Raw genomic sequence first — 70900 nt, 5'->3', positions numbered from 1 at the left:
AAAACATACTGCTGCTGCTGATGCGTATAGCTATATTTATATGTAGCACGTCTTGTACAAAAGCAAAATCATCCAGAAACAAACAAAAGAGAACTTGCACCTTCTCATTTGCATACCACACACAGAAGCACCATCCATGAAGAAGCCCTCGGGTGAAAATATCTCCGTGACCGAGTGATTTTTATTGCTGACCATCGCTCTGTTTGCCTTTAAGCTTGTTAAGGCTCAGGCTCCGGGAGAGCAGATTAAGATGGGTGGCCAGTTGAGTTAAGCTGCGGGTTCATATAAACATCACCGCAAAAGTCAGGAAGTGAGAGGGAGATAGAGGGTGCATAGGGGGAGGACAGCGGATTAGGGTGGAAAAAGATGGAAATTCCACCCATGTAAATCAAAAGTTATTTAATCTCCAAAGTCTGAAATGTGACACAGCAGGGTGCCGCAATAAACTAAACCCATCTTGATGAATTAACTAGGGCTAGTTTGGACTGAGATTATATTCAGCACAAAAGGCGACTCGGCTTATTTTTAGAGCTGTCAAATGGTCTCTGCTGTGGTGCCTCCTGGTATGAGGGGAGCGCTCGCTGCCCAGCAGTACATCATCCTGCTTGCATGCCGCTGGCTACTCTCTTCATGCTTTTTATGTTATGCAAGGAGGCTGGATGCAAGCAGCACATCCACAGTTGCCAGGTTCTGTCACTGCTACTAATGCTTACAAAGCTACTCTGACGCCGCTCTCCATCGCACCATCTCCCTCGCACTCTGAGTCAGATTTTTGAAAAAGAAAACACTAACAAGTCTCTGCTTGCTTGGGATGCTTTTGTGTGTCATACCTCACTTCTGTCCTCATTTCAAATTCAAATGATGAACACTGAGGCTCTTTTATAAAGCTCCGTCAGTGTGGGTGCACAGGCAATGAAGAGGCCAAATGTGTTTTTGTCCATCATGGCCTTTCGCAGTTTAATCAATGGCACAGCTGAAAACCCATCTGAGGGATCCAAGTTAGAAACTCTGCAACCAGACAGCCAGTTCAAGGAGAAATAAAAACTTCAATACTGAGGTCTCCAGACACCACTGTTCCCAACGAAACATGTCACAAAAACAGCACGTCGGTGTAGAAATGTGATTTTCTGTGACCCCTGGCCCTGGCGACTTGTCTCAATCTTGAAGTGAAATTGAGGCTATGAAGGGTGACATTCTGGTTTCATTTCCTGTTGGCTCACCAATCACAAATATCATCAGCACCGACAGGAGCCTGAGGAGGTCTGAGGGTAACATTAATATACCACTAAAATCAATGGCACACAGACACACATTCACACACTTGTGTCCACATGTCAACTTCTATTTTCTTAACTCAAAATCAAGACCATTCCGTTGCAAAAATGATCATGTGTCTTTGTTCACTCTGCAGCCACAAGGGACTTTCACTTGCAAGGAGCTGAATAACTGATAGGAGTCCAACAAACTAGGATGTACCTTTACCTTGTGTGGGTGTGTACGCATCTGTGTGTGCCTGTGAAGAAGAACACACACACAGAACAAGGGCTGTAGTTAGTCTGTCAGAAAATATGACAAATCTCATGAGGGCCAGTGGGCACATCAAAGATGCATGTTTAGGATTTGACTCTCTTGCTGTGTTTATGTGTGTCTGTGTGTGTGTGTTTGTGTGTGTGAATGTGTGGTGGTCTCTCTGTGACTAAGAGGAAGCTTAACATTCACTCTGCATGTTATCACTGCTGTCACTCAGCTGTGCCTGGCACATTCTCAAAAAGCAGCGCAGGACTACAGAGACAGAGCTGCGGGGAAAAACAAAATGACAAACAAAACAACAGCAGACAGTGAACCACAAAGACCAACACACTGAAACAACCCCCAGCTTTGGGAGACGTAGAGCAACAGCATAATGTGTAATTTCTGTGAGATACATCAGCTCATCTAGCCACAAAAGTGCTGTTTTCATGAGCCAAAATCTAAAGCTCCTGGAAAGTCCTCTGATGTAGACATTCAAACTCCCTTCCCGCCAGGTCACTACAGACCCTCCATCCTTTTTTTTTTACAAGTCCTACATCCTGCAACAAGCAACACAAATACAAACTCTAATTTGCAAAGAGGCTTACACCATGAGAGAAAGATGCAGTGAAAGAAATATGGGTTAATTGGAGCGTATTAGTCCCTCTGCTGCCACAGACAGTTTGCAGAGGGGACAGAAACTGGCTGATGTGGGAGAATCTATTCTAAAAACCTTCTGCTGTGATAAAGAGGGGAAAAAAGTTAGGCCTTTAGAAATGGGGCCAAATTATCATAATCCACAAATCACATCAAAGGAGCAGCTTGTTGCCACACTAGATTTAATCATAAAAGGGAAGGTCAACGTCAAACTGATTTAAACATCGGAGGCAACAAAGACAAACATTCATTTCACACCTCTGGAGTCATGTACAGTACTACCTCCCAGGGTTCCCAGGACCATGTAATTGGTAATAAGGTCATTTAATCCCTACAAACAGATCTATGAGTACAGAATCTGTAGGTGTGCGACAGGATATCATTATTTAAGTGTTCTCGTTTCCGTTTAGAGACCCATTGTAATTCCAGTCATACTAACCAATAATGGCTCTGCTTTAGTTCGGTTCCGTTTTGGTTGCATGCAGAAAATCCACCCACGTGGGGTACAATAGTGGCAATCCTTATGCAAATGTAACTTTATACTAATCCCTAAAAAAACAGATTTCTTCCCATCTTAAGTGATGTCTCATAAGTCAACTGCCTTCCTTGTGTCAAGTTGCTAGGCAACTCGAAACAATACAAGAGGAAGTCTTAGCTCGGATATCAATTCCAGCAAAAAATAATAATAACTTGCTGCAGAAAGCCAACGGAAACACGGCATATCGCAGGATATACCTGACTGATGCAAATTCTGAAACCCACTAAGCTAACTATTTGTGATGGCTAGAAGTTAGTAAGCCCATGTAGGCCTAAAAGTAGCAGCACTAAATGTTAACTCTGCCTGCCCTGGGAACTCTGAGCACCACAGGAGTGATGGTGTTTACACCTCTAAGCACAGGAGTCTCAGACTACTCAGAGGTTGAGGTTATCAGGTCCAGGGCAGCAGACAGAAGGTCTGTACCATCCAGGGACAAGAGAGTAGCGTGCAATTAATTAATAATTTTTTTTTTAAACTTGTCCTGCGTTCACCTTAGCACAGTCAGATACTTTTAACCCTCTCAGAAATTTAAGATGCATCCACATTCAGGTCCACATTTGACCTGCTTACACCAGACACTCCCCTGTGTGTCTGTCTGCTGGATACACATCCAGCTCCTAGAAAAGACCCCCTGAGCCTGTGGCAGTGTGAGCTTGCGAGCCTATGTATTGGATTTACAGATTTAAACTCCCCCATGCTCTTTATCAGTTTAATGTAACAGCCAAGATGTGATCACCTATTAGCTTCCCTCTCTCATAACTATTCAGGGATGTGATTGATTACTGTAATTATTTGTGAAACAATTTTTTTTTATGGCCGATATCAGATCATTTATTTATTTTATATTCTTCATCTATTTATTTTGGTTTCTATGTGATTTATCATTCATTATTGTGTATTTTTGCTCTAACCACCACAATGGTTATTCTTCGTTGTAAGGAGTTCAAAAAATATATTTTTATATATTTACTATTTGTAAAAAAGGAAAGACAAATTGAGTATCTTTCAACTGTACCTTAGGCTTGGAGCCTGGAGGCTTGCCCTCCACCTTAATGAAGGGTACTCGGTTCAGCTGCGGGTGTGACGTCAGACGGAGTTCATTCAGTGTGTGAGTGTGGAGGGTACGGTGTGATGAAAGGCCCCTCATAAACTGCTGTCAACTACCCCTCATACTCCTGGTAAGACAGCTGAGAAGACGATACTTAATTGTTTTAATCACTGAATTTCAAATTAATTTTTTAATTGCTTTCAAAAAAGAAAATGCTGTCCAGCACTGATAAACAAGCTACATTAAAAATCAAGATACTTTGTTACCTTGTTAATTGATTCATTAAAAACACAGGTGTTTTCAATTAATAAGACTGATTAAAGCTCCAGTCAGAGTTACTTGGGTGGAGCAATTTTACCAAATACTATGCAGTAACAGTAATGGTAACAGTATGTTCTTGCACCAGAATAAAACTCTTTCATAAGAGGCATTTTGATTGGCCACGGTAGACAAGAACAGGTGTAACAAATGTTATTAATGATGGCTCAGCTCCATTAGCTATGACAGTGAGTCAGCAGGAACGACACCGGATTATTATCCAGCTCACCTGAGTGGAGCAGAGCAGTTTTAAATAGAACTAATTAAACCATGTGCTTTTCCTGCTATGACAGATCAAAGTGTCTGCTTTGAAAAAAATCTACACAAATCAATCCATGAGGGGAAAATCAATCAGGCAGAGCTCATGCATTTTCTTGTACAGAAAAGCAGTTCATTTGAAACACTGCTTACTTCTGCTAGTGTTTTTAGACACACAAATCTGTAGTTGAGTGATCTTTGTAAGAAAGAAGCTAGCAGTGTCATTAATCAAGCTAAACATCATCCGTCCACATGATATGGGAACAGGTAGGTACCCTGTTGACATGGTCAGAGAGAAGCAGCTGCCCTCACATTATTGCTCGAGAAACACGAACGCCAAAGATATCGTTCACTTAAAGACATAACAGACACACTAGAGGCACTGCATGGTCACATAAGGCCAAAGATCACCCTATCTCACTGCTCCTAACTCTAAATCTAAATACTATCTATTTTAAAACAAACCATTTTCTGAACTGGAGGTACTCTTTGCAAGAAGAGGAATTTAGATGGTAGGAGTATTTTTGCAAGCAAGAATGCTGCAGTTGAAGGTAACACAAGGTAGGAAGGTGCCGAGTTATTCAAGAGCAATACCTCCTGTCAGTACAGTTTGCATGTGCTGACTGAGTCTTGGATTTGTTTTTGTTCAGGTATTGAGATTTCAAACAAGTTTAACTTTGAGACCCTTCTCTATCTAACCTATGGAACTTTATACTTTTAATAAGTGTCTCATAGTACAGTTTGAATCAAATTCAGACGATTATTGTAAATATTCTGACACAGTTAATACATCGAAATATGACTCAATAATTTTATAACATTTTACTATTTCCAAATTGTTTAACCATCATTTTCTTTGTTTTATGTTAAAAAAAAATTGATAACATGAAAACAAATGTAGGTGTTGAAAGTGATGAGGCTACTTGTAAAACAGAATAATAGACCTCAAAAACTTCACTTTATGCTTTCTGAAAGTGTCCTATTTATATTCAAATATTAAGTATTTCACAGTATTTCAGCAGAGGTTCTCAGATTCTGAAAGCAGCTTAAAGTGCTGCTTAGTATTCACGATTAAGACGAGCTAATTCAAGAACTAAACCTGTGTGCTGGGCCATTACACTTTGTGGTAGTCACTAGTTAGTACCATTTCATTTTTGGTATTTTACAACATTTATTTTATCTAAAACATTCTTTATACTCCGAATGTTAGAAATGTTGATTCTTTTGTTGCACAGCTCTTGTCCAATTATTTTGTCCAAAACAGCCACATGCTTGGAAGGGCACATTTTAAATCATGGAGGCCTTTCAAAACATTGATGTCAACAGCATGATTAAGACACACAGATAATAAGGCCAATAGAGCCTAAATTGCCTTATTTATTACTTTAAGAAAATCACTAGCTCTCCAGTTTTGATTCTTATGCTTTTAACTTTGTTGTGATAGTATGTTTCAAAAGATAATTAGAATGATTATTCATCTCCATAGCAGCTTGCTGAATGGTGGACTGAGCCGCAGCTAGCAGTTAGTGGTAACTTTTGCAACAAAAAATCTGTTCATCAGTGAACTACATTACTGATGAAATCTGCTATGAAGGTGACAGGAAACAAAGAGAACTCATCCCTTCAATCTATCTTTAGGAGATTTATAGTTAATCAGGAACCTTCCCATATTCTCAGAGTATGAAGTCTTACCTGTAGGGAGACGTTACAGAGCCAGCAGATATGAAAGTAATCGCTTCAAGCTCTCCTTCCTCCCAACATCCATAGCTCTGCTCTCAACAACCAGCTTACTTTAACAGCTTTGAGTGCCTTCTGCTCTTTCTTGGTGTGCAGTTTTATGGATTTGTTTATTCTTTATCTTGTTTTCCCTCACTGATTTTTATATTGTTTTCACCATCATATTTGATCTTTATTCTTCCTTGTGTCTGAGCTGCTATTGTATATGTGGTACTTGTTGATATTTTATCTTTTTTTTTATTCTTGGGCACATTGCTATTCTTTCACTATTTATTTGTTGCAATTCATATGTCATTAAAGAGAGTTGTGTAGTGTTCCAGGGCAGGTGCAGTATAAGCTAGTCCATGTAAGTTTCTCGTCATTAAGTATATAACTTCTTACTCTGTCAGTGTAGACTGTCTTGTTTTTCTGTGTGTCTCATTTCTGTTTCACTGTTTGATGGATGTACCGATTGTGACTGCAGCTTCGTGTGGCATGGTTGTCCAAGACAACTTTCCCTCAGGGGGCAATCAAGTTTCTCCTTATCCTTATTACACACAGAGAGTTTTAGCAAAGCAGCTTTTGTGTTTTCAAAAGGAAATCAGAAAATATTTCCACCAAACTCACTAAATTCCCTTAATAAAGTTGTGCTATCATAGTTTGAAATGTGTATTTTATTACAGTAATCACTGAGGCTCGGTCACACAGAAAATCTTCCCTCATGCAGCTTCTATTTTTTTGGGGATTATTGAACTAAAGAAAAGTTATCAAATTGAGTGCCACACTTTTCTCACACACGGCACAGCGGTCACTGAAGTGCGTGTGAGCATAGTTCCATGTAAATGCAAAAGATTTAAGCATGAAGCTGGCCAGAGCGCACAGACATGCAAAACTGTTGTGTACAGAATGTAAAGATCTAAGCTTACATACAAATCACTGCACAACTACTGTTACAGGGCACCTCATTAATGTAATGGTTGATTAAACTCGATTACAGATCCCTTACCAAGGAAACCTGTTAAGATTACAACATATTTCATTGACATCATATCATAACAGTTGTGCAAGCTACTATGCGAATAATGCCTTCAAAAACACGTGGCGAAGAGGTTTAAGTTCCAACTTTTTGTCAAGAACAAGACTATATGTTTGAAAACTGACACCTCAGAGTCTGTCACATCCAGAGCGGCTCGCTGGATACGGAAAGTGACAGATTTCTGCAGTTGGTGTGAACACAATTAATACAAGAGGATCAAAGGTCAGATAAATGAGATGAGAAACCATCCACACAGCAGCTCCCTATTATAAATACAATTGTATAAAGAGGCACATAAAGAGTGTCTCACCATCTCTCTGTTTGCCAGCATGCTTTGGCTTCTCCATGTGTTATACATCATCTCACTGGTCTCTGGTTTGTGTCTTAGAATAGCATTTGAAATGTGTTTGTGTTAATGTGAAGTCATTTGCTCTATGACATCAGCAATGCCGTGCACATTTTGCTGTGAGTCAAAGGTGTGAGTGACCTTTGGACAGACAAGGGCATTAACAATCCCGGGTATAGCAGCAGAGCCTTTAAATTCTGCAAGATTGATCAAGGAGCAAGGTGAGACGTAAAAAATACACTTGTCCAGATGAGAAGATGAGTAGATGCCCCCGGATGTTCAGGGGAGAAACTTTGAGGATTAAAGCTGGCCTTTGATAGTTCAGTGCATCAGATTTTTATGTCAAACTATAGGAGGATAAAACAGACTTTTAAAAAATTAACAACATTGAAATGTTAATTAATCATCAAGAATCATTTTACTCCATTCTTTCCTGTTGTGTTTTGACAACTGACTTGATTTTCAGAGACAGCGCCCTGAGGAGGGACTTGCTCATCCACCAACTGTCGGTCCTCCAGTCACTCACATCACTTTGGTCAACATCGACTACACAAAATCTGATTTCCATTCAGCTCTCTTTTACCTTGAAACTATTGTTGGAGCCCTGATTTTCCTCCGCATTCAAGTGAATGACTAACTGAGGACTCCACCTGTCTGCTCCGATTTTCATGCCCCTTTTCCTGTTCTACTTCTCTGAAGATGATGGATGCACTTGAAATCTTCAGGGACAGCTGGGCATTAGGCTGGAGGTAAAGCAAATCACATTGCATGACTGTGTTGGGAGAGGGGAAGAGACTGGGCAGCGAAGAAGGGCAGAGCGGATAAGTAACATGCAGGGGAGCGGAGAGTGAGGGCTTTTGTTAGCTGACATTACAGAGTCACATTGTAATGTAGAGGATATAGCCTTCAGGTCTGACGGGAGGGAGAGACCCGAGGAGCAGCCGGCACCTGCTGCCAGTCATTTAAGGTGACAATAAGCCATGGTCACCCAGTCCTATGGGTGACCATGGCTCCTCTCTGCAGAGTGTTGAGCCTCTGGGCATGAGAGTGTGTTGGCCAGAGAGCTTTCAGAGCGATCTACACTCTGATTAATACCAGAGGTTCTCAAAAAAACATAGTTAAAAACAAGCTGTGACATCGTCTGCAAGAGCCCAGCATGCCAACTGATCACCTAAACAAATGACTGCATACAGAAATCCATGAACACATAACAAGACCAACACTACATTCACCACATGAGGCAGGCAGCCTATGTGCTATAGCACACCCGGGACTGAGCATGAAATTCATGGCCCCCTTCAAGATGCTGTTTTCACCTTGCAATTGAAAGGCAAAGGCAGAGCTCCTGGTTAAAAATCGGGTTCCAGCTGGTTTCAAACACCACAGAGAGAGGTCGATGCTCTCCATCGCTGCCTCTGCCGAGCAGCCTACCCTTCAAACGTTCAGACAGCTATAAGAACCCCCAGAGACCAGCAGTTCCTCTTCTTTATACAGCTCTTGCTGCTGTTGCTGCCCTGCCCACAAACACAATCAAGCACTGAAGCTGTGAAGCTTCTCTAAAGTGGCGGTTTTCTTTGTACACAAGCATCAGAGCTGGAAATCATCTCGGAGGAAAAGAAAAAGAGGAAGTCAAAGTTTAGTGTCAAAACAACTTCAAGTGTTTTTCAGGAATTCATTTTATGTAGCTGGGATCATAGAACCACTGCATTATTCTTATTTCTGCTGGGTTATGTCAACTTTGACTGATAAACACAGACACCATACAGAATAGTAGCCCACAAGTAAAGATTTTAATCAAGGTCATAATGCTAAAAGCATGCTTAGGCTGTAATAGGTGTCAACCTTTTTTCCTTCATTTTCCTGCCCACATTTTTAAGGAAAACTTGTACTAAACAACACAGTTGCAGTAAATAGGTACATCAGAACAATAATAAAAATAGGCTTATTTCTTTTCTTTTTAGATTCTTATCAAAATGGTGTCTGAGTTGGAGCTACCTATGAAAATTGTGTCGAGCAAGGCCATAGCATTCTGACATGGTTTTAAAGTCTTTGAATCCCTGATTATCAAACAACAGACAGTGTTGACTTCTTGTCTCGCCCATTGACTGAACCCTCTGTCGATAGTGGCCACCGTAAAATCTGGGTCATGTATACGCTATCTTAAGAAAAAATATTTATTTTTGAACTTTGAATTGTTTCACTAAACTAGACCAGGTATCTTAAGGAAACCTAACCCACTGACTCTGGATATCATTATTTGGCAGCCAGTTGGCATCCTTGTAGGCCCACCAGACAGTGGCAGCTCCATGGCTTTCCATTTGCCAGATATTCTTGTTTGCACCAGCATTAGTGGTCTCATGACTTTTTTTCATGACACATTACAAAATGTAAAGGTTGTTGCAAGGATCATAACAAATTCAGGCAGAGTGTATCTTTGCACCTCTGTAAGGTGTCTTAATTTCTGTCAGTCCATATCAGAGCAGAGATATACTGTTTATTAACCAAGGACCAACCACCAAGGACTATTTTCGCTGCTGGACTCTGGAAAGAGGTTCCGCAGCCTCCGAAGCAGAACTTCCAGGTTCTGTAACAGCTTCTTCCCACAGGCCATAAGACTCTTGAACACGAAAAAATAATCCCTCCATTCCCCCTCAAACCCCCACACAGGACTACCTCACTGGACTGTAAAATACAACATAACATACATCACAAATGTGCAATATATTTATCTGTATAGTAATTTTACCCATAGCTTTTCTTTTTATATCTATTTATATCTGCACCTTATTTTCTATGTAAATACTTGCTGCTGTTTTTTATCCTGCACTACAACGAGCCAAATGCAATGAAATTTCGTTCTTATCTGCACTGTAAAGTACAAGTTTGAATGACAATAAAGAAAGTCTAAGTCTAAGTCTAATATTCAACATCATTAAATTGAGCTTTTATGATTTACAGTATGCAATCAACAATACAAAAAGAGAGATTTGGATAACAGTTGTCACAAACACACTCAACAATACTTAATAGTTTATTTCCTTAAAACTAAGAAAAATTGTACAACATTCCAGAAAAGCCTTGTTGAAGGATTACTTTACCCGAGTGGATAAATAATATTTTACAACTTTAAAATTCACAATTTGGTACCTTCAGGGCATTTAATCAAAATGCTCTTAAATCTCAATATTTATCTAAAAAAAACGTGTTAACAGTCAAATCTATGTTTTAAACTGTGGTCATCCTTTTATGTTAATTGATGTTGTGTTTTTGTCTTCTAATGTGTGTTCTTTTTAGTATGTTGCATTATTCAACATGCACTCAGGTGCCCTTGGAACCAATTTAGTAATTAAAGAAAGAGTCAACTGAAGTATGCTAAATAAATATCATTCTTAGTTTCTCCCAGAAACATATTTCATGATATACACATAGTGTACACAGTTGTACTCATTTATAGTTTATATGTCTGTGTGTAACTTTCACATGTTCACGCCTCAGGACAACCACAGAAATGTCTTTAAGCAGGTATTATGTTTAAGTATTGACCTTGCATTACTTAAAATATAATATATATAAGGAAAAATACTTTTTTTATAAAGCAGCAGAAAGTCTCAACACTGTATCCTTAATTTCCCATAATACCATTCAACAGCTTCTCATACCAAGACAATTCTAGACAGTCTGGTAAATTGGAAATTGAAACACAGGTTTTCTGTTTAAATTGGACATCAAGGTTATTTCCTGATGAATGACAAAGCTACTCAGAGCCACAGAAAATATATAACAGTTTTCTTCTTGCCGAGTGATTCTCATGAATTATAAATTGACCTTTAAGAGGTTCATCATTGGAGTTCCCCTTCAAACTTGCTATACTTTAATACTTCCAGGTTATTTAAAGATAATGAATGCATGACGTCTGCATGCAAATGACACAGAAAGGACCAACTAAACTAAAGACCAACATAAGCTTATCTTTAACCACATTCCAGTGGTATGTCCTCAACCACAGAGTGGGCGAGTGAGTGCTGACCGATGGAGGAGAAGCAGCAGTTCAGTCATTTACAAGAGTTTCACATGGCTCTTCTCTGCCGCCTACTCCCTCAAACACAGCTCATGCTCAACAGGAGAGAAAGGCTGTAAGTGTGCAGGTGGACAGAAGGGGCACCGCTGTGTGGGCAGCACAATTTACAATCAACACCATCTCCAGATGCTGGTCATTAGAAAGCAACACTTCAGCAGCTTTCCCCCTCACCTGCAGCAGAGAACCAGTGGGATGGAGAGCTCAGCGATAACACCCATTTTCTGCCTGGATGAACTCACGTCAAACAGCCGAGTCACATGTTTAAATTCAGAAATAGCACTAAATCATCCACTGTCAGGGTGATATAGGTCAAAATCAACAGCCTAAGAATGAATTAGAATGCCCCATATGTAAAGTTTAATCTATTGAGTCATTCATGACAAAATGCAACCTTAAAATGTAACGGTAAAAGGTGCCAGTATAGCTAAGTGGGTGAAGCAGGCTAGAGTCCTCGTTGCACTGGTAGCAGGTTTGACTCCCGGTTCTGATGCTGTTCGGAACACGTCATCCTTTTTGTCTCAAGCTGTCCAATCCAATGAGGCATAAAAGCCCCAAATAATCTTAAGAAAATCAATTCAAAACACACTGAAAATAAATCCTATATGTTCAAAAAGGGCAGATTAACAAGAAATACAGTGTGGTCTGAAGGAAGTATGAGGGCAGGGTTGGCCTTGCATCCATGAACTGAATTTCCCCTCATGGAATTAATAAAGTATAAATTATAATGATGATGGCTGTAGTTCTCAAACTGGACAGCCCAGGTTTAACCCTCTGCCCCTTTTCTGCAGGTCCTCCCGAACACTCTCCCCAGCGTTACTCTAGCCACTGTTCAATCCTGTAAGCATAAACACCAAGAATAGATCTTTAATGAATGTTACAAGAAACACTTAGGTAGATCTAAAATGGATGTGCATTCCTAAAAACCTTTACAAAGAATCAGCTTCAATATTTATGGAACAAGTGTACTGTACTTTTGGCTCAAAGCAAGGTACAATCTGCCGCAATGCATTAGGCAGGACAATGTCGATGTTTAAGTCAGGAGACATAACTCATGAACCACAAGCTTGAACGTTACCATTTTGTGCCACAAAATATCAAATCAAGCTCAAGTTCTGAGATTCTTGTAACTATATAATATGCAACTTAATGCCAAGGTTCTTTTCTGCATTTTGATGGTTTAAGAGATTATGGATTTTTCTACTTCAGACACAGCTCTCCTGACCCTCCAATAGTCACGTATGACACATCACTTTAAGAGCCTTTGACACTGCATTTAATTTGTGCAAAAAGTCATGTCGCAAACTATAACCTTGTTTATATTCAGTGTGATTAGAACACACTCCCAATAGCAGTCAGTAACTGACCTAGAGTAGCGCTAATCCCAGATAATTTGTAGTACCGTACTTGAAGCCAATGTGATTTTGACATTACATTATCTGTATGAAAGATTTTAAACACCCCTTTTTAAAACCACCAACAGCCTTTGTTTCAGCTATCAGTGGCACCATAGAGATACCGTTGCTGCCATCTAGTGAGAGGCCACAGCAATGTCAAAGGCAAGGGTTTTATTTAATAATACACAACATACAAAAACACTGAAAACATTAAACACATCGTTGATAGAACATATTAAACTTCAGCTAATGGGACTTCAGATTGAGATGATTGCTCAACAACCTATAGGGGGAAAAAAAAAAAAAAAAAAAAAAAAAAGTTAGTGCATCATTTACAGATCGTAAAACCAAACGCTTAAAATAAAATTCACAGTGCCATGGCTCTTACCGGGTTCACTTCAGTGATGTCCTCGCTTTGCCACTCAACTTCAGTGTCACTTCCTGTGCCGTTGTGCGAGCAGAACTCCTCACTCTCAGTCTCTATAGTACTGGGCTGAGAAAAAAACTTGGCATTTGACAACTTACCTTTTTCCATTTCATGTTAAGGCGGCTTAGTTAAAATAACTGAAATGTGCATTGTAGTGCATCCTTTTCATCACTGGAATATTGACAACACTTCTCATTTGACATTCAGATCAAGGCCAGGCCATAAGGAAAGACCGCTTTACTCTCAATTTAAAAATAAAAGCAAAACACTAAACCAAAGTTAGTATGGGGCACTTTCTGCACCCTCAAGCACCAACCTCATAGTCAGGATCCTCTTCTGAGGCCTCATCGTCAGCAAGCTCCTGAGTGAGTGCCTCCACCCAGGTCGGCTGATCCTCGTCTTCATCCTCATCCAACTCATCCTGCTTTCTCTTGCTGCCCTTTCCGCAGGGTTTAGTAGGAGAGACTCTGATTTCTGTTGGTAAAAAATAAAAATTTGTCACCATCTTTTCTACAATGTCATCTTCCACTGAAATACAAAGATGAATCACACCGTTGTGGCATTCGAACATCTGATTTGAGCCTTTATGGATACCTTCCATTGGGTAAAAATATATATGTATATAAACAAAATTGAGAGAAACAAATCCCATCAGCCGAAGAAAAAGGTGTTTTTTCAGTCATTGAACTTGAACTGCTGCACTGAACATGGTTCAACAAACACCCTTAGTCCTGATATTTTAGCAGCAAGTTTGATTAATTTTACATTCAAATAATATTTGTTAAAATAGGATGTCCGGTCTTACTGTAGGTATTCCCATTAGGTCTAAAATTTGGGGGTTTAAACCTCAAATGATTGTTTTGACCATGACATTGCAATTTGAGTATAATGTTAAAACCTTGACCAGGCTAAGGTTTAAAAACAGGTCTGCACCGAGGTCAGGACATAGTCTTGAGTAGCTGGCCGTGGAGAACAAACAATGGACAAAAGTAGTTCATTCCAGATGGTAAATGTAAGTTTGTCGAGGAAGACATTATTGAACTAGTACCTGGGGACAGGGAGCGCCCGATGCTGCTGGACACCGGGTAGCCCAGGGCGCCCTGCACCCAGCGGGGCAGGATTGACAGCAGCAGGCGGGTGACCCTGTGCAGGCGCTTACGGCCTGCCAGGCTTTGGCGGGCAGGACTGGAGGTCGCGGGGGCTTTCTCCTGTGGCTGACGGAAGCCTAGCACCCAAAACAAGCCGCGACAGGCGCGTACCTGTGAATAGGATCCACGTTAGGTCACATGTTAAGCCAACAGGTCGGTACTAGACATTAGCTGCTGCTCGTACCACGATGCCGAAAGGCCAGAAGAGACCGCGCACCACGTATTGAACCACACCGTCTCTCCTTTCGACCGTGATCTACAAAAAAATAAGTCGTGGAACAACAAGTGAAAGCTTCGAAAAGCGAAACACACGTCTTTGTGTTCATCAAAGTAACAGGCGATTACTCCGGCCACCATTACCTCTGTGTTTTGGGCCTGCTCCTGCTCCATGGTGTCTCTGCTGATTTCAATCGTCATCCTGCTGCGGGTCAAAGCCTGGGGGGGGGACCTGTTGGCTGCAAGCTGCACCGAGGAGAAGAAGCTGGAGGACTACACAGTCTGATGTTTTTGGGGGTTGAGATGTACCCGGAGTTTCCCACTGTTTAGCCAATCAACTTGGACAAATGCACCTGGTGCAATCAGATCCGACCAATGGAGGATTCCCGCCAATTAACGAGCAACAGGACAGTGATGGTGATGGTGAACAACTTGGGCTTCTTCATCAAAATGGAGAGCTATTTAAATCAGTAGAACAGGATGGTACATTTATTTATCATTCTACAGACTTAGTCAAAAGTCAGCTGCAGTGGTTTTGTAGAAAAATAAAATATGGATGAAATGACTTAAAGCTTTAAATTATGTTTTTTCTATTAGCAGTGCAAGAGGAAGTTACTGCAAGTGAAACTATTAAAGTTAATAAATAGTGTTGAAAATGAAAATATCCATGTTAAAGACGCAGGAAAACACCAGTTAGGTCAAGACTTATCAACCATAACATGAAGTCCTTCTAGCGTCACACAAGATAGCATTACTCTCACAGATGCAGTTTGAGAGGCACTAAAAGGTAGGCCTATATCATTTATAAACGAGGCTGTAAACATGAAGGATACACAGAAGATAACATTTTAATGTTTAAAACAAACTTGAAAATGTCCAATTATGCCATTGCCAGCCAATAGAAAGTATTTTGCAGACTCGACTAAATAGCCAATTGTTGTCATACGGTGTAACAATTTGACAGGGCTTAATTATGTGTAACTTTTCATAAATGCGGCACAAGCTCAGTCAGTAGGGACTTGGGTTGGGAACCGCAGGCCAGGGTTCGCCAGTTCAAGTCCCGGTGCAGACCATAGACTTTAAATATTAAATTGCAGACCGAAATATTGAAGTTAGTCTTGTTGCTGGAGACGTGTCAGGTCACTGTGGTGTGCTCTCTGTGTAGCAGCCCCGCTCTGACATCATTAATGCATGTCCAAAGGTCCTGTTTGTGCATGAGTGTATTTCAATCAGGAGAGACAAGTAAATGATTCAAAGACAAATGTTTTTTTTTTAATGTGATATTGAATGATTGTCAGAGAATCTTTGGCAAGTGAAGTTGTCTGCCCTGAGCGACAGCCATGGAGTCCAGACACTGGTGGTGGAGGTGTTAGGTGATGATGATGATGTTGTCTGGGTGATTGAACTGTGAAGATGGTTTATGATGTCATCTGAGGCTGATGGGATAAAAGCTGATCGAACTGAAGAATGGGGGTTGACGAGAAAGGCTGAAGATATGGTCTGAGGATGAAGGGATGAAGAGGCTGACCAAACTGCGTAGACTGGATGGCTGACACTGTGATCTGAGGCTGGTGGGATGAAAAATGTGATGAAACTGCGAAGGTTTGGTGGTGATGGGGAGGCGGAGGGTCGCTCGTAACGGTGACATGAATGAACTAGTGGAAGAGAGACATTTTTAAACAAGACAGCAGCAAAATAATAGGCTTCTTCAAAAAAGCTTCTTCAGTTCTAAACTATTTAGTGGACGGAGCTAGAAATGTAAGCCTCTGTGGATCATTAGCTTGCTAATAATCAGCATTAATTGCTTATTGAATAGTTAATAATAGCAACCCCACTCCACACTGAACAGCAGCTTGAAACCATTACATCACAAACCGCAGCATGTTTACCCAAGACCCTTTGAGAGGCAGGAAGAGGCTCCAGCATGGTTCGCTCCTTTGCATATGAAGAGGTTCATGAAAGAGGCCCATTATTTTGCTTCCATACTTGACAGGCTCCCGTAATTGGACAACATTTCCTGATTCTTTCGTCACATATACCCATCTGTTGATGCGCGTCGTGGAGGACAAAATGCGGAAGTAGAGAGGTATAAAAGCCCGTCGTCTCTGCGCTTAACAAACTACAACCAAGCCCCTAGCAAAGAAAGGGAAAGCGTGATGGATAAGACGGCAGTCACACGGACTTTCAGCATTGGAGGTATTTGCAGTAGAACCAAAGCTCAAGACGACTTCTCCACAGCACGCAGGCACAGCAGTGCGGGGATCCGTGCACTCTTGTGGGCTACAGGCAGTGCAAAGTCCCTCGGTTGCTCTATTGGATCAGACTCTCAGATAAGCCAGCAGAACATTTTCCCAAATATCCTGACGCCTGACAGCATACCACAGTTCACCATACCTAGACTGTCTGTGCAGAACAGCTTAAGATCATCAGACCAAGAGGCAGAGGATGATGATGTAGGAACAGAAGAAGGCTCAGGGAATTCTGGGACTGAGCCAGAGACATCTTCTTCTTCCTTAGCATCGACTTCTACGCCCTCCTCATCCAGATCATACCCGGGTGCCAGTTTGGTCCTGTCAGACCGTAAGGCTGAGCGCAGCGTCTCTGACCCCTTAACCCAGAGGAGAGCTCGTCTTCAGAGGGAGGTTTCCAATTCCTGTTGCCACTCGGATGCCCAGCACTGCCTGGACCCCGTCAGCAGAGCTGCCCTCTCCCTGCCACACCTTACCAAGGTCACCACCCCGTACGGCTTCATCACCCTGAGCCAGAGCCCACACATGGTGAGCGAGGAGGCACTTCTCTGTCAGGGGATGCGGCGCTTAAATAAGGACGATGAGACCGCACGCTGTCTTAGCAAAGCTCCCGGGACGGGGACAGTAGACAACAAAGTTAGCTCCTCACACCTGTTGGGAGACAAGAAGAGACTCTTAAAAGATCCAACTGACTCTCAGAAGAAAGACGTATTGGTAAAAGGAGAAAAGGAAGCTCTCACTGACAAATCCGTCAATGCCACAGTTTCATCCTCTTCGAAGCAAAGAGATCAAGATGGCAAACTTAAGCGACGCTTTTCTAATCTTATAAGGAAACACTTAAAACCTCGCCATTTAGATTGAACTTATTTGCAACCATTTCAGTGTAACTTAATTTGCCATGTCCATTTGCTCATATATAAATGAAGCACTTATTCACACCATCATCTTGATAAATAATACAGCTTTTCTCTTGTGTCAGTACACAGAATGTCTTGATGTTTTAGCTCTGAAAACTTGTGAATATGAACCAATTGTTGTCGCTTGAAAAAAAATAAACCAACATAAACATAACTTTGCAGTGTGTGGCGTATAATATTTAAGTCTCATGTAGCCATGGAGTATTTTATTTCACATTTCCTGTTTCTTATGTCAAGGATCCCACAGGGTCTCGTCGAGGGTACAGGGATACTTCACTTCAGCAATGTGTTTAAGGTTAATGAATTCATCCACCGCTTTCAGGGTCTTAAATGTCACAAGCCGCCTGCTCCTATTCAACCCTGTGTGTTTAATATGTCTCTGTAAAGCTTTCACAGATCATCCTGCAGGAGTTCCATGTGTGCTGAGAAACTAAGCACCTCTCCTCTGTCCTTAGCATATGAAGAGCTTCAGTGGAGAGGCCCTTTATGATGCTCCACTAATGCAGCCTTGTATCTTGCATCCTCAACTCTCCCACGCACTGAAATGTAGTGGTTTATTGTTAGGATGACGCAGATCGCCTGCCTCTAATTGGAGGAAAAGGAGTATACAAAAGTGGGTCCCAGATCACAAGAATAGATTATATTTGTATATGATTTATAAACACCTTCCATGTTTGTTTATGCACATGACGTAGGTGATTATTTAAAAATATAATTAGAAATATTCAGAATAGAGTGCCAGTTTATATCCCTTCAACTAAAAAAGAGTTGCTCAATTCCTCTATAGGTTTAACTGTGTTTACCTCTTGTGACCATAATGCTATTATATCATTTAGGGTCAGTTAAATATGAGACACACTTTCAACATACAATTCAACAGCATCACAAACCACATCCTCAAAAATGATCATGTGTCAGTCAACGCCCCTAAAACCAGGAACGATTTTCCTTTTCTTCCCCGTAGAGTTTATGTCTGTAGTTCACACGACATCCCTCAGTCGTCTTACTTTAAAACACTTCATATTAATGCATGTTAACTGCAGTAGACTTATTTATTTCAGGAGAAGCATTTATACACAGGTTCTGTTTGAACACCACACTTCACACCGCATGCAGATTATTTTTGTTGATGTTCCTCATGAGCTCCTTATAAGGGTTTCCTGTAGGCTATGCACTGGGGGTCACTTCCTATTCAGTCACAATATGTTTACAGACACGTGATGATCATAATCTGGTGAATGTTATGGTGTAAATATAGCAGAACTACAGGACCATGACTCTGAAAAATCATTAGTCTGCAGCCCTTTGGTTGCATGAGTCATTCTGGGGATTCAGTACTCTAGGATCACACACTCCTCAAGAATACACTTTGTGTAACACGACCACAGATATAATGATTACTATATAAGTTTATCATATCACACACATCTGTGTGGGCATTATCTCTGTATCACTTACAGCACACAAGGCTTATTACTGACAACAGGATATATCCATACTTGGTCATTAAACTGTGGCTTTGTCACAATGTTCTTTGCTTTGGGCTCTGGTTTTAAGGCTTTATTTCTTTGTTCATATCCAATGTTTATGCTTTTTATTTTTTATATTCAAAGTTCCTTGTAGGATGTACAATACATGCACCCTGTTTTTAGCAAAATAAATTTGCCATACCTGCAGCAGGCTCAAGGAAATGTTGATCTTTTTGTTTTCTTAGTCAACCACCCTGATCCAGACGGAACTATCCAGAGACTATTGAATGGATTGCTGTGAAAGTTTTTATGGTCCCCAGAGGATGAACCCAATTCGTAATTTAATTGATTTTTCCCCTAACACGAGCCACATTTATACATTTTTGAGAATTGTAGTTTTTTGTTTTGTGTTCATTTTTGGGGGGCCTTTCTGCCTTTATTGGAAAGGATAACTGAAGAGAGACAGGAAATGCGGGGAGGAGAGAGTTGGGGATGATGTGCAGCAAAGGGACAAGGTCAGATTCAAACTCACGGCCACTGTGACAAGGACTAATAGCCTCTGTAAATGAGGTGCGCAACATAGCTGGCTATCAATAGGCCATTGGCGCCAAGATAATTGTGGTTTTAATTTTAAAAATCTATTCACCTGCTGAATGGATTCCATAACATTTTGTACCCACATTGATGTGTGAAGACCACAGATGGACTTCTAGCATCAAGTCAAATTATGAAGTTATTCAAAACATTGGTTGATGACCTATGTACCTAAATCCCATTAGCCCCCTGCTGTACTTTGTGTTGAGTGCTAATTCAAGTAAGCTAACATACAAAAAATACCAAATATAACTTGTTAAAAATGTAAGCATTGCCATTGTGAGCATGTTAGCATACAGGTTTAACATTTAGCTGAAGGACTGCTTCCTCAAAGGACTGCCTCACAGACACAGTTGCATGGCTGTCGACTATTAGTCTTTCTAGTTGAAACATTTCTTGTGTTTCCATTGGCTTATACTGAGTTGTGGCATCGTATTCTCTTATTGGCCAATGGGTTTTATAAACAGAACATTTCTAAACGTGGTAAAAGATGTGGATTTTCATTATCAAACCTAAAACCTAGTCTGATTTGTCATGTAAAAAAAACAAACAGTGTCTCTGTCAATGCATGGATGATTCAAATGTTATGTTTTAGTTATGTAACATGTTATGTAGGACAAGTAACTCACTTAAATCACACCCTTCACAAAGTTCCTCAAAAAGAGTTTACATATTTCAGTGTACTCTTTCCAGGGTTCCCTCAAGGTCACTTGTTATAGGAAATACTAAAACTAACAATCACTAAAAATAAGGTATCTAACTAGATACTGTGTGCAAGACATGCACATGGTGAACCATCTGTCTTTATCTGCTTAAATATTTTACCTTTCTTTTAAAGTCAGTGAAGCTCTTACATACAAGCACCAAATCCCAAAGAAGTCATTGCATGAGTTAAGGCCCAAACTGCTTCATGCTGAGGCTCCATGTAGCAAATGTAGATCAACGTTGACTGTGAGAAAGGAAGAATCAAGAGTGACAAGTGTAACTGCTCTTCCCCATTCTGTCGAGTTGAGGTTAGCTCAGCAAACAGTTTGCCCTCAGAAAGATACTTCTTTTCCGGTACCCACCTCAAGCTTTTACTCAAAAGAACGATGAGTGCAAAAGATTACGACGTCACTTTGAATTAAACATGACGAGAGACAGAGGAAGAGAGGGAGAGAGAGGCTGAGAAAAAGTTGACAGGGGGAGTTGCTGATGTTAAGGACGCGTTTTTCAGGGAGGTACTGACTTAGCCACCTGCTAGATCACGAACACGTTTTTCAGTGAAAGCGGTGAGCTGTGAGACAGAAGAGGGAGCACGTTAGGTGATACTTTGTAGATTCCTGATGGCCTCTGGTCCTGGGGAACAGCCACCAGCGCTGCCTGTTAAACAGCACAGGTAAGAAGAACAAATAAAACATTTAGTCTTTTAGAGACTGTATTCATTTATAATTATTCTACAGATTCTAATACCTGTTTTTATATCAGGTCTTATAGTCATATGATCCCTGTTAAAATAGCCTAAAACATGAGGACAGAAGTAGCACTTTCACATGATAAACTACACCACAGAAAAGATAAGACACACTTCAGATATATTATTTGCATACTGAACATTACATTGGATAGCATTTGCAGTCTGTGTTCTCACTGTGCATGTAGTCATTGTGTAAGGGTAAATGTTTTTGTTAATCTGTGCGTCTTCTGAAAAAGGAGCCATTCATCTAGATACTCCAGCCTGGAGTCCGACTCTGTTCTGCTCAGTCCTGGTGGACCAAACTACACTTACATTGATGTCTTCCCCGAAGCCCCTGACTGTCATGCTGCACAGTGCCCCATACACCAGCAATATGGTAGGATGAAAGAATAATGAAATAAGTTCAAACGAAGGCAAGACGTTACAAGCATGAAATGATATTTAAAAACAATTCTACAGCTGGTGCACACAGCTCATTGTGATGGGAGAATACAGTAGTGACACTACGATGTGAAGTTCATCTTTCTCAGTTCTTGTTTCCCATGAAAAGAGGACTGAAAGAGAGAACTTTTTGACATGTGTTTACTATTAAGGCAAGGCACAATGACTTTCATCACATTCAGACAAACTTCTTCATTCCCCTCTGGATGCTGATCCCCTTTTTTTTCCCCTCCGTAGACTCTATGTCTAAACTGCCGTATGTTTATCTGTCTTGTTCCCCTCTCATTTCTGACTTTGATTCTTCTTCTTGTGTTTCTTAGATCCCTTCCAACACCAGGTGAGATTTTTCTCTGACGGCACCCCTCCACCTGTCCCAAAGAAGAGGTTAGCTCGCACCCTCTCCCTCCCTGAAACCCGTGCACCTCCTCTTTCTTCTCTTCCTCCTCTCCAAAGACAACCGCAGAACTTTGACAACCCCCTGTACATGCTGGCCCCCATACCTGACACCTATTTCCATGGGGAGACTGAAGAGTTTCAGCCAGTCAGAGGGAGTCCTGTCCCCTTTCTGACCCTCTCCCAGCTGTCCTTCGACACCCCTGATGAACACCTGCCCTGCCTCTTTGGCAGCTTTGACGATCAGAGGGCAGTTTTTCAGGAGATTCAGCTTCGCCATTTACTTTTTTTGAGAAGTACTGTGCAGCGCGTGGAGGCGGAGATCCTGCTGCAAAATGAGGCCACAGAGGTGGATGTCAGCTCTTTCCAGCCTGAGGATTTCCTGCTGTGTGAGGGCAGCAAGCCAAAGCAAATCGGAGACACAGTTTACTTCAGCCTGCACAGCCCCAAACTCCCAGGGAGGGTGCTTGGTTTGAGGGTAATGTTACAGCTCTTTAAATGACTTCACATATTTAAATAACATTCTATAAGCATAACCATTATTTGTTGTAGTCTAGCATTAGTTGCAGTAAGGTTCTATTTGCAAAAATCTGTGAAATGGCACATGGCAACCAGTAAAACAAACATGATCGTTATCAACTTTGGCAGCCATGACACTGCCTTGTGGTACCAAAAACACTTCCTGTAAACTGTCATCAGGTGTCACAGCCACAACAGGAAGGCCAGACCTTCTTTTTTTCATTTTTAACACACGATTGAGTCTGTTTTACTTGCATCTGTCTTCGCAGGTTCACCAACAGACCAATGAATCATCCTCAGCTCACACCAAACATCAGCCATCACATGTCAATGTGCGAGATGTTATTGCTCATTTCCAACCAAGAAACGCACAGAGAACTGATTCCAGTAAATTACAAACTCAAGACCCCTCTTGTTCTCTAAAGTCAGACTCTAATGCTGCTAGAACATGCAGAGACAGCACTGAGTTTGCCACAGATTGTATGAACATTAATCTGTGCTCAGTTCAGTCTTTCCTCCAGAAAGGACACCAAGTGAGCGTTGAGGGAGACCTGCCAAACGCCACACTAGAAGACTTTGTTCAGGAGAGTCTCTCACTTCAAAGTGAGGACTGTTTGGATTATGATAGGCAGGTATGTGTTTTGTTAGTGCAGGTGTTGATAGGCTTGCAACATCTGTACATTAGTGGGACTGCAGCTGAACTCAGACCTCAGGAGGTCCTTTTAGTGTGGCCCAACAGAGAGACGGAAGAAAGTGCTTCAGGAGTCAAGAGAGGTTGCAGAACAAAGGAGGTGGAGTGGGAAAAGACGCCGGGTAAAGGAACAATCCAGATGTTATGGAGGACATGCGGAAACCCTCGTGTAGTTTTAACCCCACTATCTTCTTCTCGTCCAGTATCTCATCTGCTCACTTACATCAAATCCCAACTCATAGCCCTTATTCAATACTGCCTCAACTCACAAGAGTCGGCCACATCCTCATACCAAACAGGGCTACTTCATGTGTCCTCTCTGCTCCAGAGTGAGCACAGCGCTCCACAGCTGGCAGACATGGTGGTCATGCTCCAGGTGATCCTCTGGGGACCATGTGTCCCACTCTTTGACCGCAGAGGATCTGTGACGACCACTGTACACAACTGGCTGACGGTCAAGCGAGCCTTGCTGTTGATGAAGTTGGCCGAGAGAGGGCTGATCCAGGACCGGTCTGGTCTGGACTGGGAGGACTGTATGTGCCTGCGGTACCTGTCATTTACAGATCCTGAGATAATTGTGAGCATGGCCGGTCAGCTTTGGTTCACTGTGAACTTGGAATGACATTTGTTGTCAATGTATAAAAATGTGGAGTCCATCTAGATAGAAATTGCTGTTTTGATAATTCTTAGGTAGTTGAAGGTTTATACCCCAAAGTGCTCAAAATGTACAATTGTCAACAACATATCAATAAATTGACCTCTGAATGATGTGTGCACTCATTTTGTATCCTTCTTTAACATTTCTTGCAACTGACCAATATACATGATTAAATCTTACATAGACTGTTTTCTTTAAGAGTCACATAAATCTTAGTAATTTATTTGGGTTTTTTTCTCGATGCTTTGAAGAGGCAAGTCAAAAAAATAGGTACATGTTCCCATGTACCAATCAGGGTTTGAATACGAGCATCAAAAACTTCATTCTGGGTGAAGTCAATAGCAGACTATTAAACTCCAAATAATTAACAAGATCCATATTGTTGCCTGTTTTCTCAATTGGTGTAACAATTGAACTGAGGGTTGTAGATGAAGACCTTAAAACCAGGTTTTCAAGGGCTTGAAGACACCTACCGTTTCAAAAATGGTTGTCATATAGTTGCTTCGCTTGTCCCACCTGAATTCAATACAAGCACCATGATGGACCAATAATGTTATTGGTAATCAAAGGACAAATACTCCGCTGTTTAAAACGGCTGGATTGAGATGAAATGTATTCTCACTAAAGAGACAGGACTGCAGAGGTGAAACAGAAACCATTTCCTCAAAATGTCCAGTGCTCGTTTAAAGACTGCTAATTAGCAACATGCTAAATTCAAAGAGAAAAAGTAAGAAGCCAGTGGGATGCAGCCATAGAGGTTATATGACAGGTAACTACCAAACTCAGCTTCAATGTTTTACAAAAGAAGACTTTAATTTCCTCGTAGTAATACAACCTCACACGTTCCTTTGCGGCCTCCTGATACATTAACTAAAACAGGCTGCAGGTTTGTATGACTTCACATAAGCACAGACGCCACAAAGTAAGGTGAGCTCTTTTATTTAGTACAGTTACAACATGCAGATTTCTATCAAGTCAATCAAAGCAACAATTGAAAATCATGCACACATTACAAATTTAATAAAAACAGGAAAATCAAATGATAATTACTACGCAAACCATACCTACTTACATAAGTAAGATGAATTTAGATTTATCATAAATATCACACTGTGGAGATGATCACCTGTGGGGGGGTGGGGGTGTTGGGTGGAGGGATCAGAGGACATCACTACACATCATGGGGAGTAATACAGTGGTGAGGACACAGTGCCCGGATATAATAAGGGCGTTTGCTCTACATTCCTGGTATGTTAACATCTTAACCCTAGTGCAATTATCACTGAAACACAGCACATGATAGGTAAAGGTAAAACACAAAGAAATCTGACAGGAAACCTCAACTGTACTTAACTCGGATAATATATACCTTTTCAAGAAATGATAAAGATGTGTGGGTATGGATTGGAATAAGAAGCAACATTTTGTTTTACTGCTCAGCCTCTTTTAATCATCATCAGAGGAGTCTCGCTCGATGCTGTAAGCCATGAAGAAAGCGTCAGGGCGGGAGGGGACGAGGGGATGACCCGGTCTCACAATCTCAAAGCCCAGGAAACTGAACGTACGGAGCAGGGGAGCTGAGGAGAAACAGGATGACAACACGTTTATATGTCAAAGACTCGATACAGAAAGTACAATGAACTGTACTGATTGACTAAATTCATGACAGAAGTCAAAGGATGGTCAGGCATGCTTTGTAATGGTTGACTCTGGACTTTGGATTTAGGCATGCTAGATGAAAACAGACAACTAGTGAAACAGTGCATTAGTCTGTTATACTGTTAGTGGGTCAGGTGTAGCTTACAGTTACAATTGTGCTGTTTGAACATCAACTTTAAAAAAGGTGTGGGAACATTTTCTAGAATACTTTAAGAGCTCTACTTTAAAAATCTCCCTCTCTCTAAGAGTTTACACTTTGTCTCTGTTCATAACTGTCAATCATGTGATCTCAATCTTCTTTTCTTTGCACTTTCTTTTACTTGCCTACTTATTTTTCTTCTCATTTTCATTCCTAAAAACATAACCTGACTTCCAGCCCCCTGCCTGTTTTTATCAGTATGAGACTTAAAGCAGTATGAGACACCGTCAGGGAGATGGGGATTGAAGGAGGAAGAGGAAGTAGGACATTGATGTAGCCTGTTTCTTTTTTTACATTCTACAGTTAACCCGACATTTTGTTCAATGTGTAAAGTTCCTCATTTTACTTCACAGTGCTACATTGGATCAAACTAAAGGAGTGCCTGTTTCGTCCGGTCCATATAAGATTCCAATTTCAGGTTTAGATTCTGACTTTCTCCATGAACCTCCACATGAATTATTTAATTCTACAACAACGCGTATGCCCATGAGTGATACTTTCAAAACATATCTCATCTCATTTCCCAAATGCTTAACTATTGAAAAAAACAAACTAAAAATAAAAATGAAATCAAGCTACTTTTGTTTTAAGAATGAGCCGTTTAAAGGCTTTATATGCGATTTTTTCATTCCGCAGATGTCGTCCTTGAGCACCAGCATGAAACCAAAACAACTTGCGCTGCATTGTTGTATTAGCATGCTAATGCTAGCGATCTTTATTATGCTCGTATCTTCACACTGCATGTAAATTTACCCGAAATGACCGTGATCTAGAAATGCAGTGAGTACAGTATGTTATTCTTCTTTTCTCTAGTCCCTCAATTAAACAGCTTTTATACGCGAGGGGATGAGCCGGTCGGCTGTCCGGGCGATGTAAACAAACTGAAAATATGACTCTGAAAACTCTGAAAACATCACAGACAGTGGGACTCAGGTGTTACACACATTGTAGACAGTCATGACTCACAGAGTTATTTTCAGAGGATATACTTGATTTCTATTATATTTAAGTGTGAAAAGTCACATATAAAGCCTTTAAGAAGCTAATAGACTAAAGTTCTCACCTCTATCTTCACGGTTCTTGTGGAAACAGATGAACACGTGATCAACCTGCAGCTGCTCTTCAGCAAATTCCAGCAGAAGGGCGAAACTGTGAAAAACAAAGAGTGTTCATGTTTGATAGGAAGGACGTTAGTAAACTACAGAAGAGTTGTCAACACCCAGATCACACTAAAGTTTGAGGTCTATCACTTGACTCTCACATAGTTAATTTCATAACAGCTCATCTACTCTGAGGGTTCGTCTTTGCATCCACATTCAACGACATCTTTTCACGTTTACTTTTATTTGCAGCAAAGCAATAAACTAGGTGTCGTTTCATTTGGTCCATGAAATAATAATTAAATGTAAAATGTTTGAACAAAAGACTTGCAAAATGTTTTTATGTCTACAGACCTGTCTTTGCTGCCCTCGGGCAAAGCTCCAGGGGGGATCTCCACATAAAGATTCCCTCCTTTCAGCGCCGCCCTCCAGACACAGTGCTTGCCTTCAGAGCGACGGGGCTCGAAAAGCAAGAAGCGCACTCTGCTGTTTGCAGGGGGGGGCTCCTCAAGAACCAACAAATGAGCATCCTACAGGACAGAGAGAGAAGTGGGACGAGAACAATAAATTCACTAAGACTGATAAGGTTACAAATGCAGGATACAGGAAAGGACATTAGTAAGAATTTAACACACCATCTGTAACTTTTCTGATTTACTGATAATGCAGAAGAACAGAATGATGAAAAAGACAAAATTAATTAGAGCTTTCAAAGTTACATTTTTAATTTAATACATTTCATCAAGATCACATAACTATGAACACCCGCTGCTCAGTCAAATGCCCGAACAATGTGATGCAGTAGAAAATAAAAAGCTTTAAGATCAAGTGCCTACAAGTCTAAAATCTGTTAATTAAAGAAAAAAACACTGTAACTGAAATATCTTAACAAAAGCTTGAAAGAGATCAAACTGTGATATTATTCAGAACAGCTGCCTTTGTGTTTGTCTTTCAGTCAATCAGTCAATAAGCTTTTCTTTCTGCGCTGTAAGGCCAAGGTTGGTCCAAACTGCAAACCTCCTGCCTCTGATCCAAACACAATCCTAGACACAAAACTAGAGAAGAGGAAAAGTGCTTCAAAAAAAATCAACTGTTGGTATTGACTTACAGAATAGAATAGCTTAGCTGAAAGATTGCGATCCCGCTGGTCATTCCCTCGCCCACCTGGGATCTTCAGGGGTGGGAGAGGGGCATCAGGAGCACCACAGAGGCCCCGGACACGGGTTACTGCAACAGCAGGAGCACCTCCTGGGACTGGAGATACTGGAATGTGAAACAAACGCACATATGGAAGGAGGCATTATTAGTGGTCAAAGTCACTGGAGATTCTGCTACAATACAAAAACCAAACTGCAAATATAAACAGCTGGCTTAACAAACATTAACCAGCTGAGTTATTCATTAGTGAAAGAGTGAAACAGTTGCTTAAGGTCACGTTGCTTTAGTTCATTAACTGTCTGCATTTATACTGAGTGTGTTTGACATCTATACTCAACATGTACCGACAGAGAGCAGGATATGAAGTGTCACTGGAAACACATCACACATGACTCATACAAAATGTCCAATCTTAAGTGTGTCACTTGTCAATCACATACTGACAACAACCCCTCAGCCAGTTTTTCTCTATATCTGACACTGACAGACCACGTTCCTCATCACTGTTCCTTGTTTGTTGTAAGAAAAGTTTAACTTCCTTTAACAGACCTGTGCGCCTTGGTTTCTGTTAGACAACTCCAGACTTGTCACATGATTCATAGAGGAGGGTCTGCCAGAGGAACAGGCTCAGTTTGTTTAACCATTAGCCTACATAAGCCCTACTGCGTTGCTCCAGTTTACAACAGGCAGGAACAAACACTGGTTAAGCAAGTCAGATCAGCCATTTTAATTTAGAGGCCGGGCCAATGTGCTCTATAGAATTAGCCCAGCTTGCGTACGCAGAACTCTGTGTGTGTGACTGCATATATTTACAGTGTTAGGGAGTAAGCCTGTTCTCAAATCTTGTATCTGGAACACAAGCAATTAGCAGAGGCAGCAGCACTTCCACAGCACACACACACACTCGCAGATGCTCTCTTACGCAAATGTCACTGCTGTGCTATATGTGGAGCAGATGTGTGAAAACCATTGTCACTGCCATAATAACCTGGGCTGACCAAGTGAATACGTAACACAGAACAGATCTGCCTGGTTGTGCAAGGCATTGGAGATATCCAACTAACACAGCTCACCTAAATCCCATGATCTGATTACGTAAAACAGCCGATTAACATCTTCATATTTAGTGTTCCATGCCAAAAAAAAAAAAACACATTATTTATTAACGCCGGCACCATTTTTTTTTTAAATCCACATCTCCACAGCAGAAAGCAACACAGAGCACCCTGGTCACATGGTTCTTCAGCGTGTGCTTGCGTAAGCACCTTTGCTATGTACGAGCGACCTTCTAAACAAACACTCGTCTCTAAACAAATACCATGTTGTTAATATTAAGAAGGGCAGAGAAGATATTTCAGATGGACATCCTACTGTTATCTCAGCCTAATCTCAACGTGGAACATCAGGTTATTATGTTTGAATGGACCACTGCTTATGTCGACCGAAAACAAGGCTGAAAGGTGCATATAACATAGTTCACACAGTCTTCCATCAATCTATCATTTAAGTGTTGCATGAAAAACATCTCTGCTTTGATCATGAATTTATAAACCCTTAGTTTGGACAGAAAGAGCAGGGGGAAGTAGGGATCTATTAAACAGTAAACATCTCCTGTGTACAAAATGTCATTTTTGGACTCCACGCTCCTCACGCAACCCCCCCCCCCCCCCCCCTTCAGTGTGCAGTGGAAATTTCCTACGAGTCCTTCACAACAGAGTGGCAAACAGCCTCGATGAAATTCTTGCCAGGACACGACGGATTTCGCTCACAGGGTGTTGTATGTGTTATATGACCCATATAAAAAGAATTCAAACCCTTTTTATGTTCGCATTTTACACACAATCATCACATTCAGTCAAAAGAGGAAAAAAAAAAAAAAGTCGTCTTCTACAGTGTTTATTTTTAGATTAAAGCCCAGGGATTACCTAGTTAAAATGACATCGACTTTCTATCCAGTTTTAAACCAAATAAGAATATTAAATAGTTTTAAGTTACATAATTAATGTCATGTTAAAGAAGCTGTAAATAATCATTTTTCTTACGTTGTCTGGCGCAAATACAACTTTACATAACATTATGTAACTGTTCTGGACGCCCACGTACTGATATAATCAGAATATAATCAAATACTCTTAATTTGGTTTACGGTGCAATTGCACAATCAAAAATAACATCGGCGGCAGAAGGAAAGCTTGCAATCCCTATAATCCCTCGTTTACACTGAAGCACATTAATTAACTACAAAATAATAATATGACTACAGCTTGTCAAAACAATATTAAAAATAGGAAAACTATGTTTAAAAAATGCTATAGACAGCAGAGCCGACCCTTTAAACGATTGATGGCCCATTCAGCTATTATTATGGCGTTTCACATATTAGCTTAGCAATGTAGCTACAGCCGAGACATCAACAACAGCGCTTGTTTATCTGTTACAGGTTACACAATCGCGGTACATTTTTTTAAAATTTGGGATGATTTATAAAAGGTGTTTCTCTAATGACAAGATATAAAGCCACATTAGATTGTTGTCCTCTGAAATAAATACTGCTGTTATGTAAACAAGAACCGTGGGGGGACACAATATGCTGCTTCTCTCAGCTAGGCCGCAGGTTTTAAAAACACGGTAAGCTAAGCTTGCTAATGCAGTTAGCTTAGGACAATTCACGGAGACTATTAACAACATACCTTTCACTTTCAGGTTTATTACTGGATTGCTCAATAACAGGCATCTCGGTTAAGTTTCTCTCTTTTTCTCTAACAAAACAATGACTATTCAAAATCGTCTGTAGGTTAGATTTAACCATCCGGCCAGCGTCCACACCAGCTGCTCGCTCTGTCCCCCCCTCTTCGCCTAATGCCGAGCGAGCTGAGTGCTGGCAGGATGCAGTACTTGTGAGGGGCGTGGCCTATGCCTCATGACGTGTACTGGGAAAGTATGACGCAGTTGTTTAGGTAAATTTTAAATTGAGTGTTTTGGCACACTTTAGTTAGTTAGTATCAGTCAATTTAAAAAAAAAGATGTGCCTGGGCAACCTCATGACACATTATAAAAATTACATTACGGGTTACATTATATTGTTGAGGAGAACAATGGTAACAGGGACAAATGAGTTTTTAAGTCTGTTAGTCCTGCATCTGGGCACAGTATAGAAAGAATAGTAAAGAATGAATGCTCAATGCCGACAACCCCAATCTAAGATCTGACATAGCATGATAAAAAAAAATGTGTGTTTTATTCTAAAATCGTATTTTTTTTTAATTGATAACGTTAACTAAATAAATTATTAAACTGCTAAGTAAAAGTATGCCACAGCATTGGCCTCAGACAAGTTATGGAATAAAAGTAAAATTGGAAACACTCATGCCAATACCTTAAATTTGTGTCTCAGCATATATGTGTATGTGTGTATACATATGTATATATGTGTTGTGTTGTGTGTTTGTATGTATGCTGGCTGCTGGAATACCAAAATTTCCCTGCTGGGATGAATAAAGTATATCTTATCTTATCTTTATCTTATCTTATATGACTATATTAACTTATTTATGTCACTTAACAAAACTTTCCTAAACTGATTTTATAAACACACTGTCGGTAGTTGTTAAACAGATCATCTTTTGTGTTACTCTTCAACAGTGTAAGGTGGTTGTCTTATCAAAGTTTCATGATGTAACTCTAAATACATACACTAGAGAAAACAGTGTCAGTACACACTACTGACACTGCACTACACCCCCCCCCCCCCCCCCCCCCCCCCCACCCCCCTCCAACATCTTCCATCTGTGCCTGTCAATCAAATACAGAGTGCATGGTGTTTGTAACACTGTCTCTGCTAGCTGCAGAACAGAACTCATTATCCATACAGCCACATAAACCTTCACTTCATTGGCGGGAAACAACAGCTAAGGGGTCAAATCAGGTACGTCTCTTTTCTCTGTGCACTGGTTCTTGTAACATTGGGCTAAAATGTTTCAACCATATTTGTCTCTTTAAACCAGCTACAGATGCCTATTTTGAGCTGCAGCAATTTCCAGTCTGTGACTTACAGTAGCGTGAAAGACTGTTCACATGGCAGTGACTTAAAAAAGTGGTTTTCGGTTGTTTTTATGCATGAAAAAAAGTTATTCATTTAAATTCACAGCTTCATCAAAGATCCGACTAAAACATCAACCTACAGGGGCTAAAAAGTAAGAAATATGTCATTGCTAAACAATCAAGTTAGTGAGTTCAAAGGTGACTTGTCCATGCATGTGACTCATATTTGTTCATCTGCAGTGTCTTATGAACGGATTCTCTCTATCGAGAATCTGAGTGACGTCCCAAATCCATGGAAGGGATTCACTATGAACCGCTGTATAGTGCTGGCACTGGTGGTGCTGCTTGTGAGCTCAGGGGTCAGTGAGCTGCATGGTGAGTACTATCGTCTTACTTACACCAGGGATGAATTATTTTAGTGAAAATGACAATTAGGCTGTTTACGTTATATCGACAAAAAGTATTATTAGTTCTGTTCCAGAATTGTTGAGCTAATACAAAGTATGTCTAGTGCATAGATACTTCTTCTTATAACAGTACTTTAGTGTGAAATATTTTCAAAGCCACACACAATAAAAAGCTTTTTTTAGTAAACCATTTCTGAGTTTAAGTCAACAGGTGTTCACTGTTATAGTATTTTGTCTGTTTTCTAGATGCTATGGATTCTTTTGTTGAGGAGACAGGTATAAGGTCTTTCATTGGAAGTCTGCAGGATGGATCAATAACTCAGGTATTATCTGTCTATTATAATGAGCATAAGAACCCGACCCATTCGCTTTTATGTTAAGTCATACTGTTTTTCAAACTTATTAACTGATACAAAAAAAGTAGTGCTTTAGTTTGTGTCAGCATATCATGATGCCAAAACTTTTCCTCATCTTGATCTTGAAGTCTTGATAAAATGTTGAAATGTAGAGACCCTGAAGTTTCATTTATTTGGCTGAGAATCTTCTAATTACTTTAGATAGATAGATAGATAGACAGATAGATAGATAGATAGATAGATAGATAGATAGATAGATAGATAGATAGATAGATATGGATCCCGAGGGAAATTCAAAGCATCCAGTAGCAGGTTACAAAGACGTACATGACATGAAACATTTGTTACAAATTAACCACAAAACCGACGCCCCCCTCCCATACAAATATATTAACCTGAAAAAAAAAAGATTTAAGAATACTCTAGATGAATCAAAATTTGAATGGACAAATTTTTATTTTTTATTAAGCTAACTTATTACTGAAAGATCACCGACACTTTCCTCCTTTTTCTGTTTGTTTCTTAGTTATTTTTATCAGTTTACTCTTTTCCTTTTTGGCTTCAAATTGTCCTCCTACCTCTATGAACTTATTGCAATCTAGATTTGTTTATCAGACTATTAGGCATATTAGATCAATGACTAAGCAATGTTCACCCAGAAAAAGATAAAGTATATGTTCCTACATTTCTCTTGAACACATGCACAGAGCGAATGTAAGCTCGGTTGTCAATTGAAACAAAAGTCAGGGTCACTGAAAGATATTAGGAATAACAACTGTTGATGATGTTTTCACAAAGCCAAACACCTTAAGCAGTGCTTATGATTTTAGATGAGGGTAGGGACAATGTCATGTGTTGTGTTCAAACATAACAACACTTTGCAGCATCAAACTACAACAGTTTGTCATATTTCACAAGGTGAAGGTCACATTTATCATGATCACTCAATCATTTGTTGATCGAAGTTTCAAAGATCTTAAAGCCGTAAATGGAGCTGACAAAGGATTAGACCTTAGGAGACATTATCACTTATGTCTGTCTCTCTACTGCTCAGATGTCAGGCTTTTACAAATGGAAACTTTACAATATTGTATAGAATTGTTTCCTGATGTCAGGGTGCATTTCGATATAAGTCCTTGTAACATGCACACAATGTAAAGTCTTATCTTTAGCTGAATAAAAGTGTACTGAAGTGTTATAAGGAAGTGATGTATTATTTGATGATATTTTCTCTCGCTTCTTTAATGATGTATTAGTATCATCATGTTTGAAGAAATATATCTGTTGAACTAGACCGTGTGTGCTGTGTCTTGCTGTCTGCCTCCAGATTTCCATTTGGGACAGTTTCATGTGGTGGTGGGGATCTGAAGAAGTAGGAGTGATAAGAAGAAGAAAAAAGCCCATGAGCAACAAAGTCATTCTGAAACCCAAAATGAGAGACTGATGTGTATACAGCTGCATGAAGAAAAATGATGGTGGAAAACAGCAACAGGTTTCTGTGAGGAACACAAAGAAGTATTTAATATACCTTACTTTTATTAATATAAAGATACAGAATGTTACATAAATTTTCATACCATGATATATTTACTTTCAAATAACTTCTTGGATAAATACTTTTTTTTAACAGTGAGGATAATGTGTACATTCAACCTAAGACAAAGACCTCTCATGGAACAATTTTGTGTCAATAAATGATAAGCTCTTGTCGTGACAATGTGCTTTGTTCGTCTACTGTGTAATAAAAAACAATGTTTCAGTGTGAAAGTACATAACTTAAAGCAACCTCTGTGAATAAATGTGTGCACTGACTACAAAGCAAACCCTGTGACTAAATAAATTACATCTGAGCAATAATTCAATGAAAGTGTTTTTCCTCCTCCAAACATGCATTGATCAGGAATTTTACAAGATGTCAATAAAAACTGCTTCAGCGACACCCACACTCCTTTGCCACCACATCTGGTTTAATGGAGAGGTAAGTCCCATGTTGGTTCAGGTCCACCACCTCTAGGTGTTCGTAGGCCAGAGGCACACAGCAGGGCGCCCTCTCGTCCACATTCTCACTCTCAATGTGGATGTTGAGAAGGATGGCGTGGTTGTTGCCGTTGACCAGGGGGAAAGCACACGAGCCATGGCAGTTGTTTATGTTAGCGGTGTTAGGACCAACAAGTGTCCTTTCAAGGGACACAGTGAGGCTCCTCAGCCCACATACGTTGCCACCCATTGAGTTGTTGTGGCCAGCCCTGGTGGAGCGCAGTTTTTTCTCCACCTCGTATGCTCGGGCCACCGTCTGCAGGGCCTTCAGCAAAAGGAATGCACAGTACTGGCTCTCTCCTGTATAAGCAGAAGGGGAAACAGATGCTTCAGTAAAAGAAAGAAGTGGGACTAACTTTCTCAAACTCAATTGCAACAAAACCGAAGTTCTCCTTGTTGGCTCCAAATCCACTCTGGCCAAGTCTGACATTTTTTCTGTCTGACGACTCCACAGTCCCTCCCTCCCCCTAAGTAAAGAGCGTTGGTGTCATCCCCGAAAGCAGTCTATCTTTTGAAGCTCACATTGATAATATTACTTAGTCAGCATAGCGCACCGTCTCTGGAACTCTCTCCCACAAACCATCCATGACGTTAATTCTCTCCAAAAATAGTGAAAATAGTTACCTTATATGAATCTAATAGTTAGACTCATGTATGGACAAAGAGTTAAAATAGCTTGGAGTAATGTTTAAACTGTTAAAATAGTTAGAAGTTTACACAATTACCGGTAATAACTGGAAAGATGTGACTTTGGAGATTTACAAGATGGAAAAAGTCTCTTTAAGTTTAAGGTCGGACATGTTCAGGTCATCATCATAATCAGAAAAAAAGTCTATAGAGCCAATGTCAACAGATATAAGGCAGAGACTTTAATCCTGTTTTAAGAATGCTGTAGGTAGGACTATCTCATTTTTGGTCATCTATAACTGTAACAACAACAATTTACTCAACTTACTGTGAACAAAAATAAATTCATACAAAAATAGTTAAATGTAATAGATAATATTAAATAAATATTTGATGGGGTTTGAATACATTACCACAAATTCACAGATAAGTTAACTAAGTATTGGGACATCTAAATCCACTCAAATTGGTCGTGGTGTGTAGGTCTTAACAGACCTGAAGAGTGACAGACCAATTGTGTGATATAAAGTTGTAACATCTATGTTTTAAAGTATAAATGCTTGAACAAGATCACTTTTTGAAACATTACATGGGTGTCATTTAAGGGATTGTGGGGAAGAACCTGATAAAAAAAACAGTTCAGGAAAATTTGCTTTATGAGACTATTTTCTTTCTGGCCACACATCACCTGCTTCTGGCTCCTTCTTCAGAAGTACACTGTGTTTTTTGAGCCTCCCAAGCCTCTCTGTGGCTTTGTGACCCACATCTTCCTCCCTTATTACCGCCATTATCTTCTCCACAGTTTGCTCCAACCTCTGCCTGAGCTCCTCAAGCAGTGCAGGAGACAGAGACAACTCTCCGTGATGCATCGGAAACCTGGAGCTCCAGCTTGAGAAAGAGAAGATGGTAAGGGCAGAGGAGTTGATCAGTCCTGCCAGCAGGGTCTCACTGGAGGAAAGTCCTAGTGTCAGAGGAGGTAGAGACTGTAGGGAGCCAAGCTGGAGCTGAGGGGAACCAGGATGGACCAGAGGCAGGACATCATCCAGAAACCGCTTCAGCTCGCAGAGGAAGGAGGAGGTATGTGAGGGGGTCATGGAGGAACCTGAAATGTGTGCATTTCTGACACAGAGAGTAAAAAAAAATACTCCAAATTACTACTCTGACAGTAGTGTGGGAAAATATCAACAAAAGGGGACTGAAACCTAGTAAACCTTGTATCAGTTCCTCTTTCCCCGGAGAAAAGCAGAAGTGGAATCATGCAATTGTTACTTCCTGATTGTCCACCAATGAGGATGTCTTTCAGCCTTTGCTCTGCAAATAGAGGAAATGTGAGGAGTGTGCTTGAGAAATAAGACATTTTTCTGTATCTTACTCATAATAATTCTTACTCATAACAGGGGAACAGGTCTCAGCGTTAATCCTCCATGTGTTGTGGACTTTGCCCTTTGATTCTTTTCCTGCCAGCATTATGTATTGTGTTTCTGCTGAAAGGCACACGGTCTACACAAGACAACAGGAAAGCAACACAAATATACATGATCAAATCATTTAGGAACATCAGGGCGGCTTTTAATCATGCATCACACTAAGCCTTTCCTTACCTGTGTGTTAGGATGCAGTGACTCACTCGTGAAAGTAGTATCCAGTTTTTCTCCTGCGAGGGGACTTTCAAAAGCTAAGAGCAACACAGGGCTTGGCTTGAGCAAATGAGAATGTGGGAGCTGGAAGGCCAACTTGAGTGATCCACTCTCTTCTCCTTCTAACAACAGCCCTGATGGAGAAAACAAAACATGCCGTAACATAACATTTAAACATACAATAAAACAGAAATGATGGCAATTAGAGGACAATTTTACCTCCAGATAGATCCAAAACCTTCAATCCATTTCTCTGGTTTCTGCTGACTTCCTTAACAAGATCTAACAACACAGAGCCTGATGTGTTGTCAGATTCTGTACAGATTCCAAACATAGTTAAGGTGTGATTTGGGAGTTCCCCATTGTGACCCACACCTTCACTCAGTGCTGCGAATATATTGTCCACAAAGCACGGTGGGAGTTGAGGGGCATCTCTGGAAACTGTGGAGGCTGATGAGGTCCTTATTGATGCATTTGTTATTTGCAAACCATCTCCTGTCTCTGTGCTGCTTGATTTGGGATGATTTCCTTTCATTGAATCAGAAAATTAATAAATTACATTCCCAAGAGAGAAAGGTATTAGGCTAAAGAGCTGGAAGAGCATGCAACCAATACAACTTGTGTTCAAAATATGCTTTTTGGAAAGCTATGAAAACAGTACTGCAACATAAAATATCAACAAAACTGCCCAAATAATGATGCACAAATTTTCAGGGGTCGAGTTTGTTTTAATTGTGCAGTCTGACCTGTCATTGTGGGGTTGTTTGGCAGGATCAAAGCCATGTAGAGCCTGGTCCAGCAAAGCATCAACGCTCCACAGTAGAACAAATCCACAACCAACATATTTCTCGGTCGGTTTGTGTTACTGTGTGGTCAAACGCATGAGGATGAGAGTTTTATCTTCCTGCCTTCCTTTCTCTGGGATCACGCTGCCAAAAAAGGAATATCATGTGTCCTTGATGATTTAGCCAGTGGACTCTATTTGAAGTGTTTCCTGTACAGAAAGATGCATTCTTAGGACAAATAACAAGAGATGATAGGCGAAAGTTGGTTGTGTTTGTGCAGACACACATTAAACAGCCCTGTGTATATGTATGTTATGGCAGCGAGGTATTGGAGGTTTTAGAATTACAGAGTGACTCCTTATAACTTTCTCATGAACCTTTCACTGTCAAAAACAAACTATGCGCCAGGCTGTAAAGTGAGCGGTGTTGTTGTAATCCTTTTCGGTAATATATCAAAGACACGGATGAGTTAAAGTGCTGTCATTTAAAAAAAAAAAAAAAACAAGAGAGCAGTGAAGGGATCCCAAGCTAAAATACTTGAAGTAAAAACACTATTTTATGCAGCTTTAAAAAAAAAGAAAAAGTGCTGGCTAAACATCAAACTTTGTGGATTATATACAGGAGGCTACCCAGTTTAACAGCAGCTAGAAATCTGTATTCATAAAAGAACATTGCAGTGAGAGAATGATGCTCGACGTCAGGACACTAAAACTTTATTTCCAAAGTAGCTTTTATAGAAAAGTTCAACATAATGTTGTGATGGTTAGCTTAGCTTAGCATAAAAAGACAGCTAGCCTGGCATTTCCAGCCAAATAAACACACAACAAAATGATCAGCACCTCTCAACATAATTAGCTTACTGATAGTTCTTATTTATATAATAATCCACATAAAAATCCAAGGCTGCATCCAAAGCTTTTACTACACGTTTAAGGTTGCTCTTCGGGTTAAGGGACAAATAATTTCTTTGCTGGATACAGTTACTTTCAAATTATCACTGAGGATGCCAGACATCTAGTACAGACTTCAGGAAGTTCCTGTTCCCACCCAACAAATAGTCTGACTATTTTCCACAACATCCAGGCTATAGGTATCAGTGTTTTGTAGCAAATGTAACGTGTTAAAAAGTAAGATTCACATGTTTTAGAAGACTGTTTCTGCTGTCTTTGTTGCTCTGCACTAGGTTAACAGTTTCCCTGTTTTTAGCCTTTTAACTAAGTTTTGTGCTTTGTGCTACGCTAAGCTAACAGGCTGCTAACTAGCTTTATGTCTAATGGGCAGCTATAACAGTGGTAGCCTACTGCACATTTCTCACCTTAGTCCTTGACAAAACAGTGAATATATATATTTTCAGAAGTGTTAAACATTATTTTAACAGAAAGCTTTTAAAGTGACTTTTACAGTCATGTTGTGCATTCAGTTTTCTAGTCTTATGCCTCTCATTTATGCCATCATGTGTTTATTTGTGGCAGTTCACTGTTAACTTTCATTGTCAAACTGAGTCTTCATTCATTGTGACACTTAGACCAGACACAAACAATAGACACTTTTTTTTTTTTAATGAAAATGCGATTGCACAGTGCTGAATAAAATATCAGAGTGGTTATCCTAATGAATGTGTAAAATGTATCTGTTCTCATTCATGCAAAAAAAAAGTGAAAATAGTGAGAGGAAAAATATAGACACAAGATCTAACTCCCTCTCCCATCACAACTCTCACAGCTGCCTTCTTGTTTTTCAGACAGTCAAGGTCTCCGGGCTGCCAAGTAGCCGAGAGTCCCAAGAGATAAAGCCAAGAATGACGAGTACTGCTCATTTTTGTCCAACCTCTGCTACATGTTATCAACAAAGTGTTTTCAAGGACATTTCTTGGCAGGTAACACATCGTCCCATTCCTCGCAGACAACAACCTGGTGTTATATATCTGTGTATACTGTGGGAATCAAGTCTTGGATTAAAAAGAAATTTAGAAACAGCCTCACTAACTCTAGTGAAAAAAAAAGAAGCATTTTGGAAGAGTCAATCACTATCCATTAATGTCAAAGAAAACGCTGGGCCATGTTTGGACATCATCCTTGTAAGTATTAAAGTATTTATTAACATTTCATCCTTGGACTTTTCTAAGTATTAAAGTAATCATTAACATTTCAATATGTGGCTGCAGGTGAAAGCTTCAGGAATCTGAACAACAAAGAAATCATATTGATTTTGATTGTTCAAACTAATCAACATGGTTGACGTATTTTCCTACTTTGCTCATTTCCTACTTTGGAAAATTTTAAGCTCATTATAAAAGGACATTGTATGTCTTAATGTGTTTGGTTTTTTGTTTGTTCAGCTTCAGATATTGACGATTACATTTTAAGAAGAAACACCAATTGTGATAAAAAAAAAAAAATGTAAACTTTTTTTTTTTATACCAGACATAAATATGCCACCACACACAACAAGCTCAGTTCAAATATTATAAGAAACATTTTATTATTAATCATAAAATGCAGGAAAAAAAAACATTAACTCCATTTGTTTCATTATAACATCTTAGGATAAAAGCACCAACACCAAACAGTTACAATTTTGTCATGAATACCCCGGGCCTTTCGGAAAGTAGGTCTGCCGTTATTGCACCTCAAACCTGCCCTGGCTTCATCGATCAGAGATCACTATACACAAACTGTAGGTCACGTGTGTCCAGTGCTAGTTTACTCTGACAATTACAGGAGCAATCCTAACAAAGGACAGTGAGCCTCCCTCTTAGAAACACAGAAAAAGACGAGAGGCATTCATGAGATGAGGAAGATGCTGAAAGTCGTAGCCGTTTTTAAAGCTTCTCACAATTTAAACCAACTCATAAAGATTTTATAGAGCTGGATCTCACCGGACAGGCTGCATGTATGTGACAGTGAGAATTGATTTGAGGAAATCTGACAAGACCACCAAGTAGTTTTTGCCTTGAAATTCACTTACTGCGGGGATTTACTGGTCCTGAGTTGGGTTAAAAAAAAAAGGGACTTCATAATGCCACAAGATGGGGAAAACATTTGTGACATGCAGTAGTTTAAATAAAGTTCTTTACATCATTTCAAGGGGAGTTCCTGAGTTAAGACCTTTGGCAGGATTAAGGGTAAACAGCCTCGAGTGCAAAGTGCTCACAGATTAACAATAATGTACCAGAATGGAGCACGCTGGAGATCTGCATAGAAGCTTTAACTCAAATCATGCTCATATTCACCAAAGGACTTTAATAACAGCACCTCACCCCTTTGACTGATTGTACAAGAAGCTCTAAAACTGGTTGAAGTCTGTAATTATTTGCAATCTCAACCATTTCCAAAAACTATTCTCACATGCACATACACACAGCACCGCCAATCGAGATTAGAGAAACTTCCGTAGGTTTGACTGGTCCGTAAGAAAGCCATCAGGCAAGCTTGTGTTGAGGATTATTTACCCATAAAACCCTGCAGCAAACCAGGAGAAGAGTAGTATTGATCAATAGCTGCAATTTCCTTGTTTTAAGTGAAGGAGAGCACCGTGCTGTTTCTCTGACTAGTAGTATTATAAACTGACAGAAATCTGAAGACACAATTCAAAGCTCAACATGTAACTGCGATCGTATCAAACACCAAGAGTAAGAAAATCAAAACAGCATTAACAATAATTAAATAATTACAAAAGAGCTCTCAGTGCTGGTAACAAATAGACTCTAAGTATGTTCTAATATGAAGTTCTGCTTTTCACCTAAACACTTGCAGGTGAAACACACGTCTGCAGAGTGCACAGGACAGGACAATAAAGCTTTCATTATTAGTCTAATCTTCCCTTAGATATGCACCAGCTAGTGGGAAACAAAGCGCACACACAGACTAAGTGTATTCCCACTCTCAGAGAAAAAGGAAGCTTGGCTGCTCACATACACCCTAACACAAGTGTTTTTACATCTTTGCAAATACACAAATGCTCACATTGCAAGGTAGTAGAGCCTTGCCAGTAAGACATCTAAAGACAGTATGTGTAAGAGGATCACATGTAGTTTTGTGTGCACCATTCGAGTTTGTAAAATTGGAATTGCAATTGTTTGGAAACAGAAGCACCATTTTTCCTAAAGAGTCTGGGTTGGTATAAAATAAATGGAAACTGATGTAAAAACATTGGAGAAGAGTGATAACGACTCTTGTCAAGCCTCCTGTGTGTGTGTGTGTGTGTGTGTGTGTGTGTGTGTGTGTGTGTTTCTAGTTCTGTTGTGTGCGTCACAAGGATTCAGATGCTGTTGTGTCACCGTGTTGTTGCAGGCACCATCTGTTAAGAGCCTGTGGCATCAAAGCTTCACACTCCTTGGCTTGGAGCCTCCTGTTTAACAGGTTGAGTTTAAGGTCACGACGCCAGCACCAAACATTTCTATTCACTTATAGATATACTCGTATATATAGACTGTATATAGATACATTTATATACCTTTCTGTTTATGATGGAGAGACATAAAAGGGAAAACAAAGAGTTATGTACAAAAACAGTGTGTCTTGTTCTCGAACAGATGAGCAGCTGACTTAAGTTTTACACCTGCTGTGTGAGAAACATGAACGACACGTCTCCTCGCACTCTGAGCCGGCTGTCACAGAGTAGTTTTTATCTTAAAGGTGGTGTCTACAGGTGTACAGTAGGCATTCAAAGACTCAGACAATAGCATTTTTAAATATGAGAATAGAAATGCCCACACCCAACCCTAAAACAAAAAAAAAACAGCTTTAAAAATGTCCCTGTGTACAGCACCAAGTATTCCATTTGATTTTGATGTTTTCACTGCAGAATAAATAAGATCAGGAACAGTCCAAATGTAGCACCATTGTTTTTCAGACTGTGAGTCAAGTACACACACTATTGCATTCTACTATGTCAACACATTTCTGGATTTAAAAACAAAACAAAAGAGAGAAAAAAAACAAAAACAAGGCAAATTAAAAGACTGACAGCATAAATATAATCATCTAAATTATACACATCTATACAGAGAATGTATCACATTCACAGTACAAACATTGTTTACAAAAAACAAACAACACATTACAAAAAGCAAAAAAAAAAGGTGTGAAGGGTCCAGTAGTTCAATGTGGTTATGGTTCATTGTTTCTCAGTGTGTGAGGAGTTGCATGCATGAGTGTGTGCGTTTGTTTGAACTTTAACACAGTATTAGTCCACAAACGTGGGTCAACACTCGAGTCCCAAGTATTTACTTAAAACTGGATTTCCCGACAGCAGAGATAAATACAAACAAGATTAGCTTAAGAGTTAAAAATTCCTGCAGTAAGAGTTTCCCACATGGTAGTGTAATTTACCAAATTGAAGAAAGCATTAATAAATAGAAAGAGTTGAATGACTTTGAATTTACTGAAATTGTTTTTTTACCTGGGTTCAGTTCAATAAAGCACAAAACAGTGTAGCCTAAACTGTTTGATAACACTACGTCTCTACCACAGAGAGGTTGACCATGTCAACACAGAGCACCGTCTCAGTAAATGAGTTTCAGGTTTTGTTTGTTTTTACACATGAAGATGCACTCGTCTTCGCTCAGTTTCATAAGCCGTTGGATGTCACTTTGTCACCAAATATTCAAAGTTAGGCTGAGATACATTGTTCAAATGTATGTTTCCACATTCTTCAATCTACAGTTCATCCATTCAGAGACGGTTAAATATGACTGATTGCTCTTATTGAAGCAGACCTGGAAACTTTTTTAAAATGTGATATTAGAATGAAAACACTAGAGCACGGGGAAAGTTATTTTCACCACTCAGAAAGTAAGTGCAACTGGTTTTACACCAGTTTGTCGAAAAATAAATCAGTTTTTTGGCAAACACAGCAGCCAGGACAGAATTTTTCAATGTGTGATGTTTTTGTTTTAAGTGAAGTGAATTAAACGTTTTTTTCTTTTATATATTGAAAATCATTAGCATAACTTGTAAAGGGTGTCTATGAACCAGCCAGGACTTGTACATCTTCTGCTCCATGTGTTACTGTGTCTTACTATCCAGTGTGACGATAGACCAAACGTTCCTCATCTTGATTCCTATTTAAATGTTGCAGCGAGAATTGAAGATAACAGAGCGAGAGAGGGAGAGAGAGAGAGAGTCCATGCAGAGACATCAAACTGCATGACATCTGAGCAGAGTCCAGTGAACTGGTCTGTGTGTGTGAACCATGAAGCTTTGGAGGGTTCTGTGACATGTTAAGATTAAGCTCAAAAGTTGAAACTTTTGTGCTTCAATCTGTTGTTGGATGTAACATTAATGATTGAAAACAGATGATTTTGCTGGCTGAACATAAGCTGCTATGATAGAGATTATGTTAAAACAAAAATCAACTACCACAGCATTGAGCACCTTAAGGTAAGACACAAGTTGATTCAGTTCTGGAGCAGCCAGCAGTGACTTTCATTCATTTAACACATCACACAGAAATGACCAGTACTAAGTGAATTCTGCTCAAGGTGACCATAGTGGTGGTTGTAAGTGTGTGTGTGTGACACTATGTGTGTGTATCTGTGTGACAGAGTTCCCGGTACAGAAGCCAGTCTTGGAGGCAGTTGGGTAGCAGAGATGTTTTGAAGCACCGGTGAGTGAGGAGAGTGCCCTGGTCCACACCTGGACATTTGCATAGTTTATTTCATGTTGAGGTAGTTTTCATCAATTACCTGAAAGGTCAAAGAAATGAGAAAAAGACTCATGAGTTCATCTTTTACTAAACAAAAACAGTAACTAATCTTGACAGTGATTATCACCCAGTACAGTTTTTATACTTTGAAACTACAGCTCGAGAGGTGACTTACCTTGTTCAATCAGAACAACAGCGAGTGGGAGCACAGGAAAAATAAAACATATCCTGTGTCTTTCACTCCCTACCAGTCTCTTTTTCTCATTCTCTCCCTCTTTTCCACCCTCTGATTGCCCTTCGCCCATCCCCCTCTCCGTCCTCCCCCCTTCCGCTCACTCCCAAACCTTATCTAGGTCTGGAGCCGGGGAGCTGGGAGGCGATGTGGGTACCATGCATGCTCTGAGTCCTCCACATGCTCCCGCCACCACCTGAGCTGCTGGCTGTTGGTGGAGGGGGCAGTCGAGGGGAGTAGTGCACTGCGAATGGACGAGACGAGGAGGTGGACAGAGAGGAAGAGGAGGAGTGGGAAGCGGTAGCTGCAGCAGCAGAAACAGAGGCAGAGGAGGCAGAGGTGGAGGAGGAGATGGAGAGAGAGAGGGATGACTGGGCTCTCTGGTGGTGGAGGGAGGAGTGGGACAGACGTGAGGAGTGGAGGGAGTCTGATCGAGAAGATGGTGCAGCATCAGAGTGAGTGGTTGTTGAGGAGGAGGTTGATGACGAGGGAGCGCTGTGCAGTGGTGGAAGAGGGGGGAGGGAGAGCGTGGGAGGAGAAGGGCTGTGCAGGACAGACTGGATGCGGCTGTGCTGGGCCTGGGACATTGAGAGGGGAAGAGGTGAGGACACGGGGGCCAAGCGCGTGGATGCTGGTTGGGGTGTGGTGTGCTGCTGGGAGGAGGTGGAGGAAGAGGAGGAGAGACTGAGCAGAGAGCTGAGGCCTCCAGAGTTGGGCAGCGTTGCCCCAAACTGATGGGAGGGCACTGTGGGAACCACGTGGTGAAATATACCTGCAAATCATACAGCAAAGATGGAGGGAGGGGGAGGGGCGAGAGAGTGGAGACGGAGGGAAGACAGAGCAGACAGAGCAGACAGAAAGTGGCAAAGAGAGCAAGAAGGAGAAGGGACAAAGAGAGAAGGAGGGACTGAGCCAGGTTGTGCATAGCGCCAAGCAAGTCTTTGACAAGCACATAGAAAGCAGACCAGACGAGTCATTCCACTATGAGTTTAACTAAACCAGATTGGTTTGGCCACTCTTTAGTACACTATATTATTACTGTTTTTTTTTTTTTTAATTTCAAGTGGAATGACTCTGACATACAAATCAAACAGATACACCCACAGAAAATAACAGTGTAGTAATGTAATCATGATGAAAAATGTTATTTTTTTCAAGGTAAATCACACATCTTTAAGGAACATTTCTGGTTCAAATTTGTCTATTTTCAGTATTTAGTTTTCATTCTCAACACTTTAGCCTTTTTTTTGGTATTTTTTCTGTTAATATGCAACATTTTCCAGGGGTGTTTCCAACTGCAGCACTCAAGCAGCCAGTACATGTCAAAGCGAGGCATCTCAGAGAGTCAATCATTCAAACTGTCAGCGATGCAGACACATAGACAGCAGCACTGGACCTCCACTTACCTGGCTCTGTTAGCAGGCCCTTTCCCTTAGATTCTCACTTATATAATATCCAGATGACCCCAGGCTAAGATTAAGACCTCTCTACTGCTCAACAACTTTGGGTAAAACTAAATTATAAGTTTGTTAGTGTCGCTCACCTCCAGCCGCTCCCCCTGCCAGCCCTGCACTGGAGAAGCTTCCCAGGGCTGAGTGTCCGTTGACGAGTCTTGCGGCCCCACTCACCGTGGGTCCGCCTGTCTGGGCCCCAAACAGGGACTGTAAGACTGAGGTCCCTCCGAGTGGAAACTGAGACGCAAGGTACTGTCCCACAGAGGACCCTGTGGTTGAGGAAACTGCTACAGGACTTTCTCCCACTTTCCCGCTCATAATACCTCCCCCGCTGCTGGCAGCAGCAGAGATGAAGAGGTTCTGACTGGCACTCGTCTTCAGATCCCAGTCACGAGGGGCTTTCTGCTTTTGGAGGGCCTGTCGCTGGTCCGAACCACTGCCTCCCTGTGAACCACCCCCACCACTGCTGCCTCCACCCCGTGTCCCTACCTCCTGACTGAAGAAGGGGTTGGGGTTCATGTAGCTGGACAGTTCTCCATCGCTCCCTCTCCTCAACTGCTGATGCTGTTGTTTGTGGTCAGAATCTGAGTCTGTGCCCCGGCCCGACCCCCCCATGCCGAATGGAGAGCCCCCCTGTCTCAGTTCTGAGTTGGGTTGCTTGGGGTCAGAAATGGGTGAAAAGGTGGATTTCCACTTGCTGGTGGAGGACATAGAGGAAGATGATGAGGAGGAGGCCTCACTGCCCGTGCTGTTACCACTACTGCTGCCAGATTTTCTGCCTGGTGGAGGAAAAACAAAAAGCAGTTTTCACAAAATAGTCACAGTGTAAAGCTATGGTTTATATTAACAAGGGATATTTCCTTTTTTTATACCTCTTTCACCATCCCCTAGTCTGCCAGGTCCATCTCTGCCATCCAAGGATATAGTGGCAATTTTTCTTTCGATTCTAGTGAAAAAGATCAATCAGCAATCAAACAAACCAAAGAAACAGGTGTTAACATAATGTGTGATTATATCCACATAGAGCAACAGCAATCAAAACAGTTGTTTTTTCATACAAAGCGTGGAAAATATTGTAAACGATATCTTTCAAAAGTTATTCTTATCTACATGATAGTGAATGTAATACCGTGAACTGGAGCTGTCGGCAGGGTATCCTGAGTCATCGTCATCAGAGCTTGGGGCTGAAGAGTAACGACATGTGCCATTGAGCTCCAGGGGGCGCTCTCTCTTTAAGATGGGAGGCTGGTCTAAGTCAAGCCTGCTGGGGCTACGACTTGATTGTTCAGGGGAGGAGATGGCGGAGATCTCCAGAGGCTGGTTGATGTTGTTCACCTGTTAGGATAAAAACCAGGCCGGTTATATACGATGACAACTGGTAATGAGAACGACATTTTGACAATGTGATTGCAATCTCATCCGATTGAGTTTATGCCCAGAAGAATCAAAGATGCATGGATTAAAGACTAAGCTCATCAGAACCGTAAATTGCCTCTAAGGTCTGATGTAAGAATTTCTGCCTTCTTCAAATAACAATATAGCACAAATTACATAACATTTTAAAACTTAATGTAACCTATTTCAGGTTCCTAAACCTATTTTCTTGTTATGCTGGTGACTCACCATGGAGTTAATGTTGAGTGGCGATCCTGAGGAGTGGTTGTTTGAGCAGAGCCCAGGAAATGACCTCCTCTTTGGGGATCCGCTGGCTGTGAGGGACACAGCTGAGTTACGCTTCCTCCTTCCTCGCTTCCGTCCCTCCTGATGGCCGAGGCTGTGAGAGGATTGCGATGACGACGTGTGTGTGGGTTGGTGAGTGTGCTGCGTGCCGGGGGACTGGTGATGGTGGTGGTTTCCATGGTTACTGTGGTATCCCTGCTTGGCTGAGTTGCAGTTGTGATGGTGGAGGCGTGATCCTCCACCTGCGCTGCCTCCGCTGCCGGACGAAGAGGAAGACGAGGATGAAGACGAGGAGGAAGAGAAGAAGATCCTCCTCCGCATTTCACTGTCCTGAGGCTCCATGTCCGATTCGCCTCCCTGGTGATCCTGACCGTCTTCTGAAAGGATCCTCGGGGGTCCGTCAGCATACTGGAGCACCCCTCCAGTGCTGAGTGGTGGGCTCTGGATGTGACCTCCTCGGCCCATTGGTCCTGTCAGAAGAGTGTGGTTGTGTGGAGGTGATGATGAAGAAGCACCATTATGGTCCTCAGGATGGGACCCTCCATTCATCAGCCCTGAGCCGGATGAATATCCTACAGAGACCAAATGGTTTCACAGTTAACAGTTTAGGATTTATAGAAATTAAAAATATAGTATAATAAAGTACATATAGATACAGAGTTCATTTCAATGTAATAACACTGAATACAACATTTGAGCAACTAATATAAATCAATGAAAAGTAATCCTTACCATTGGTCTGACCTGTCTGAGACACAGGACTTGGAGTACTTCTCTGAAATGATTAATGCAGAAAATATATCAAAACTTAACAACAGTAAAAAAAAAAAAAAGCTACAGTTACAAATCTAAAAAAATATAATTATGCAAGGAGCAGAGCAGGAAACTAATGTAGAGGTACTTCACTGTAGCATTGTAATGTAGGTATCGTAATGATACAGTATGCACTCACCAGTCTCTCAGCACGATTGGGCAGCACCACACTGGCTAGGGGGATGCTTACTGGGAGTTTACTTGGGTGGACAGTGCTCAGGGGGATACTTATAGGAAGGCTTGTGATGCTGTTGTCACCCTGAGAAGATGGGCTCCTCTCCTTACTCTGTATGCAGAGAGCAATGGAAAATCATTTGTAAACAGTGAGCGACAATAACACTGCAAGGAAAGTAGGAAACGGCGGTGCAGACAGGAAAAAGGGTTAAAAACGTACCCTCTCTGAACTTTTAGGAGTGCCCACAGCATCTGACACACAGGGAGAGGAACAGTTCTGTTTTGCTCCATGTAGAGAATTAACACCACCCATTTCCCTAAAATAACAAAAAGGAACAGAAAAAATAGTTTCAATTACTGTAAGTGTCTGTCACCACATGTAGAGACATGAAAAATACAAAAGTGCAATCTTAATAACTGGAATCACTGAGTGCAAACAGACCTGTGTGTGGTCAGCCCTGGAGCTCTCAGGTGAGCAGAGGCAGTAGAGTCCTGGTTCAGGTGCCTCCGCAAGGCAATCTTGGCGGGGGAGAAGCGTGTGTAATCAGGAAGAGCGTGGGAGAAACTTTGCTGCCTCTGCCGGGCATCAGTGGAGACAGGTACAATCTCATGGTCCGGAGAAATTGGTAGGTAACGAGAGAGAAGCTCCCCTTTGGAGTTTGCTCTGTCGAAACAGGGTGAGCTGGTGCCGTTGATAGACAGCTCTGGGCTGACGCCATTGAAAGCTTGGGCTGAAGACAAGCCAATCTTAGAGGAGTCCATGTCTGTGGAAGAGCGTGACTCTAAGCTCTTTCTGTATGGGGAGCCGTCACAGGGGCTGTAGGATGATTTTAGCTGTAGCAGCTCCTGCTGCCTTTGACTTTTCTCCAGCTCCACAATGCTGATCTACAAACAAACACCAGAGGGAGCCATTACACAAGTGAACAGGCATTCTGCAACAATGCTGACCTATCTAGAAAAATGCTTGGTAGAGCACTTCTATAACTCTTCCCAATAGCTACATTGTAGTCATAGTTTAGAAAAAGTACTGATATATTAAAGGGGTGGACTAGAGAGATTAAACATTTGGAACTGAATCCAATACATTGATGAGGTGGACTGTACATACCTGCAGCTCCAGGCAGTGTCTCTGTTTCTCAGAGATTTGTCTGCGTAGTGCCTGCTTCTCTTTCAACAAACTCTCAAGACATAAAGAGCCCCAATCCAGCTTCAACTCCTCACATCGAGACTTCAGCTGCAAAACAACATTGTGTATTCGTATTTGCTTTCCAGCGCAGCAAAATATTGATAAACATTTCTAAGAAGTACGAGGCTGTGCAGAGCAAACTTCAACTACCATCATAGAAGAGTCAAGATTTTTACTCATACAGACTCACACAGATGTGCAGTGAAATGTAAAGCAGCATGAATGGTAACAGATGTGAATCTCTGGGGATGATGCTGTTCAATTGTAACAGGGTGCAGATTACAACAACATAGACATCAAGCCCTGAGCACTTACCAGTAGAAGGCTATGGTCCCTCAGCAAGGCCATGTCTCTCTCAAGCTGCTTTGTCTGTTCTTTGAGCTGACGATTGTGTGCCGATATCTCCTTCTGAGCCTGCAGCAGGTCCTCCACAGTCAAGGCTTTCACCCCCAACTGGTAACAACACACACAAGCCATTTTCACATTTGCTCTCCTGAAAAGGTCAAGAGAATTTCAGGAGGACAGCCTTTTCAGGGGGGTCTCTTGAGGCAAGACGTGACGTAAAAAGAATGACCTGGAAGAGCCGGAAACAGAGACGGCTATACAATGCTATAATGATAATAATTTGCCATTATATAAATTAGTAGAGGAACAAACCCCCCAAAAAGGCTTTAGTTTTCGAGATAACCCTACCCGAGGTAGAACAAAGCACAACCATATTTTTTCATAACTTGAACATGTCTAGTTTATGAAACGGATGGTTGTATAAAAATATTTTACTGCAAAATAACTTTTTTTGGATGTTTTATACATCTAATCAAAAATAAGCAAAATTAGGGCTTCTCCACAAGGCACAGTTAGATTTGGTTCTGTTGTCTTGATTTGGTTGTGGTGTCTTGACATGGTTGTGTTATCTTTGTTTGGTTGGTTGACTTTGTTGATGGTTATTTTCTGCAGCAATTGTTTTCCTAAAGCTCCTGGGAGGATTGTTTTAGTTGGTTATGAAGCTCACTCAAAGTTAGACTGATATCTTTAAATGGTTTACAAAAGCAAACAAGACCTTAAGATAGAATATATTTTCTTCTGTGAAGTTATTCTTATTCGTTACTGCTTTCAGCGGGTTGGTGTCATTTCGTACAGCCAAGATTCAGAGTTAGGGATACATTTGACGGTTCAAACTTGGCAGAAGGAGATTTTTCATCAGTAAACACAAATTACACAAGCACAGGACAAGATCAGCGAAGAGATAAGAGGTCAAACTTTGTCCCCAGTTGATGCTTAGTGTGGCAAAAAGGTTTTTAGTTGTACGGTGTTAAGCTCTCAGGTTCACAGTCATTTTGTCTAAAAGTGGAAATCATCCTTTGTAATTAGCATTTAAAATCAAATGTCATCTTATATAATGAGGTAAAATAAGTGTATAAAGAAGTTTCTTATAAACATGTTTGCATGATTATTTTCCTAATTCACCTCACACACATTTACGCCATAAGACTTGTTTTGTATCCCAGCTCCATTGGTTGCCTGATAAATCATTCAACAAAAATAGCTATTGTAGCTTTTTTTTAACACTTTATCATACTTATTATTATTATAAAAACTATCCCTTCATCCAGTGTATCCTCTGGAGTAACTAGGGTTCTTCTTAAAAGCAGGAGATATGGTGACTACACGCCATCTTTATATGACTGAAATACATAAAAAAAACTACAACAGGCCGTATGGGCGATATACAAATAGACTATATGAAGTATATTTAATTTCTAAGCACTCAAGGTTATATATATCAATACTGTTTTTAAGTTCATTAATATTTCACAACTGATGTCAAGACAATGCTTTAATTTTTTAGAAAGAAATAGAAACAATGTCATAGGTGACAATATTGTTGAAAGCAGCGGGTTAACTCTGAGTGTCATCATATAAATCATATGTAAGATAGAAAATATGAGACAAAACATATTAGGAATAACTATAAAATGTTAAATGTTATATATATAACCCTATATATATATATATTACAGAATAAAATTATATTGTGTCTTGTTGTTAAGTCTTAATCTATTGTTTGTGGCCACCTCCTCCCACATACACATCCATAGGGCCGCATTGTACCAGGTCGCCCTGAAATCCTGGCTGCACTAGTTTCCTGTTAGGGGCTGGTGACAGCATACGGTTGAGTGAAACGTCAAATAACTTGCTTTTATGTTGAGATAAGAGTCTAAAGAAGATAAAAATGACATATTTTAATGTTTGGTGTCCTTACTTAAAAAATTACAGACTTTGATATACATACCTTTTGAATTTTTGTTTCAATTTCCACCTAAACTACGTGTGTGTTCAAGTGTGAAAAATAAAAAAAATGAAAATGGTATTGATAAAAAAAAAATTGCTTAATTGTAATTAATAACTATCTGTGAACATCCTGTCCAAATTTGGTGAAATTCTGATTCCCAGAGATACATGTGATAAGGCTAGAGCTGTCCCTTTTAGAGAAGCCCTAATTTTTACCTATTTTCGTTTTTTGGTAAGATGCAGAAAACATCCAAAAAAAGTTGTTTTGCAGTAAAATATTTTATATAACCATCCGTTTCATAAACTAGACATGTTCAAGTTATGAAAAAATATGGTCGTGCTTTGTTCTACCTCGGGTAGGGGTATCTCAACTTTTAGGGGCCTAAGTTCCTCTACTAAATGTGTAGTTCTACAGAATCACTTTATCAACAAAACAGCGGAGAAGAACATAATGGTCAACAGAAAACATAATGCAGCATTTTAGTTACGTGCACATCAGAGGTTGGGCTAGACTTTCTTGGTGTCTAACATTTTGACGGACTCGTAAACTTTCTGTCATAATCTATAATAATAATTTTCACTTCTTATATCTTTATGATAATGAGACATTGTCTATGTATGAACTATTTATTATAGCATTTGATTATAGAAACAAGTCGATCACACGTTACGTTTAGTTTTCAGAACAATTTGAGGGCGTACTCAGACTATCAGTCTTAAGCACGTTTGTCCCCCCTCCACATTCATTCCGCCGTCGGCCTGAGCTCACACACCGCTCCAGGACTAACCGGGCCTGAGCACATTCATTTCTTGTACTTGTGCTCGTGCATGAACTGTAACGTGCTGAAGCACACCAGCTATAGGCTATAGCTTAACCATGCTATGAAAACAACCAGCAGCTGGAAAACGATGTCATGCACGATATCCTACAGGACAAAACCATAACTAATTAATTATGGACACTCACCACCAACTGGACTGGGAGGTGTACTGCAGGTGCTTTACATGTGGTTAATGACAGTGCCGTGAGAATTAGAAAGGAGCGGTGGACACCCGGTGATTCTAATCCGTCAAAATGACAGACAGCTTTCAGATTTTTCTGTCATTGTTAAAATAATTCCGTAAAAGACGGAAGAAAGCCCAAGTGCAAAATTTAGCTGTTCACATGTACAACTCACCACAAAAAACTTCAGGAGTTTTGTTCAAGTGTGAAAGCACTAACAGATATCCTCAGTGTCTTTCAGACATTCAGCTTAAGAGTGAATACAAATATGTGTGTCCATGTTGAGCAGTCATTGTAGCGGATGTCATTCCAAAGCAGTAATGTAAAAAGTGTACAAGGGGCTTGATTTGTTTGCTTGTATGCTCTCTGTCAGAAATGTTGAACTTGTGTTTTACTGTCTGTTTTAACACTGTCATTTACAAATGGGATATAAATGGAAATTAAGCCAATTAGGCTGTCCTTCATTTAAATCTATTTAAGCGATAATCATAGAATAGAATCATAGAACTACTGAATTTCTTCAAAGTGAACAAATGTTAATGGCACTTTTATAAGAGGTAATTGTGTTGACTGTGTTTACAGCTTGACACAGAGAGAGAGAAAATAGCAGATGTTCACACCTCGTCTAGTTTGGTCTGAAAGAGGCCTTTGATCTTGTCCTTGTGAGTCTGACAGACCGAGTGGAGCTGCTCTGCCTGTCCTGAGAGGTCCCTGTGTTTTTGCTAGATACAGAAAGGAATACAAGAATGCAGATAAGAATATGATTTTCATCATGACTTTCTTTTAGATCATCTTTTAGGTAGATATGTGCTTGAGTACATGCCAACTAAAATGTGTTGGAATTATAAGGTAGTGAAAAGTTTAAGAAAGCTGCTGCAGTAGAAAACCAGGAAAGAGTGTAATGGCAGTTTGAATTACCTTCTCCTGATCTAAAAGCTGCTGCAGGTTGGAGTGGTACTGGGGAGTCTTCATGTAGGCCATAAACTGCAGGTATTGAAGTTTGATGTTATCTGTAAAAAAAAAAAAAAAAATGTAGGTGTGAGGCACAAAGGGAGCAAGAGAGCAATAAAAAGAGGAGAGATTACTTCATGTTAGGGTAATAACAGTCATAAGCCGTTTTCACATATGCACTCCGGATAATATCTAGATATTTACAGGAGGACTTCTCCGGAGATTCTCCCGACCTAGCCGTTCACATGTGCTCCTCACAGCGGGGGACTTTCCCTGTCAGAGGGGAGGGCGCGCGGGGGATTTCCCGACGTAAGACGTGACGTAAATAAACAACGCGGAAGTAGCGGCCGTAGCAACAGAGTCCGCTACACGACGTTATAATGAGAATATTTGCCTTTATATCAATGCTGTGTAATCCAATGGAATGACAACATCCACAAGAGAGGAGAACAACATACTGACGAACAGAAAACATAATGCAGCCGTTTAATTACGTGCACGGAGATCGTAGTGGTCGAGTGCAGACACTTTAGACAGTCACTATATAAACGTCATTCTCTTCCTATTGGCTGAAATTTTTAATCTCCGGAGTATATTCGGCCGCGTTCAGACATCAGCTCCTCCGGATTATCTGCAGAAAAAATACTAGGGGTCTGGCTGGAGAAACTCCGGGTAATATCGGAGTAAAAAATTTGGCTGTTGCGTTCACACATACAGCTCCTCCTGGAAATCTCCGGAGTTTTTCAGGAGATTTCCGTATGTGTGAAAAGGGTTATAGTGTTGCTGTATCTGAACAGGCTTTGTGCCTTCTGACTTGACATTTATAAAATAGGCTCCTATCAATACATTACTTACATTATGATGATTTCAAAGCGAAGGCATGGGCTGTGGCGGACTAAAATTGGTCAGATTTGGCAGTTTTTAAAAAAAAGCTTAAACTATTCCTTCCATTATAACATTTTCTGTACACTACATTTTTGGTGTTAGTTAGGTGATGTCAGTTATCTCTAAGAACATTACTTAACCAGAGGAGGGATTCTAGCTAGCCAATCATGGGGCTTGCAGTGCCGAAGATTATGCATATTTTTTTTGTGAACTGGCTGAAATTCGGCCCCCGGTAAAAATCTTGTTAAGTGTCATAAAGTCTGCCATGCTTATTGCTCCCAATAGATTATGGTCAATATTGTTTTGCATAAAGACTTGAACAGGATCTGGTATAATATCCACAACTTTCCAAAAATGTTGTAAAGCTGATTAGCAATGTTACTGAGACTTCATTATCTCACCGAGCAGTTGTTGCAGAGCAGGAGGAGTCGGGCTCAGCAGCAGTTGACTAGAAGGATAGTGCTGGACCTTGGGAGGTAGCTGGTAGAAGGGACTCGGAGGTGGCCGGTATGCATCTGTACACATAAGACCCATATTCAGACAAACTATTCAGTGTATATTTAAAGAAAACATCAGTCCCATTATAAGGTAACATCTACAGAGTTGTGCATGTGTTTTTGTGTGCCATCTGACCCTGAGGGGGTGCTGCAGAAAGGGTCTTGGCATGCAGCAAATCCAAAGCGCTCTGGTTCTTCTTATTTTTCTTCTCAGCAGCTGGGGCAGCTTTCTTGGGTCGACCTCGTTTCTTGTTGTTCAACTTGCGACCTTTGGTCAGGAGTCGAGCTCTCCTGGGTTTTGGGGGGGGCTTGACCACTGTCACCAAAGAAGGACGCTCGTCCTCACCACAGGAGTCCTGCTGTTAAAGACAGGGACAAACACACAGGTGTATGAAGTATATCAGTGAGAAGAAAAACTGTGACAAAATGGCACACAATTGTAGGACAATGTAGGAGATGCGTCCCACATGAAGTCTTGTAAACATGAGCATATTCTACCTTGTTTTGTTCCTTGGGTTTTGTGGGCGTGGTGCTGTTGCTTTTACTGTCCTTTGTATCCTTCTGCAGACGTCGCCTAGCTGCCTCTTGCTCCTCCTGTTATAAGATGATGAGCCAAATGAATTGATTTATACAGAAAGATATATAAAGCACAAACTATATATCTAATACAGGAAGATGACATGACTTACCCTGAGTTTAGGATTTTTGAGACTTGCAAAATAGTTTTCAAGCTGAAAGACAAGACAGGGAAAACAGGCGCTAGTTTAATATTTACATTAGATAACATCAAGGGCCACTTTAAAAAACAAGTTCATACACAATACATTTTATTTCAACTTTAACAATCAGATTGACTTTTTTCCATTTATTCCATTGTTTTAGAAATGCCATTATAAACAAATATACTAGGGTTCACTTGATACCATATGACCTGTTTTTTTGGAAAAGTAATCAGTATCTTTCATAAGCAGTGTTTACTTTTTCCTAAAAGTAAACGTCAACTGACTTACAACACCAAAGCACGTGTTCCGTTTTACTGTGGTACCCACAGGCAGATCTACTTGAGGTGGTTACACAGAAGAAAGCTGTCACTGGCATATTAAAGGCAGACTGGCCGCTCTCTTACAGGAATTTCCGAATGATAACTAGTGATTACTTTATCCAGTAACCAAATACAAAAACATATCAGTGTTATCTAGGGTTGACCTCTGTGTCCTCTGCTGAGATTGTCTACTCATGGGACTGACTACTCATTACAATCATACCAGCTGTTAGAACAGCAGCCTCTCTCTTGAGTTTAGGTAACTCTTGGTCTTTAATTACATCAAGACTGAAATACATGATTTGCTTCTGCTGCTTCAGCAACCATTTAGCATTTTTATTTTGTCAAGCTGTCAAGATAAATTCTAATCTCTGCACTCAAGTGATCCTCCTTACTATGGTGCGGTCTATGGTATGCAGGTAGTAGGAAACTGGCTTCCCAGTCCAGGACACCGAGCCCCTGAGCGGAGAGAGCTCCACCACACGCATTATTGTGCCAATATCTGCAGGACAGAGAGAAATAACAGACCCCTTTGTCAAACACAAGTATGCACAAGCATTACAAAATACAAATCAGATTTTTAACTGATTCTGGTACTTACCACTCAAGTTTCGACTATTAATTCTAAAATTTAAAGGTGCAAAAGGTTTGGAGGATACAATTTTCCCGCCTGGAAAAAAAAGACAAATGAATTAATTATTTTTGTAAACATTGAAAGAAATCATCAAAAGAAACAATCAGTATTTAAATTAAAGACAGTAATCCTACAGAGTCAGTCATGTTGTTCTATTAATAATTTAAAACTGAAAATAAAAGAACATAGTGAGGCTGTAAGATCAAAGGTCAAAAGCCAAGACGTAGTGGTTACTGGATACCGTCACCCATTGTTCATTTAATCTCCAATTAAAACAGCTGAATAAATATCTTTCCCAGGGAGTCAGGCTGTTACTCTCAGTGCTACAAACAGAAGGCCCAAATGTTTCCTATAAAGAACTAACAGGACTGTGAAAAACTAACAACAAACTAACAGGACTGTGCTCTGAATCAAAGGCTGTTAGCACCCGCTATACAAAAGCTTTCTTTACACCCTTTGATCTTGTATCTCCCGCGATAATATAAAAAGGCTCCTTTTGTTGCAGCTCATTAACAGTAGAAAATTAACATTTGAGGTTTAAGGGAACCATGGCATGAGAATCCCATCAGTACTCCATCTGATTATTATAGACGAATTTGATATGTCTGTCCTTGTAAGCAGCACACCTCTATCAGGTAACTTATATTGGATGCAAGACTTCTTTGTTCCTTAAATAGCCTCAAGTCAGCCTAGATTTTATTGACTGCGCATCTGTACGTGGGGCTCACCGCTCTGGCTCAGTTGGTAGAGTCGTCGTCTAAGTAATATTTAAGTAAATATAGAGCAGCTCTTTTTAGCTAAACTTGAGCTACCTATGGTCATATTGGACAACTTGTGATATGAAAACTATTTCATAATCGAGAGGTGATGGATAGCCTAGCGTTTATGTGCAGAGGGTATAGTCCTCATCACAGCGGCTGTGGATTACAATCTGTCCTCGGCCCTTTGGTGCATGTTATCCCCTGCTCTCTTCTCTCAACGTCTCAGCTGTCCTATCCAATAAAAGGCCCAAAAAATCTAAATGTGTCATGATAAGCTGAACAATACCAACCTTCCTTCATGTTAGCAAAGCGCTCCTTCAGCTGGTGATCAACCTCTGGACCAAAGGCAAAGTTATTCACAAAAATAATACTGCAAAACAAACAGAGAGACATATTTTAGACCCAGGGGTTTGCTGTAAAACAATTTGACCATTGTTTACATGAAAATCATTAGTGAGAGAAACACTTGAGTTTAAGGAAAGTTCTGATGATATGGATGCATCTGAATGATGAACAATGTTCTCTATACTGATGACCACTCCAACTAACAAATGGACACTAATTCATCTTTAATAGGAAAAGTGGAAATAGTGTCCTCCGGAGGATCAACATGTTCTTTTTAATATCACCTTGTGGTGGCGATCCTTTCCCTCCACTCTTCAGACAGAAAGTCCCCTTTCTCCAGCTGAAAGACACGGAGCAGAGTAAGTACTAGTAAAAGTCCTGAAGACCCTTTGGATCTGCAGAACACACAATAATAATCGTTGAGCAGTATAAAGAAATGTTCTTCACTTAGAGTCAACTTACTGTGTACTCCCCATGTTTCTTCCCATACCATTTCATCCACTTTTTAAACTCTTTATCCATAGACTGAAAGAAAAAGAAAAGTATTCAAAAAAAGTTTGGCTTTTCTTCCTGAGGCTGCAATAAAGTGAAGGATGGGCCAGTCAATGCATCCTGCTGCCAATTGTTGGTGCACGAGGTAGCATGTTTATGCATCCAGCATGATTGAAAGCTTCCTCTTTTTCTTGAGTAATTAACGCAAAGCATTTCTAATGACTGGCAGGCAGTTAGCTAGTTGTCAGATATCTCAATCACCACATAACATACTCATAAAGCGTTACTTACAATTCCATTGTTAACGATATTTAGTTCTCTGTGTATATTGTTGCTTGTGTGGGCGTGTTTCTACAAGGTAATAATGAAAGGATGAACTGATATTTCTATAGTTACCTCTGCATAGGTAGATGGAGTGTCTGCTTTCTCTACACCGAAGTAGTGTTTACAGTTGGTTGCTGCTGCAACCTGTAGCACCACCTGTCCCACTCCTGCAAAACAGACACAAAGGGTTAATTTCTTACTCAAAATAAATTAAATTAAACTGCTAAGCTTCCTTGTTCCTGCGTTCAATTTTTTATTTTATTTTTCACTACACAGTGGCATTTGCGGTACTATATTAAGGCAGAGTTGGATCAATTCTTGGTTCAACATCCTAAAATAACACAGACTTACCACTGCCGAGGTCAACAAAGGTGTCGTCTTCCATCATTTCCATCTCGTCGATGATCTGAGACACCAGGTCGAAAGAGGTTTCTCCGTAAACCTCAGGGGAGAAGGGCTCGTAGTTGTTGAGCTTCTCTGGGTCGGTCACTGAGTGGTTGTACACCTGCTGCAGGATGTGTCTCAGCAGCCCGTTTGAAGGACGCTTGTTCAGCTTCATTGGCTGAGTTGTCCCCTTCCACTGGAATGTGGGAAGATATATTTATTTACAAAACAATAATCAAATCAAGGCATGTTTTATTTACTATCCATCAATGGCTGATATAATCAGTGGTATTGGACAGAAGGACAAACAAAAATATTGCATATTTAAGATTCAAATGTAGATTTCATACTTAAATAGTACTTGCACTTATTTCATCATCTTGGAAAAAATAATTAATTCTAAATGGATATATAAAATATATACGTATATAAGATATATTACATTAGTCGTGTAAAAAAGTGTTTAGTCATGTATGGCAGGAGTACTCATACACTCAGTAAGAAAATGTATTGTTAACATAAAGTGAAATGTGTTGTCACATTCACAAAACAGAAACGTAACCCATGTGGACTCACCAGCTGGTGAATGCTGTCAATGGCTCTGTTGTACTTGTCACACAGTCTCTGCATACTCTCAAAGCTGTGAGATTTAGAAGACATCAAATCAATTAATTGTTTTGTAATAAATGAAATCAAAGACTGAACCTACACAGTATGTGACTATTCTTGACTTCACAAAACATTTTCAGCAATAAACAAACCTCATCTAAATTCAGACAAGCAGGCTGTTCGATTCAGGAGTAAAGTATGACACATTACTGGATGAAATTGTTCAAGTCATAATAATACACCTATGGTCTGTGTTGTGTATCTGTTTGTTTGCTTTTCAGTATCATTAACACAAACAGAGGGTTAGCTCACCTCTTGGTATCATAGTCAATGAGAACGTAGTTTTCCATCGCCAGTTTGAGGTCTGGAATCTCCTCACACACCCACCTAGAGAAAGCACATGTATAAAACCATCACCATATCATACAACTGACAGAGTCACTTAGAGTCTGTGTGAATGTGGGAGGGTACATGTGGGAAAGTTCACTTACCGGATGGTCTCGATGATTTCATGAGCTGCATCATGGTGTTTATCCTGAAAACAGACACAAATATAAAACAACTCTCAGTATGACTCATTTACTTTAAGAGCAAAACAGCTTTCAAAATGACCCCTCAAGTTGAACCATCACTTTTAAAAATAGACACAACATAAGTCTTTAAGCCTTTATGATGTTTGGCTTCATTGCAGAAGTGTTTATTACACTGCACGGCTACAGTACAGACAACTCATTAACTGGTCACTGAGTGTAGGAAGCCCAAATCAATATCAGATTGATACCAACCAGGTAGCACAAAACAGAACATGAAGAAGATTTGAAAGATTTCTGAGGTATCTGACAATCAAGCTACTTAAACCTAAGCACTTAAAAAATAAACGTTAGTGTCAAAGCCGTATACAAATCTCAACTGTCTGTCACGCTAATGCCCTAAACAAGATTCAATTAATTCGATAACACATCATATGAGAAGCCAGAATGTGTAATTAACTATGTCTGCACTATGAGTATAATGGTGAACAGTGTTGAAAGTAAATGATACATTAATTTAAAACTAAGGCCAAGAGAAAAAAAAACTGAATTTTACACTAATGCGACCGCAGTGTGAGGACCAACTATTAGGACTGATTTATCCAGTTAATATAATAACATCTTACAGATCTAACAACATTGGGAGAAGACATGGAGGAGGTGAATTAAGTTAAAATTTAAAGCAGGAGAAGTAATTTCACCTGAGAACATTTGAAGCTGAAATAGTATTTTCTCAGAACATAATTGTGGAATTTTATAGAGTTGTATTTATTTATGAGTCTAAAGAAACGAGAGCTGATCATTCAAGCCGCATTCACAGGGGGGCTAGGACACACACCGTCATAGTCTTTCAGAAGTGTGTACACTAATGTGTCCTGGGCCACATAAATGGACCACCTTCCTGTCACTCTTGCCACAATACATCTCAGCTTGACTCTGGTTTTACTATTTCTCTTATCATTCGATGTGAAATGAAAATAAAGCACAGAAATAAAGTATAATACTGGATATTGATCCAGAAAGACGGACAGACTGATGGATGATAAGCAGGTGATTTTGTGTAAGGCAACAATGTAAGAATAAATATATGGAAACAGAAGCCTGAACTTCAAGAGTTTAAGTTTGGGGATTTTAGTTGGATTCATTTTTCAATCACTAAAAGGCAGTCTCATTTGAGGCAGCTCTATTTTTGTACGTTATTTCATATTGAAAAGCAAATAGGAAATTAAATATGATGAAGTACAGTTTATATTTTTTATAGTCACCATCACAGTGATAAAAAATACAACAACCTTGATGGAAGATTTTGGCTATAGTGCCCACCCTGACTACCATGTGGATTTATTAACACACAAAAGTATACGATGGTGGATTTCCGAGGAAACTAAAAATTTGGGATCTCCATCTTTGTGGCAAAAATCCAATCTTAGGTTCCAGCAGTGAACTACTCTTAATTGTGAAATAATAATAATGCCTTTATGAATAAAGCCTTTGCCAAGTACTCAAAGACACTGTACAAAGATAAAAGTTAAAACAACAATGTTGGAACAAACTAACAAAAAAGCTTGTTTAGAAAGATGAGTCTTGAGTAATGGTTTGAATGTGGATGGGTCAGTGTAGTCTTAAATATATTTGTGGAGTACGTTCCAGGGGGAAGAGTAAGCTATGGAGAATGCTCTGTCCCGCCAGGTTTGGTTCTAAATGGTGGAGACAAAAGTTTGGCATTAGAAAAATAGAGGCTACAGGAAGCAATGTGACAGTGGAGGAGGTCAGTACAGTAGCAGTGGGCCTGGTGATGAAGGCTTTGTGAGTGAGCGGAAGGATTTTTAATTGGATACGGTAAGGGACATGGAGCCATCGAAGAGGGGTGAAATGGTCACAGGAGCGGGTGAGCAGACGTGCAGTTTTGGATGTATGGGACTTCATAAAGGACTTTGGATGATGTGCTGTAAAGGATGTTGTTGCAGTAGTTCAGTCTGGATGTGATAAGCAGCAGAGAATTGAAGTAATGGTGGAGGCGGGCTATTTAATGAAGGTGGAAGAAGGCAGTTCTAGTGAGCCTGGTGACGTGTTGATCAAAGGAAAAGTGGCTGTCAAAAATGATTGCAAGATTGCCAATTTGAGTGTTTGGGGGACTGAACTGGAGCTGAGGGAGGCGTTGATGATTGTTGTTACGAGTGGTGGGGTTAAGAATGCTGGTGGAGCTTTTCCTGCCTGTGGTGGAGGTGGACAGTACAATTAAGGACACAGGGGAGAAGTTATATCATAAAAATGTATTTTTTCTTTTTGGTTGATCTGAAAAACCGATCTGATCCATAATCAAAATCCGTGATCCGATTCCGAACCGTGGGATTTGTGATCCGTTACTCCACTCTTTGTTGTAGAAAAGAGAGCCTTGTGGTTGGAGAAAATATTCAATTGAGTTCAGGAGTGTGAATGAGACAGCTTTGCCTTTGATGGGAGTCAGTTGATCAAGACAGAAGGAAGGCAGGGATTTTGCTGGTGATAGAGGTCCTAAGAGCAGAGAGAGAGTCTGATTTGAGGTTTCTGATGGAGCATTTGTGTTTTTGTTTTGGAGTGGGAATAGGGATATCAGTGTCCATAGTTAAAGCCAGATGGTGGGAGATGTTGAGGTTTGGACTGGATCGTTGATGGATTGTAAAAATAGCGGTGCAGACCCAGTCCAGAATGTGACCACAGCTGTCGGTGGGGAAATGTTGTATGAAGTTGAAGCAATGAAGTAGATTCAGGAATTGGCAGATTTGCTGTGTGTGTCATTAATATGGAAATCAAAACAATTGAGGAGGATAACAGAAGGGGATACATAGCTGGGTTAGAGAAATCAGTAAAAAAAACTGCAGAAAGCCTGTGGATGTCCACTTTAAGGCTGGTAAGGTTTCTTTAAGTGTGTGTGTGAGAATCAGACAGCCTTCACAGCAAACGGTCTTCATGTTGTCTGTATGATAGTAGCAGAAATTGTGTTAGCAGTCTTGGCAAGCGAGATCCAATGCTAAAAACAAGTAGCTGGTGCTGGGAGCCGTTATCACGTCACCATAGTTGGTTCAAAGTGTAACGTGAGTTAAAACGTCTAAAGACAATTGAGATTTTTCCACGGTGGTCTCCTTTGATACAGAACGACCAACCTCAGTGATCAGGACTAAACGCTGGGCGAAACAATAGTTCACTACAAAGTCATTATGGTTTTGATGTTTGGGAGCAGCAGCTGCCGCGGACATTTGTTCAGTTTGTTTCAGTGTGTGCTGAACATCCAGAGATTTGATGAATTAAATCGTTCAATCAGCAAAAAGGTACAGGTGAAAGCAGTCAAGCTCCAATGAATAAATCATGAAAATGTGACTCAAAAACAGGGTAAAATCAGTTTATGAAAGCGGGCAACAAACAGGAAATGCACACTGGAAGTCTAGGTAAAGATATTTAAATAAAACAAATTTTAAATATCTTGTGTTCTAACTTGAATGAAAAGGCAAAACATTTTTTCTGTCATGTATCTGCAAAGTAATTAATTTGCTCATTTATTGTGAAGGAGAGTTAATAAAGTCCTACATGTCTATTGTTGGCTTTGAGTTCATTTTCATCAGGAGTAACTTTTTTTAAATCAATAAAGTTATTTCAAGATTTTGCTCAATCGGACTACTCCAAAACATGTTTAAAAAAATGTATTCTGATCATTCACTGTATAATGATCTCATGCGTCTATAGTTAGCAATCCAGCTGGCGTGTGCTGAGCAGCTCTTGGAGTCAAGTTACACCCAGAGCGCAGCCAGCCCGAGCCCGTTGCCTGAGCTGACCCACTGACCCACTTTCTGTTTCCTGCTCCAGCACACTGCCAAGGAGAGCCTCTGGTGGAGGGAAAGAAAAGACCGAAAATAAGTAAGGAGGAGAAATCAGAGTGTAAAGGAAAGAAAGTGAAAGCGAGAGGGGACAGAAAGTGGGAGCCAGAGAGGGGTAGCCTGGTATTAGTCAGCTGTTTAATGCCTGGCACAGCAGCTAACTGCTCCCAGCTTGGAGCTCCAGCTTCCCGCTCAATACTGCCCGCCACTTTCTACACAAACTTCCGGCAACGCTCAAACATGCATGCGCACACATTCAAATATGCACTGTCAAACAAAACAGGAAAGGTCCTATTTCTGGCAGCACAGAGATTGACTTACAGCTGTTTTGCCAGGCTAACTGCTGGATCTGTTGCTACTGTATTATGCCGCATTCGTTTCAAGTCTTCTTCAACAAACATGAGAACAATAGTATTTGACACATTCAAAAGGGAAGCAATATAAGGCGTGCAAGTGTATGAAAGAGACTGTGAGCAAGGGAATGAGAAGCTGAAGTGGGGGGAGGTCACCTGCTCACACAAAGACTGCACACAGCAACACCAGCAAAGCGTGAGTGCTAAAAATAAACACTGTCTGCAGCTAGAGTCAAACAAAAAGAAAAGGAGACCCTCCTCTCTCCCCACCGTGGGCATACTGACGCATATAGGACTGCTCCTCTTCAGTCAATCTCTCCTAACATGTTCTGCATTGTGGGTATACACATCACTCTGCTCCAAGTGACAAAGTCAAACTTGCATGTAACACCTGTGTACTTACTTACTAGAAAAATATGACTAACTAACAGGGCATCCATCCTTTCTCTATAATGCTTATACTGTTGGGGGTCATGAGGTCTGGGGCTGATCCTTGCTGTCACTGAACTAGAAGGTTGCTTTCTGAACAGATCCCCACCAGTCATTCACAGGACTGACACAGAGAGCATGTTTACTGCTTGTACCTATAATGCAAGCGACTGCACACTTAGCACAAGCTAACCACCAGGCAAACTCCGCATCTGCAGGTGAAAGCCAGCCTAATGTTCACTCTCGTTTTGGAACAAGCTTTATCCACATGGTGTTCCGCTGAGAGCAGTGTGCATTGAAAAGGCCCTTCACTGTGATTATATTTTCTCTTCCTTGCCGCTATGTCCACGTCCATCATGTTCGCCAGTCTGAATCGCATCCACTCCTAAAATCACCTGCGTGCTATCATTAGCTGGGACAAACAAACCAGCTCCCCCCCCCCGCAGAAACATCCTGTTTCAACCAAAATAAATCAAAACATTAAAATACAGGCAGGGGAAAAGGTCTCTGCAGACACAGTTACCACCACACATATACGCCCATTGGTGAAGATTGAGTAGCATTACTTTTGTATAATAAATACATTTTATTTTTTTAGGAAAAAGCTACTGGCTCTGTCTTAAAGTAATTCTGTAATCATGACTGCAGAAAAGCAAATAAAACAGTAGCCTTTTGTTTTCTCTGGTCTACTGCTGCAATCAATTCTCAATTCAAAGAAGTAGAGAGACCAATAACTCGACAACATAACAGCAGCCGTGTCGTAATAGATTAACTACAAAGGAGAGCATCTAGCCCTTCAGCTGCAGTTTCAAATGCTGTGGGCCTGCTTAGTGCCCACACCCAGAACCAGATGGACTAAGAGCTGCACCACAGCAGAGGTGCTCTTCATATGGAAGCATTTACAGATGCACATATGTGGGGATCTGGTGCGGGATGGAGAGAGAGAGAGAGAGAAAAAAAAAGAAAGAGCATTTTATTGGATTCACTCTGGGTGCTACATTACAGAAACAGCACGCCTTATATTTAACAGCCAGTACAACAGCCATGTTGTGTGTATCAAAACACAGACAGCACTGTGTTCATGCTCTGTGGGTGAGATAAGAAATCTTAATGCTCTGTGGGAGTGAAGAATGAATCTTCATTTCACAGGATACATTGCTAGCAGAAAGTATTTCAACAAGGGTGAAATCTGACAATAAAACATGACTGAGAAAAAATAAACTTGTGCAGATACTGGCATACGTTTTTGAATTCTATTAATACAGCACTGCTGAAAGGAAGCAGTCTTTTCTGCCCTCCTCCCTGTAGAGTTGACCATATGGACAGAAGAGGAGGGGAGAAAAGAGAGGAAGTGTTTCCCTTTGAAAACAGGAGGAGAGCGCTTCATGAATAGCAGAACTCCACATGCAGGACCATCAGCTGTTTCTAATTCAGTGTGTGACAGCTAGTCCCAGTATAAATAGCCATCAGGTAGGTCGACAGTTTATTCAACAGTATAAAATCCTGGCATGCCTGCTCTTGTGTTTATCCTCACAGACCATAACATAAGGAAGCGGTTGAGATAATAATGCAGCACCAGGGGGAACTGTGAGTGTTATCAGGCTCTGGCCTGGTGTAAAGGGAGGGTCAAACTCAGCCAAAGCATAGAGGAACGCCTCTTTACATCAAGAAGCTGCAATGACTCAGTGACTAGAAACGAACACAGCTCATAATGCAGTGATGAGATAAACAAACTAATAGATAGAACTGAAATCACACAGACTGCCAGTCTACGTTAAGTGTGGGTGGAGATGAGTTTTTTGAGAAATACCCCTTCAGACATTCTGAGAAACTGAAACTTTTTCTGTCAGCACTTACTATCTCACCAATAAAGCGAAAGAAAGTTTCAGACAACTTAATGCACCTTTAAAATGACCACAAAACTTGCCACCGCTTCCCTTTCCGTTCCTATTCTCAGAGTCAAGTGTGATGAGCCAGTGACGTGTTGACACTATGCGACATGGAAATACAACTGAAAGAAGGCATGCATGGCTTTGCACTGAGGGAAACTGACAGACTGGGGATCCACTGCACGTATCGACCTACAGAGCAAAAAATTAGATTTCCATCATCCTTATGACAGCACTCGAGGAATGTAATTTAGTCCTTCATATGCATGTTACATGGAGCAACCTGGACACAGACATACAAATACATTGTTCCTAATCAACATACATACACATTTAACAGAATAGATAAGATACATAAAAATAAAAACAGGGGCTATATACAGTACAAAATGAATGATGAAGTTAACTGGGGGGAATTGAGAATTGAGACAGCATTTGCAGAGAATGACAAGTGATGATTAAAGTGACTTGGTGTGATAAACATGAGGATATGTGTCCTGCGATTTCTCACAGAAATAACTAAGATAGACCGGTCATGTGTGAACGTAAATTATTATTTCCAAGACAGTGCTCAACTCCAACACTGACGTGATCTTGGATGAGAAGCATGGTCTGCTGAAGTAGCTCCAATTTTAAAAATGTGTGTTCCTGAGTGTCACTGTCTGGGTCACTATTTAGTACTGTTAGCTTTTTTACTCAGCTCAAGTGTATCGTAGTGTGTCAGATTCTGATTTCTAAGACTCATTTATAGAAACACTGGAGGCAAAACAAGCGAAATGTCCGATCAGTATAGTAGCTGGCTGATAGCCCCGTGTCTGTCACCAGTACGACCAGTATGACCTGATTCACCGGACGAGCGTGCTATGTGGCTCCTTCTACTAGCCAATGTTAGCAGACAAGTAGCTAACAAAGACAAAAACAAGAGACATAATCTACATGTCAAACCGGTGAGTTTATAAATTCAACACTTACATATACTGGTAAAGGCCACGGATAACCAGCGGGTTCTGCTCCAACCGGCGATTTGAGCTTGAGCTCCAGCTTTTCTCCCATCCTACTCTCCGCGGCGGCTCGGGCTGTGATAAGATAGCTTGTTAGCTCGTCACAGCTCTCCGTTAGCCAGCTGGTCGGTTAGCGAAGCGAGCTACAACCTGAACATTGTGTGGGGGGAAAAAAAACCGGTTGAAATAAAAAAAAGACGTCGACCCCGGTTGCGCGTTGAACACACACACGAAACCAAAACAGTCACGTGTATTTATGTGTATGTCTCGGTTTTCTTTTTTTGGAATATAATGCCTGTTTATGTCCACTGGCGATAACACCTCGTCCGTAACGCCGCCATCTTGCCCGGCATGAATATATATGGAAGGGGAGGGGGGGTGGTGGTGGTGGGGGGGGCCGCAGAGGGGACACTGACGTCACCGACGGGATCGTGAGCTCAGCGCGTGGGCCAGCGCTCACGAGTGTGTGTGCACACCCGTCCCACGGCTACACAGCGGAGTCAGACATGACGATGATGATTTTTTTTTTTTTTTTTTTTTTTTTTTTTTTGCAGCTGAAGAGACAGATTATGTTGGCAGAACACCTAAGAGTTTGACACGAACACTGCATATTACGCTGCAAATAAATTGACAAATTATGTTTTCGCACCTAAACAAGGACTTGCCAGGTAAAAAAAAAGATAAATACTTTCCATCGTTAAACTTCATTAGAAATGGTGAAGGAGTGCACTCTGTAATAAACCTAGCCATGTTTAGGTCGCATTCAGGACGTGACACGGGCATACACGTCTTTAGACAGTGCCAGTGCCAATTTAATTTACCTTGGCAATTCAATAAGTCTTCATGTTATATATTGGTAATTGTTAAAATCACCAGTCGCTGCATGTGTATTGCTAAGTTGCAGATGAAGCGACCAACATCCATAAACTGTTTGTAAACTTCATTTCCTGTTTCGTAATTATCTGCAGAAAGAATTTAATTACTAAATAGCCTACATGAGTAGACGTAGAGCCACATCTCTTTTGGGTTATTCTATACCAATTAGACGTTCAGCTTCAGTCGTGTAGCAGAGATCAGTTTGTGCCAGTAAGAACAACACATGGGTCCTAAAACTGGCATGCTTATGTGAAATGCTCATTCTGATTAATGCTGATTACACTTGAATGTGGTGAGAAGAGATAACTGCATTTAGGCTGTACAGTGGCTCAATGCTAAATGGAGTTTCTCCTTGTAATTGGGGTTGTGCTGTTTCAGATATGAACGTGTGTTGTAAAGAAAATATATTTATATAGATAAAGGCAAATAAATGAACTCTGAGCTCATATTGCAGAACTGATATTTAAACCAGAGAAGAGACTAAATGCTGACAGCTAGAACAAATAAAATACAGATAAATACAGAGTACTGATTACTAACATGTTCATATAATATTCTAATAAGCAAACCTTCACACCAGTCACCTTGTGACAAAGACATAAAGCTGACCTTTGACATTAACTTGCTGCACCTATGTTCACACACACACACACACACACACACACACACACACACACACACACACACACACACACACACACACACACACACAAACTACAATATGATTATGCATTGGAAGAATAGTAACACTATTTGTAGCTTACCTTTAAGATTGACCTTTGCAAAACTAGAAACCCAAAACAAAGTGAGACTTTCTGATGTTCTACCATTTTTTATTTAATATTAAGGGTGGCTGTGGTCAAATGTTGAATTGCATCAGTTTTAGATTACACTTCTTTTGACAGAATTTCTATTTATATGTAGGGGTTAAGAATGACGTGGTTGCGTAAAGAGAACTGTCCTCAGTTCATTCATAAAAGTAGGCTGATGGAGTGAGTCAGTCAACAACAGAGCCAGGAGAAGGTTTAGTCATGTGAAGCCTGAAGTTATATAAAACATTTATAGCACACACAACACCTGACTTGTTACAGTAAGTGAACTTTGTTATTTCTAAATGATTTCATTGTTTTATTGATTTCATTTCTGGAACAAGGCATTGCTGGCCTTGTGTGAATCAAATATTCTCACGTATCAAACGATGCTTTATATTTTACAAGGTCATAAACATTTAGTCTATAAATCTTTCTTCTTTGTTATGACATGTGCTTTCTATTAGTGATTAATAATCAAACAAATAATCATGCTAAAACGTATACTTTGTCTGATCTATATTTCGAGGGAATATTTGCCATTTTCAGTAACCAGAGTACATTTTTTACTCCATTCTCCATCTGAGATTTCTCATCATTCCCTCAGGTCTCAAAGGGCTCTCTTGCTTTTGAGGTACTATCTCTCCCTAAGGAGTCTGGTATGATTTCATCAA

The 70900-nt window shown here is 40.5% G+C and overlaps 5 protein-coding genes and 1 long non-coding RNA gene across 9 annotated transcripts; 2 read left to right on the top strand and 4 right to left on the bottom strand.

Moving 5' to 3' along the window:
- Nucleotides 1-13054: 13054 nt before the first annotated feature.
- Nucleotides 13055-15035, bottom strand: org (oogenesis-related gene). The gene is made up of 6 exons (XM_061033318.1): nt 14834-15035; nt 14658-14729; nt 14374-14584; nt 13642-13799; nt 13287-13391; nt 13055-13181 (listed from the first exon to the last, which is right to left on the bottom strand). Exons 1-6 carry the CDS (start codon nt 14888-14890, stop codon nt 13134-13136), a joined length of 651 nt encoding a protein of 216 aa, XP_060889301.1. The 5' UTR covers nt 14891-15035; the 3' UTR covers nt 13055-13133.
- A 5925-nt stretch (nt 15036-20960) lies between these two features.
- Nucleotides 20961-24188, top strand: peak3 (PEAK family member 3). The gene is made up of 4 exons (XM_061033316.1): nt 20961-21296; nt 21611-21750; nt 22136-22686; nt 22997-24188. Exons 1-4 carry the CDS (start codon nt 21244-21246, stop codon nt 24038-24040), a joined length of 1788 nt encoding a protein of 595 aa, XP_060889299.1. The 5' UTR covers nt 20961-21243; the 3' UTR covers nt 24041-24188.
- An 811-nt stretch (nt 24189-24999) lies between these two features.
- Nucleotides 25000-31064, bottom strand: oaz1a (ornithine decarboxylase antizyme 1a). Its single transcript, XM_061033315.1, is given in 6 exon segments — nt 25000-25653; nt 26998-27083; nt 27389-27564; nt 28143-28229; nt 28231-28297; nt 30883-31064. Coding segments are annotated over 6 exon segments (666 nt in total). The 5' UTR covers nt 31002-31064; the 3' UTR covers nt 25000-25522.
- A 907-nt stretch (nt 31065-31971) lies between these two features.
- On the top strand, nt 31972-34853 carry LOC132961486 (uncharacterized). Of its 2 annotated transcripts, XR_009667858.1 has the most exons (6): nt 31972-32117; nt 32340-32385; nt 32474-32608; nt 32887-32963; nt 34324-34511; nt 34627-34853. It is a non-coding gene; the product is annotated as an uncharacterized LOC132961486 (long non-coding RNA). The 2 variants fall into 2 exon arrangements; XR_009667852.1 differs by lacking the exon at nt 34627-34853 and having other exon boundaries at nt 34324-34623.
- Nucleotides 34513-38774, bottom strand: amh (anti-Mullerian hormone). Its single transcript, XM_061033314.1, has 7 exons — nt 38044-38774; nt 37517-37825; nt 37262-37431; nt 37049-37160; nt 36872-36971; nt 36349-36779; nt 34513-35333 (listed from the first exon to the last, which is right to left on the bottom strand). The coding sequence occupies exons 1-7, from the start codon at nt 38138-38140 to the stop codon at nt 34927-34929; spliced, it is 1626 nt and encodes a 541-aa protein (XP_060889297.1). The 5' UTR covers nt 38141-38774; the 3' UTR covers nt 34513-34926.
- Nucleotides 38775-40534: 1760 nt separating this feature from the next.
- On the bottom strand, nt 40535-68897 carry dot1l (DOT1-like histone H3K79 methyltransferase). Of its 3 annotated transcripts, XR_009667806.1 has the most exons (29): nt 68513-68896; nt 60980-61023; nt 60801-60875; nt 60456-60519; nt 59847-60075; nt 59568-59662; nt 59142-59204; nt 58964-59019; nt 58625-58704; nt 57541-57609; nt 57335-57441; nt 56587-56628; nt 56396-56491; nt 56034-56256; nt 55802-55915; nt 54483-54574; nt 54185-54286; nt 50585-50722; nt 50192-50317; nt 49526-49968; nt 49304-49400; nt 49049-49195; nt 48829-48871; nt 48040-48668; nt 47546-47751; nt 47289-47362; nt 46506-47195; nt 44906-45734; nt 40535-44770 (listed from the first exon to the last, which is right to left on the bottom strand). XR_009667806.1 is itself a non-coding variant. In XM_061033313.1 (28 exons), the coding sequence occupies exons 1-28, from the start codon at nt 68591-68593 to the stop codon at nt 44763-44765; spliced, it is 4233 nt and encodes a 1410-aa protein (XP_060889296.1). In that variant the 5' UTR covers nt 68594-68897; the 3' UTR covers nt 40535-44762. The 3 variants fall into 3 exon arrangements, 2 of the variants coding, with proteins under 2 accessions (XP_060889296.1, XP_060889295.1); XM_061033313.1 differs by lacking the exon at nt 44906-45734 and having other exon boundaries at nt 68513-68897; XM_061033312.1 differs by having other exon boundaries at nt 40535-45734.
- Nucleotides 68898-70900: the final 2003 nt, after the last annotated feature.

This window comes from Labrus mixtus, chromosome 3 (genome assembly GCF_963584025.1).
Source record: "Labrus mixtus chromosome 3, fLabMix1.1, whole genome shotgun sequence".
In the NCBI taxonomy this organism is placed as follows: Eukaryota; Metazoa; Chordata; class Actinopteri; order Labriformes; family Labridae; genus Labrus; species Labrus mixtus.
Note: the sequence above shows the minus strand (reverse complement) of the source record. Positions and strands in the feature narration are given on the sequence as shown.

Coding starts and splice junctions, on each gene's coding strand:
- org (XM_061033318.1), bottom strand. CDS start 14,890: ATGACGATTGAAATCAGCAGAGACACCATGGAGCAGGAGCAGGCCCAA. Junction 14,730..14,833: donor AGCAGGCCCAAAACACAGAG/GTAATGGTGGCC, acceptor ATTTTTTTGTAG/ATCACGGTCGAAAGGAGAGA. Junction 13,182..13,286: donor ACATCACTGAAGTGAACCCG/GTAAGAGCCATG, acceptor TTCCCCCTATAG/GTTGTTGAGCAATCATCTCA.
- peak3 (XM_061033316.1), top strand. CDS start 21,244: ATGGCCTCTGGTCCTGGGGAACAGCCACCAGCGCTGCCTGTTAAACAG. Junction 21,297..21,610: donor CTGCCTGTTAAACAGCACAG/GTAAGAAGAACA, acceptor CTTCTGAAAAAG/GAGCCATTCATCTAGATACT. Junction 21,751..22,135: donor CCCCATACACCAGCAATATG/GTAGGATGAAAG, acceptor TGTGTTTCTTAG/ATCCCTTCCAACACCAGGTG.
- amh (XM_061033314.1), bottom strand. CDS start 38,140: ATGTTGGTTGTGGATTTGTTCTACTGTGGAGCGTTGATGCTTTGCTGG. Junction 37,826..38,043: donor AAACAACCCCACAATGACAG/GTCAGACTGCAC, acceptor ATTCAATGAAAG/GAAATCATCCCAAATCAAGC. Junction 36,780..36,871: donor GAAAGAGGAACTGATACAAG/GTTTACTAGGTT, acceptor TCTCTGTGTCAG/AAATGCACACATTTCAGGTT.
- dot1l (XM_061033312.1), bottom strand. CDS start 68,593: ATGGGAGAAAAGCTGGAGCTCAAGCTCAAATCGCCGGTTGGAGCAGAA. Junction 50,723..54,184: donor TTCAGACCAAACTAGACGAG/GTGTGAACATCT, acceptor TGTTGTTACCAG/TTGGGGGTGAAAGCCTTGAC. Junction 47,363..47,545: donor GCCGACAGCTCCAGTTCACG/GTATTACATTCA, acceptor CTTTTTCACTAG/AATCGAAAGAAAAATTGCCA.